At 43.8% G+C, this 72,089-nt stretch overlaps 1 protein-coding gene across 1 annotated transcript; it reads right to left on the minus strand.

Annotated features, from left to right (window-relative positions):
- Window positions 1-938: 938 nt before the first annotated feature.
- On the minus strand, window positions 939-53,926 carry LOC116980095 (leucine-rich repeat-containing protein 34-like). Its single transcript, XM_033032201.1, has 9 exons — window positions 53,799-53,926; window positions 51,453-51,517; window positions 50,456-50,539; window positions 44,959-45,087; window positions 40,333-40,428; window positions 33,676-33,830; window positions 23,743-23,898; window positions 7,399-7,525; window positions 939-3,891 (listed from the first exon to the last, which is right to left on the minus strand). Exons 3-9 carry the CDS (start codon window positions 50,507-50,509, stop codon window positions 3,589-3,591), a joined length of 1,020 nt encoding a protein of 339 aa, XP_032888092.1. The 5' UTR covers window positions 50,510-50,539; window positions 51,453-51,517; window positions 53,799-53,926; the 3' UTR covers window positions 939-3,588.
- Between the last annotated feature and the right edge of the window lie 18,163 nt (window positions 53,927-72,089).

The following is a 72,089-nucleotide window of genomic DNA, read 5'->3' on the forward strand; positions in this document are numbered from 1 at the left end:
GTCTACACACAAAGATGCAAATGGTGCAGAAAGTAAAGGTGAGAAGTAACCTTTTTAATCTTCTATATTACTTCTATATAGTCTTCTATAGTACATGGATAGGAAAGGTTAAGAGTGAAATGGATGAAATGCAGGCAAATTGTACAAGCATTGATGGGTCATCTTTCTCCTCATGGACAAGTTGGGGGCTTGTTTTCGGCATCAACATTTCCCAATCTATCACCATATAAATCATGGATTGCCTTTTAGTTTTTCTTACAATGTAAGCCATGCATTTTAGTTTATATTATAGATACAGTGCGGAAACAAGCCCTTCGGCCCACCGGGTCCATGCTGACCAGCGATCCCCACACATTAACACCAACCTGGGGATCATGACAGAAGCCTCCTCATGGCGAGCCCCAGAAATTGACGACATGATTCACTCTGTGACACGTCGGGCGATCAATTCTGTCAACATGTTGGACGATGACAGAAGCCAACAACGAGCTACACGTCGTCTTACACACGAACGAACAAACTCCATCCTACATCCACTAGGGACAATTTTTACATTTTACCAAGCCAATTAACCTACAAACCTGTGCGTCTTTGGAGTGTGGGAGGAAACCGAAGATCTCGGAGAAACCCACGCAGGTCACAGGGAGAACGTACAAACTCCATACAGACAGCACCAGTAGTCGGGATCAAACCCGGATCTCCGGCGCTGCATTTGCTGTAAGGCAGCAACTCTACCGCTGCGCCACCATGACCATCTTTGATTGCCCACTTGGCTGGCAGGTATGGCTTAAAAATATATAACTACGTACAACTTTCTAATGCACCAACTGCAACTGCAACAAAAGGTGATCGTTGGAAATTTGGTAATGAAGAGAAATGTGTGAAGAGGTGTTGCGTGAGATTAAAACCAGGAAGAAAATATTATTTAATTAAACAAATTAGAAAACCAATCGAATAATATTTATTGACTGAATTACAAAAAAAGATATGAAAAGGTTATTGACTAATAACATATCAAACTTGGAAGTCATTGTTAAAAGGATAGGAGCAGTTCAATCAGTGTAACCAGTTAATAATGTATAAAAGCAAAAATAGAGAAAAAATAAATAAAGCTTTTTAAATAGTAATGGACAGCTAAGACAAATGCATGCAATTCCTCCACAGTGTAACAGAGCGGATAGGAATGGAGGTCCTGGAATTAGTATTTTAAGGACAAAATATAACATGTAATTAATGGGAACAGCTAGAATTAAAATAGAGAGGTAGGCAGATTAATACATGACCAGGAAAACATACATATATGAGGCATTGATTACACTTTTGTTTGATATACAGGTTGCACTTCAACAGATCTTTGTCTATGAGGGGACATTGACTAATATGGTTTTGGGAGGGTAAAACTAAAGTGACAGTGAGGTGGTCAATTGTTGATGATGTGAGAGGAACAGGATGCATAATGGTAATGGCTGATTACTCTGTGTGCAATGTAGCAGATTGTTGGGGTGAGTAGTCACCATGAAATTATGAGAATTGCAACAAAAAAAACTCATTAAAATACATGCGTATGAATGCATGAAGTATGGCGATAAATCGGGCAAACTAGCCACACAGATCTGTGATTATGATGTAATAACTGAAACCTGGTTCTAAAGGGGCAGACATTCACTATTCTGAAATTTAAAGTCCTCAGAAAATATTGATAAGGGGGAAATGGAGTGACATTAATGCTGGATATTATAAAGCTGTAAAGAGAGAATGTACTTGAGGAATAAGGACAACATCCATTTGGTTAAATACAACAGAAGATATTCTAAATGCTGCAAGATGGCGATAGAGTAATGGAAGACCAGAGCTGCAGGAAAATTACATAAATGTCCAAGAATTGTAGATTTTGGGGGATTCGGTTAACTAATATTGATTGGAATAATATTAGAATAAAGGGCAAAGGGGAGAAGTCCTGAAATGTAAACCACCTTGACTGAGTTGAGCTGAAGGGTCTGTTTCCACGCTGTATGACTTATTAACCCCAACATGTTTCTAACTCAATGATTGGAGGTAGATGCAAAATGCTGGAGTAAATTAGCGGGACAGCCAGCATCTCCAGAGAGAAGGAATGGGTGACAGTTCCAATGATTGGAGGTATTGTTGGATAATGTTTTGGTGATTGAGATGAGCCGTGTGAACTATATATCACTGGGAAAACACATCAGATCATTAGTATTAGATTAGTAATGGAGAGCGGCATGAGGCACAAATTAAATGTTCAGGAAGCTATACCATAACTGTACTAAGCATTCTCAAGCCACAGTTCCAGTCACCACTCTGCAATGTGGTAGCACTGGAGAGATTACAGAGGAGATTCTCAGAGGATGAGTAAGCTGGGTAACAATGCTGAAATATTAGGCAGGCTCAGGTCATTATCTCTGGAATAAGGAAAGCTGAGAGGGAACAATCTGGATATATTTATTGCGAAAGGACTGCATCGGATGAAAAAGGAGGCTTTTATTTCTGTAGTAAAGAGGTGAAGAACTACTGAGCATAGATTAAGGTGTTTGGTGGGTCACCACATTTGATCAGCTATGGGTGTGTCACGATTAAGCAGTGAGAGCTGAGCAGTATAAATGGTTGGATGGGTTGAACAGCCTATTCAGTCCACAAATCTCTATCATTCTGTACAACTGTACTGATCTTCACATGTAATGGTAAAGAGTAAGCTAAAGATGTGAGGCAAAATCGCAACAATCTTCAGCTTGGCTCTTATCGAGTTCAGTTTTGGGTGAATGTTTAAGGGGTCTGAGGAATGTCGTTAGGAAAGATTTGTAAAGATAATGTCAGAGATCAGAGACTTTAGTATCTCTGATAGAAAGGCCTAAAATTCCATATAATATAGTGTAACTTGTGAAGGTTATTTAACCTATTCTGTATTTTGTAATTCAAAAACTAAACATCAGTGTTCAGATGTGCAGGCTCATTTTGGAGAGAGGTCACATGTAGGTCATCATTTTTGGCAATAATAATCTGTCCCAATTCAATTAATTGCTTCAAATAATCAGCAACTCTAAATCTTTAAATGGTAAAGTGTTAAAGGTTGAGGAAGGAGGTTAAAGATGATTAAAGACAAATTTGTAAGGTGATGGGGCAAGATCTTGACACAAAATACATACACAAGGTTTTTATCTGAATCTGTAATGTATTATTAGACCCATTTCTTATCTAATACTAGATCCAACTTCATCAAATTCAATCGCAGTAAATCTTACTCTTTAAGCAATGTCTTGATGAAGCTGATGAAGCAATTTAATAGAAAGATCCCGAGATGTGGGACTTCTGTTTTACAGATAAACTGAAGAAGCTGGGATTGTTATTTCTGAAGGTCTTCAGAGTCACGGGGATTTTGATAAGAGTAAATAATAATGGCAAAGGTCCTAATTTAAGATAATCATTAAACAAGTGGTCTTCCTTTCTTTACCTGACCATTTTGTGATCTGGGATGTGTTGCCTGAAAGACTGGTGGAAGAAGATTCAAGAGTAACTTTGAAGAGGGAACTGGATAAATATAAGCAGGACATTGGAGAGAGATCAGAGGGATCAATTATTTAGCAGATGCAAAGAGTCACCGGAGATACTACCAGACGAATGGGCTTTGTCTGTGCTTGAAGATTCAGTGTCTTCCAAGTTGAACTGGCTCATGGAAGATTGTGGTTCCTGCAGTAGAGCCATACTAGCGTTACAAGCTGCATCATCCTGAAGTCCATATTGAGGTATCCAGTAATAGAACATTTGGAGCCCGTGAGCAAGCTCAGCCAGGTAGACATGTCCATCGATCCAATAGGGACTGACATCTGTCTGCTTTGTCATCAGACGCCCAACTTTTAAAAGATTCGCAAACTCCTAAAAATGTAAATGACAAGTCATAGTCATAGAGTGAAACAGCGTGGAAACTTGCCTTTCGGCCCAAGTTGCCCATATCGGCTAACATGTCCCAGCTACACTAGTCCCACCTGCCTGCGTCCATATCCCTCCAAACCTGTCCTATCCATGTACCTGTCTAACTTTTTCTTAAATGCTGGAATAGTCCCAACCTCCTCTGGCAGCTTGTTTCATACACCCACCACCCTTTGTGTGAAAAAAATTACCCCTCAGATTCCAGTTAAATCTTTTCCCCTTCTCCTTAAACTTATGTCCTCTGGTCAGAGATTCACCTACTCCGGGCAAGAGACTACCTGTGCTCCTACCTGATCTATTCCTCTCATGATTTTATAGACCCCTATAAGATCATCCCTCATCCTCCTGCACTCCAAGGCATATAATCTCACCTTACTCACCTCTCCCTAAAGCTCAGACACTCTAGTCCTGGCAACATCCTCATAAATTTTCTCTATACCCTTTCCTATCACATGGTGCCCTGAACTGAACACAATACTCGAAATGCGACTTAACCAACGTCTTATACAACTGCAACATGACCTCCCAACTTCTATGCTCAATACTCTGGCTGATGAAGACCAATGTGCCAAAAGCCTTTTTGACCACCTGCGACTCTACCTTCAAGGAACCATGCACCTGCACTCCTAGATCCCTCTGCTCTATATCACTCCCCAGAGGCCTACCATTCACTGTGTAGGTCCTGCGCATGTTAGACTTCCCAAAATGCAACACCTCACATTTCTCTGTATTAAATTCCATCAACCATTCCTCAGCCCACCTGGCCAATCAATTAATCTATACCATTTTTCACAACCATCTTCATTATCTGCAAGACCACCCACTTTTGTATCATCAGCAAACATGCTAATTTGCCATGTATGTTCTCATCCAAATGATTGATATAGATGACAAACAGTAACAGGCCCAGCACCGAACCTTGAGGCACACCACTAGTCACTGGTCTCTAGTCCGAGAAGCAACCTTCCACCATCATCCTCTGCTTCCTTTCTTGAAGCCAATTTTCTATCCATTCAGCTAACTCACCTTGGATCCCATGCAATCTAACCTTTCAGAGCAGCCTACCATGCGCAACCGTGTTGAATACTTTGCAGAAGTTCATATATACGCCATCTACAGCTCTCCCCCATCAACCTTTTTGGTCATGTCTTCAAAAAACTCAATTTGTACGGCACAACCTCTCACATACAATACCATGCTGACTATCCTTAATCAGCCCTTGTCCATCTAAATGCCTGTGTATCTTATCCCTTAGAATACTCTCCAGTAATTTTCCAATTACAGATGTGAAGCTCATTGGCCTATAGTTCCCAGAATTATCCCTACAGCCCTTCTTCAATAGAGGCACAACGATTGCCGCCCTCCAGCCTTACGGCGCCTCTCCTGTTTGTAAAGACAACTCGTAAAATTTCAACCATGGCTCCCGCAATTTAGCTTAGTTTAGAGACACTGCATGGAAACAGGCCCTTCGGCCGCACCAACCAGCGATCTCTGCACATTAACACTATTCTACAAACTAGGGACAATTTTAACATTTATACCAAGCCAATTAACCTACAAACCTGTATGTCTTTAGAATGTGGGAGGAAACCGAAGTTCTTGGAGAAAACCCACGCACAACGTACAAACTCCATACAGACATCACCCGTAGTCAGGATCGAACCCGGGTTTCTGGTGCTGTAAGCGTTGTTAGGTAGCAACTCTATCGCTGTGCCACCGTGCCACTCTAGAATTTCATCTCTAGTTTCCCATAATATCCTCAGATAATCTTATCAGGCCCTGGAGATTGGTCTACCTTCATACATAACAGGACCTTCAGCACCTCTTCAACTGTAACATTGACTCCTCTTGACACTTCCATTGACTGCCCCAAGTTCCTCCATCCTACTATCTTTCTCATCAGTAAATACAGAGGAGAAATACTCATTGAGGACCTTGCCCATCTCCTGTGGCTCCACACAGGTGACCACTTTGATTCCAGAGGGGTCCCACTCTCTCTCTGGTTATCCTTTTCCCCCTAATGTATTTGTAAAATCTCTTGGGATTTCCAAGTGACGTGTTAAAAGATAATGATTACAGAATCTCTGTTCAGCTTATGAATTTTTTTTCAGGAATTTCTTTCCTATTTCCCCTCATCCTCTGGAAACTCATCATTCATGAAACATACCCCCTAGCCTTTCTCCAATTCAACTAGTGATTCTTATGACACACTCACCTGTTGGAGGAGGGGTTATAGAAAGGCAGAAGAAATGGACACTCAAAATACGTGGTGAAATAAATCCCCATCCATATTGCGTGGTAAGGAAAAGTTGTCAACTAAGCCTGGCAGCTGAGATCTGGCTATGCTTAGTTTAGTTTATTGTCACGTGTACCGAGGTACAGTGAAAAGCTTTTATTGCATGCGAACAAATAGTGCTCACCATGCTGATGGTTGGCGAGGGATAAGTGAGTGGTAACTTTCTGCTTGCATTGCAAGGAATTTCCATCCACGTTTGATGGACAGAGCTTTCCCAGATTGAGTGCAGGAGATCCACGCATAATGAGAGAAGGACAATCTTCCAAGCCTATTGAAGGTGATTGGGCCAGGTTCCTATACTGCACTGGGAGGTGGATCTCTTGGTGATTTAGTGAGGCAACATGCTATCGCTTAAAGGTTGGCCGAGAACCCCTAATAGAGCCCTCAGCTATCTTAGGGTTCCATAGGACAAAAATCTCTTCTCAGCCTAGATTTTGATTTATACTCATATAAAGTCACCATACCCTGCTCTCCAGCGCTTCACTACACAAAACGTGTTTAAAGGGTAGATTGTTTAGTTTACATCAGAATCTTGCAAAATTCTTGTAACCTTGAAGACTCATAACGAAACCAACTAAGAGAGTATTAGTTCAAGTGTTTAGTGTGAAGAAGGGTCTCGACCAGAAATGTCACCCATTCCTTCTCTCCAGAGATGTTGCCTGACCCGCTGAGTTACTCCAGCGTTCTGTACCTACCTTTAGTTAAAGTAATATTTACCTAATACCCCCAATTCCCCTCAGCCTATGCTGGAAAGAATTTCTGTTCACTGAGTTATTTTTATTACAAGTGTATTTAGGGAAATCAAGCTTCAGAAGGTATTATAAGGTCATATGGAATAGGAGTAGAATTAGGCCATTCGGCCCATCAAGTCTACTCTGCCATTCAATCATGGCTGATCTCTCTCTCCCTCCTAATCCCATTCTCCTGCCTTCTCCCCATAACCCCTGACACCTGTACTAATCAAGAATCTATCTACATCTTAAAAAATATCCACTGACTTGGCCTCCACAGCCTTCTGTGGCAAAGATTATGTGGAGTCAAATGGCACCACATGTAGAGGGACTGAATGCACTCCTCTCGCATTCACCAGTAGCATTCAATACAACAGAACACAACTACAAATTCTGCTCAAAGAGGCAATTATATATTTGTCTTACAATGCAGGCTTCTTCATCGAATTCATTGCCCCAGATGTAGACATTGCTTAAGGTATTGTTGGACTTCAATATATTTGCGAATGCCACCAAACCAACACCAGTGATGCTATTATGGGTCACAGATAACCTGGTAAGAAACATTTACATTAATTCCATTAAATAGATTTCAATATTTTATGTATAACTACATTTTTGATTTGAGAAACCTTCATATTAATGGGTGAAAGCAATTCATTTAGCCAAATCCTGTGGTGGACACCCATTAAGACATACTCCTTAAAGACGGAATTGCGTTTTTCAGATATGCTTCAGAGAAACCTGGAATATATCCAACTCATAGATACTAAAATGTTGCAAGATATTTCTCTGTCTCTCACTATTCCCACAAGGCTGTGACCCATGACCTCCTATGCAAGAACAACAATATTTCAATACTCAGCCTCTTATTGGTCATTCAGCCAATTTACACAAGAAGTTTAGGGACAATGTATAAAACCTTCAGCCCACTTTCCCGACACTTGTTCGGTGCCGTGCGGAGGAATAGTTCATCTTGAGGCTTTGTCTCGAGAGGCTTTGGAGAGTAGCTGAAGAGAGAGGAACGGAGCTGCAAGATGCAGAACAACAGCAAGTAGGAAGTTTCACAAAAATCTTTTGTGAGATACGCAAAGGAGACATGCAGGATCACGCGATGTGCTGCAGCTGCATGATGTGGGAGCTGGTGGACACCATGGTCAATCCTGGTGACCACATCTGCAGCAACTACTAGTTGATTGAAGAACTAAGACAATAGGTGCAGGCGTAGGCCATTTGACCCTTCGAACCAGCACCGCCATTCAATGTGATCATGGCTTATCATCCCCAATCAGTACCCCGTTCCTGCCTTCCCCCCATATCCCCTGACTCCACAATTTTTAAGAACCCTATCTAGATCTCTCTTAAGCATCCAGAGAACCTGCCTCCACCGCCCTCTGAGGCAGAGAATTCCACAGACTCACCACTCTCTGTGAGAAAAAATGTTTCCTCGTCTTCGTTCTAAATGGCTTACTCCTTATTCTTAAACTGTGGCCCCTAGTTCTGGACTCCCCAACATCGGGAACATGTTTCCTGCCTCTAGCGTGTCCAAGCCCTTAACAATCTTATATGTTTCAATGAGATACCCTCTCATCCTTCTAAACTCCAGAGTGTACAAGCCCAGCTGCTCCATTCTCTCAGCATATGACAGTCCCGCCATCCTGGGAATTAACCTTGTATACCTACGCTGCACTCCCTCAATAGCAAGAATGTCAAATTAGAGGACCAAAACTGCACACAATACTCCAGGTGTGGTCTCACTAGAGCTCTGTACAACTGCAGAAGGATCTCTTTGCTCCTATATTCGATTCCTCTTGTTATAAAGGCCAACATGCCATTCACTTTCTTCACTGCCTGCTGTACCTGCATGCTTGCTTTCATAGACTGATGTACAAGGACCCCCAGATCCCGTTGTACTTCCCCTTTTCCCAACTTGACGCCATTTAGATAGTAATCTGCCTTCCTGTTTTTGCTACCAAAGTGAATAACCTCACATTTATCCACATTAAACTTCATCTGCCATGCATCTTCCCACTCCCCCAACCTGTCCAAGTCACCCTGCATTCTCATAGCATCCTCCTCACAGACTGAAAGTGGACGGCCTGGAGTCTGAGCTTCAAACGCTGCGGCACATCAAGGATGGGGAGAATGACCTGGACACTGTGTATCTGGAGGCAGTTACGCCCGCTAGAGTAACTGCTTCCAACTTGATCCGTGGTGACGTAGAGGGTGTGACTGCTAGTGAGGCAGGCAGGGGAACAGAGCTGAGGACTGTGGGAAGAATAAGCAACCTGACCAGGGCACCGTGGTTCAGGGGGCCATTCGAGGGACCAGGGAAGAAAAACGGAGTTGTCATTGGGGACAGTATAGTTAGAGGTATTGACACTGTTCACTGTCGCGAGATCGAGAGTCCTAAAGGCTGAGTTGCCTGCCTGGTGCCCGTGTACAGGACATCTCGTCTAACCTGCAGAGGAACTTGGAGTGGAAGGGGATAGATCCTGTCGTCGTGGTCCATGTGGGTACCAATGACGTGGGTAGAATGATGAAAGAGGTTTTGCTAAAGGAATTCGAACGACTAGGTACCAAATTGAAAAGCAGAAGGTAATAATCTGTGGATTGCTACCTGAGCCACATGCAAATTATTATTGGGTTGTGAGGATTAGAGTTGAAGGTGTGGCAGAGTGGGTTTGAAGTTATGCAACATTGGCACCAGTATTGGGGAAGGAGGGAAGGGAATTGTGCGGGGTTGGTCCCGACATCGCGAGGGGCTCCGAAATTCCTGCAGTGTCTGAAAATCTTGCACGCCAACGGCCTGTCGGCACGCAGGCGCATTGTGGTCGTACGCTGCGTCTTGACGTCGTAAACAGCGTCATGACGCCGTACGTCTAGCACGTGGCGTTGCGCGATGACGTCACCGCCCGGCGTGGCGCTGCGTGATGACGTCACCGCCCAACGCCGTGCGACGCCCAAATTCAGTCGGCCCGCCTCCTGCCCAGCTGATTGGTCAGCATGACGTAAATGACGTCACGCGCGAACTTAGCGCGTTCTTAGGGTGTACTTAGCGTGAACTCCGCTTCCGTTTGGTCGTGCCAAACGCACGCAATCGCATGCAAGTGGGACAGACCCTTAAGGGTGGAGTTAAAGGGAAAGAGAGTGCAGGAGAAGTTACAGAAGTCTCTAGAAATACAGGGACGGAAAGTTCAAGAAGAAATAAGGGTAAGCGGGTAAAATCGGGACATGTGTGAGAGGGGAGGTGAATACCAAATTAAAGGTGTTGTATTTGAATGTGCATAGTATAGGTATGTTGCAAAGCGTACCTGAAGCGTCGGTGAAAATCTGTCGCTGCGGGTGTGCGCGATTTTGGCGCCGTTTAGAGGGGGCGGGTTTAAAACGCGATTTTCTCTAAGCTGTTCAAATCGAAGATGTTCAGCCTAGTTAATTATTAACGAAAAATCGATGGAAGACCCCGTCGCAAAAGCTATTATTAGTTTTAAAGGCCTCGTAAAATAGTTATAGTAGTTTAAAAATCAATCTCTAAACCCGCGACCGCCAGCAACCGCTGGGTCTCATAAAGCAGACAGCAGAAGGTGGGCTGTATATTTTTACATTAAAAAGGGCTTCTAAAGATCCCTTTATACAAAGTTTAATATTGCGAGTAGCTCAATTTGGCCCCATTATATCCCGCAGTATTTTTCTGGGCATTTGGGGGCACAAATCTACCGCAATGTGAACGTTCTAAACCAGCGCGTTCCACAGGGACCCACTGGAAAGCTGATTTAAATGGACATTTATTTACAGCAATTGAACACTAAATTCCTTCCATTTGGCCTATAAATTAATGTAAATGAGATTAAAAATCATGTTTTATTGTGAATTATTTGTGAATATTATTTGGACATTTAGGCTATTAAAAATGTTAATCATTTATTAAGAAATGGATAGATGTTTAGATCTAGTAATTGAAGTCTGAAATTAGCTACAATTAGGTAACTAACTAATTATATGCTTTAATTTCAGGTCATCCAAGTAAGATTATTTTATATTTGTTTCAGAATGCTTCAATCTATGATAACTGAAAATTTCATTCAGTTCTCTTAATTTTTAAGAAAGTTATGGGCTTTTGACTGTTCACGATCACAGCTTTTTTGTTATGTCCATAGAAAATCAATAGGGAACAAGATGCTCATTTCCGAGTATGAAAATGGCCATAACTTTTTAAATACTTGAGATATGAAAGTGAATTAGGTGTCAAATTAAACTTATTTTTATGCTTTATCTGATGGGATAAATTACAGACTTGATTTTTAAAATCTCAAAATTTTGTAACATTGCTACATAGTATAAGAAACAAAGTGGATGAGCTTGTGGCACAGAAAGAGATTGGTAGATAGGATATTGTGGGAATTACAGAGACGTGGCTGCAAGAGCGTCGGAGCTGGGAGCTGAATATTCAAGGCTATACATCCTATCAGTAGCAATGTTACAAAATTTTGAGATTTTAAAAATCAAGTCTGTAATTTATCCCATCAGATAAAGCATAAAAATAAGTTTAATTTGACACCTAATTCACTTTCATATCTCAAGTATTTAAAAAGTTATGGCCATTTTCATACTCGGAAATGAGCATCTTGTTCCCTATTGATTTTCTATGGACATAACAAAAAAGCTGTGATCGTGAACAGTCAAAAGCCCATAACTTTCTTAAAAATTAAGAGAACTGAATGAAATTTTCAGTTATCATAGATTGAAGCATTCTGAAACAAATATAAAATAATCTTACTTGGATGACCTGAAATTAAAGCATATAATTAGTTAGTTACCTAATTGTAGCTAATTTCAGAATTCAATTACTAGATCTAAACATCTATCCATTTCTTAATAAATGATTAACATTTTTAAATAGCCTAAATGTCCAAATAATATTCACAAATAATTCACAATAAAACATGATTTTTAAATCTCATTTACATTAATTTATAGGCCAAATGGAAGGAATTCAGTGTTCAATTGCTGTAAATAAATGCCCATTTTAAATCAGCTTTCCAGTGGGTCCCTGTGGAACGCGCTGGTTTAGAACGTTCACATTGCGGTAGATTTGTGCCCCCAAATGCCCAGAAAAATACTGCGGGATATAATGGGCCCAAAATGAGCTACTCGCAATATTAAACTTTGTATAAAGGGATCTTTAGAAGCCCTTTTTAATGTAAAAATATACAGCCTACCTTCAGTTATTTGCTCTATGAGACCCTGCGGTTGCTGGCGGTCGCGGGTTTAGAGATTGATTTTTAAACTACTATAACTGTTATACGAGGCCTTTAAAACTAATAATAGCTTTTGCGGCGGGGTCTTCCAGCGATTTTTCGTTAATAATTAACTAGGCTGAACATCTTCGATTTGAACAGCCTAGAGAAAATCGCGTTTTAAACCCGCCCCCTCTAAACGGCGCCAAAATCGCGCACACCCGCAGCGGCAGATTTTCAACGACGCTTCAGGTAGGCTTTGCAACATACCTACTATCAGAAAGAAAGACTGGTGGGCAGAGGGGGTGGGGTAGCTCTGTTGGTAAGGAATGAAATTCAGTCCTTAGTGAGGGGTGACAGAGGATCAGAAGATGTAGTCATTGTGGGTAGAACTGAGAAATTGTAGAAAGACCCCAATGGGAGTTATTTACAGACCCCCAAACAATAGCCCGGATATAGGATACAAGTGTTACATCAGGAGATACAATTGGCATGTAAGCAAGGCAATGCCACAGTGGTTATGGGAGATTTCAGTATGCAGGTAGACTGGGAAAATCAGGTTGGTACTGGACCCCAAGAAAAGGAATTTGTAGGGTGCCTCTGAGATGGATACTTAGAGCAGCTTGTAGTGGAGTCTACCAGTGAAAAGGCAATTCTGGATTTAGTGTTGTGTAATGAGCTGGATTTGATAAGGTAACGGAAGCATAAGGAGGTGACAACCACAATACGATACGTTTTAATCTGCAATTTGAGAGGGAGAAGGTGATGTTGGATGTGGCGGTACTACAGCTGAGCAAAGGGGACCACAGACGCATGAGGGAGGAGCTGGCCAAAGTTGACTGGACCGGGACCCTAGCAGGGGAGACGGTGGAACAGCATTGGCAGGAATATCTGGGAATAATCCGGAAGATGCAGGATCTTTTCATTTCAAAGAGGAAGAAAGATTCTAGGGGGACAAAGAAGAGACCGTAGCTGACAAGGGAAGTCAAGGACAGTATAAAACTAAAAGAGAAGGATTATAACATAGCAAAGATTAGTGGGAAGCCAGGAGATTGGGAAGCTTTTAAAGAACAACAGAATGTAACTAAAAAGACAATACACCTATGAAAGATGAAATACGAAAGGAAGCTAGCGAATAGTATAAAAGAGGATAGCAAGAGTTTATTCAGTTATATAAAGACATTAGACAATAGGTGCAGGAGGAGGCCATTTGGCCCTTCAAGTCTGAAAGAGGCAAGAATGGACGTTAGACCGCTGGAGAATGATGCAGGAGAAGTGATAATGGGGAATAAAGAAATGGCAGATGAGTTGAATAACTTTTTTACATCAGTCTTTACAGTGCAGGACACCAGCAATGTGCCTGAAATTCAAGAGAGTCAGGGGATGGAAGTTAGTGGAGTGGCTATTACTTGGAGGAAGGTGCTTGAGAAACTGAAAGGGCTGAAGGTGGACATCACCTTCATCAGATGGACTGCACCCGAAGGTTCTGAAGAGGAGGTTTTAGAGATTGTGGAGGCATTGACAGTGATATTTCAAGAATCACGTGCGTCAGGAGTGGTTCCAGACGATTGGAAACTTGTCAATATTACCCTGCTGCACAAGAAGGGAGCATAGCAGAATAGCGGGAATTGCAGTTAGTCTGACTTTGGTGGTTGGTAAGGTTTTAAAGTCCATTATAAAGGATGAGGTTGCAGAGTACTTGGAAGTTCATGATAAAATAGGCAGAAGTCAGCATGGATTTGTGAAGGGGATGTCTTGTTTGACAAATTTGCTGGAATTCTTTGAATAAGTAAATAGCAGGACAGACAAAGGAGAGTCAGTAGATGTTGTTTACTTCAGGGCCTGTCCCACTTGGGTGTCATTTGCGTGTCATGGCACGTGGTGGCGTGGGCAGTTTCTAAATGGGATGGAATCAATTTCACATTTACACACTATGGAGATGAAATAGTTTACCCAGACATTTTTTGGAAAGGTGAAGTTTAACAGTGGAAAGCCCCTTTTTCTCGTTCTTGCAAATTTATGATACTACAGTGCCCTCCATAATGTTTGGGGCAAAGACCCATCAGTTATTTAATTGCCTCTGTACTCCACAATTTGAAATTTGTAATAGAAAAAATCACATGTGGCTAAAGTGCACATTGTCAGATTTTAATAAAGGCCATTTTTATACATTTTGGTTTCACCATGTAGAAATTACAGCAGCCCCCCCCCCCCCCCATTTTTCAGGGCACGATGATTTTTGGGACACAGCAATGTCATGTAAATGAAAGTAGTCATGTTTAGTATTTTGTTGCATATTCTTTGCATGCAACAACTGCTTGAAGTCTGCGATTCATGGACATCACCAGTTGCTGGGTGTCTTCTCTGGTGATGCTCTGCCAGGCCTGTATTGCAGCCATCTTTAGCTTATGCTTGTTTTGGGGGCTAGTCCCCTTCAGTTTTCTCTTCAGCATATAAAAAGCATGCTCATTTGGGTTCAGATCAGGTGATTGACTTGGTCACTCAAGAATTGACCATTTTTTAGCTTTGAAAAATTCCTTTGTATCTTTAGCAGTATGTTTGGGATCATTGTCTTGCTGACGAATGAACCGCCGGCCAATGAGTTTTGAGGCATTTGTTTGAACTTGAGCAGATAGGATGTGTCTATACACTTCTGAATTCATTATGGTACTACCATCAGCAGTTGTATCATCAATGAAGATAAGTGAGACAGTACCTTCAGCAGTCATACATGCCCAGGCCATAACACACCCACCACCGTTTCACAGATGAGGTGGTATGCTTTGGATCTTGGGCATTTCCTTCTCTTCTCCATACTTTGCTCTTGCCTTCACTTAAGTGTATCGCTGCATGGTCAATTCATTTCACTGTGGCTTCGTTGGTGCATGTGACGCATACATTTGACTTTGACTTTAATCACTCTGATATAAGTTAATCTTCGTCTCATCTGTCCACGAGACCTTTTTCCAGAACACTGGTCGCTCTTTTATGTATGTCTTGGCAAACTGTAACCTGGCCATCCTATTTCTGCAGCTAACCAGTGGTTTGCATCTTGCAGTGTAGCCTCTGTATTTCTGTTCATGAAGTCTTCTGCGGACAGTGGTCATTGACAAATCCACACCTGACTCCCGAAGAGCGTTTCTGATCTGTTGGACAGGTTTGGGGATTTTTCTTTATTATAGAGAGAATTTTTCTGTGATCAGCTGTGGAGGTCTTTCTTGGCCTGCCAGTCCCTTTACGATTAGTAAGCTCACGAGTGCTCTCTTTCTTCTTAATGATGTTCCAAATATTTTATTTTGGTAAGCTTAAGGTTTGGCTTATGTCTCCAACAGTTTTATTCTTGTTTCTCAGTCTCATAATGGCTTCTTTGACTTTCATTTGCACAACTTTGATCCTCATGATGATAAACAGCAATAAAAGTTTCCAGAGGTGATGGAAAGACTGGAGGAAAGACTAGGTGCTGAGAACTCTCTTATACCTGCATTAAAGAGGCAATGAAGCACACCTGAGCAGATATAAACACCTGTGAAGCCATGTGTCCCAAACATTATGGTGCCCTGAAATAGGGGAACTATGCATAAATAGTAAGATTAAACGAGAACTTACCAGTTCGAAGTTTGATCGTTATTTTATGAGGAGTACGTTGAGGGAATACGTGAAGAACCCCGCCAGGACGCATGCATGTCATTCTTCAAAGCAGCGATGTGAAATCACAGATAACTGTAATGACTGAACATAGTAAGATTAGAGAAGAAATACCAGTTGAGTATATGATCATGGGTGGGAGCGGAGGGCACATATTCCCTCAACGTACTCCTCATAAAATAACGATCAAACTTCGAACTGGTAAGTTCTCGTTTAATCTTACTATTTTACTTCGGAGTCACGTGAGTGACTACGTGAAGATTTCAAAGCTCTGAGATTTCATGCCGTGGAAACAAGTCCATGCATCACATCTGCCTTAATGACTGTGGGAGGAATTGTGTCAACATAATTTAGACATGAATCTGACATTGAAATCCATGAAAAATTTATTAACACCAAATTATAGCCCCTATTTATGGGGTAAATGAAATTACAGAACTTAAAATTGTTTCTGCAAACGTTCCAGGTTTAATGACTGGTTTATAATAAAATAGTTGGAATGTTTTTTCCCCTGACCATCCTGCTGTCTTGAGGATTTGGTCCATTGGTACATCCAACTGCATAGCTGCCGATGTAGCTGCAGCCCTGGTGGAATGAGATTAAAACATAGCTAGTAGACAGAATGGGAGGCAGGAAGCAGAAAAGGGAAGCACTCGGACACAAGAGGAGAAAGAAAAAAAAGGAAATAAACAGAGAAGAAGAGACGGGGGGTTTCTTAAATGTGCATATTTTAATGCTAGGAGCATTGTAAGAAAGGTGGATGAGCTTAGAGTCTGGATAGACACCTGAAGTATGATGTTGTGGCGATCAGTGAAACATGGTTGCAGGAGGGCTGTGATTGGAAACTAAATATTCCAGGAGTTCGTTGCTTCAGGTGTGATAGAATTGGAGGGGCAAGAGGTGGTGGTGTTGCATTGCTAGTCATGGAAGATATTACAGCAGTGCTTTGGCAGGATAGATTGGAGGGCTCATCTAGGGAGGCTATTTGGGTGGAACTGAGAAGTGGGAAAGGTGTAGCAACACTTATAGGGGTGTATTATAGACCGCCAAATGGGGAACGAGAATTGGAAGAGCAAATATGTAAGGAGATAGCAGATATTAATAGTAAGCACAAGGTAGTGATTGTGGGAGATTTCAACTTTCCACACATAGACTGGGAAACACATTCTGTAAATGGGCTGGATGGTTTGGAGTTTGTAAAATGTGTGCAGGATAGTTTTTTGCAGCAATACATAGAGGTACCTACTAGAGGAGGGGCAGTGCTGGACCTCCTGTTAGGAAATGAGACGGGACAGGTGGCGGAGGTATGCGTTGGGGAGCACTTCGGGTCCAGTGATCACAATACCATTAGTTTCAATATAATTATGGAGAAGGTCAGAACTGGACCTAGGGTTGAGATTTTTGATTGGAGAAAGGCTAACTTTGATGAGATGCGAGATGATTTAAAAGGAGTGGACAGGGACATTTTGTTTTATGGGAAAGATGTAGAAGAGAAATGGTGGACATTTAAAGGGGAAATTTTAAGAGTACAGAATCTTTATGTTCCTGTTCGGTTGAAAGGAAACAGTAAAAATTGGAAAGAGCCCTGGTTTTCAAGGGAAATTGGACATCTTGTTCGGAAAAAGAGGGAGATCTACAATAATTATAGGCAGCATGAAGTAAATGAGGTGCTTGTGGAGTATAAGGAATGTAAAAAGAATCTTAGGAAAGAAATTAGAAACGCTAAAAGAAGATATGAGGTTGCTTTGGGTAAGGTGAAAGTAAATCCAAAGGGTTTCTACAGCTATATTAATAGCAAAAGGATAACGAGGGATAAAATTGGTCCATTGGAGAAACAGAGTGGGTAGCTATCTGCAGAGCCAAAAGAGATGGGGGAGATATTGAACAATTTCTTTTCTTCGGTATTCACCAAGGTGAAGGATATTGAATTATGTGAGGTAAGGGAAACGAGTAGAGTAGTTATGGATACTATGAGTTTCAAAGTAAAAGAAGTACTGACACTTGAAAAATATAAAAGTGGATAAGTCTCCAGGTCCTGACAGGATATTCCCTAGGACATTGAGGGAAGTTAGTGTAGAAATAGCCGGGGCTATGACAGAAATATTTCAAATGTCATTAGAAACGGGAATAGTCCCCGAGGATTGGCGTACTGCGCATGTTGTTCCATTGTTTAAAAAGGGTTCTAAGAGTAAACCTAGCAATTATAGACCTGTTAGTTTGACTTCAGTGGTGGGCAAATTAATGGAAAAGATACTTAAAGATAATATATATAAGCATCTGGATAAACAGGGTCTGATTAGGAACAGTCAACATGGATTTGTGCCTGGAAGGTCATGTTTGACTAATCTTCTTGAATTTTTTGAAGAGGTTACTAGGGAAATTGACGAGGGTAAAGCAGTGGATGTTGTCTATATGGACTTTAGTAAGGCCTTTGACAAGGTTCCTCATGGAAGGTTGGTTAAGAAGGTTAAACTGTTGGGTATAAATGCAGGAATAGCAAGATGGATTCAGCAGTGGCTGAATGGGAGAAGCCAGAGGGTAATGGTGGATGGCTGTTTGTCGGGTTGGAGGCAGGTGACTAGTGGGGTGCCTCAGGGATCTGTGTTGGGTCCTTTGTTGTTTGTCATGTACATCAATGATCTGGATGAAGGGGTGGTAAATTGGATTAGTAAGTATGCAGATGATACCAAGATAGGGGGTGTTGTGGATAATGAAGAGGATTTCCAAAGTCTACAGAGTGATTTAGGCCATTTGGAAAAATGGGCTGAAAGATGGCAGATGGAGTTTAATGCTGATAAATGTGAGGTGTTACACCTTGGCAGGACAAATCAAAATAGGACGTACATGATAAATGGTAGGGAATTGAAGAATACAGTTGAACAGAGGGATCTGGGAATAACCGTGCATAGTTCCTTGAAGGTGGAATCTCATATAGATAGGGTGGTAAAGAAAGCTTTTGGTATGCTAGCCTTTATAAATCAGAGCATTGAGTATAGAAGCTGGGATGTAATGTTAAAATTGTACAAGGCATTGGTGAGACCAAATCTGGAGTATGGTGTACAATTTTGGTCGCCCAATTATAGGAAGGATGTCAACAAAATAGAGAGAGTACAGAGGAGATTTACTAGAATGTTGCCTGGGTTTCAACAACTAAGTTACAGAGATAGGTTGAATAAGTTAGGTCTTTATTCTCTGGAGCGCAGAAGGTTAAGGGGGGACTTGATAGAGGTCTTTAAAATGATGAGAGGGATAGACAGAGTTGATGTGATCAAGCTTTTCCCTTTGAGAATAGGGAAGATTCAAACAAGAGGACATGATTTCAGAATTAAGGGACAGAAGTTTAGGGGTAACATGAGGGGGAACTTCTTTACTCAGAGAGTGGTAGCGGTGTGGAATGAGCTTCCAGTGGAAGTGGTGGCGGCAGGTTCGTTGGTATCATTTAAGAATAAATTGGATAGGCATATGGATGAGAAGGGAATGGAGGGTTATGGTATGAGTGCAGGCAGGTGGGACTAAGGGAAAAAAAATTGTTCGGTGCGGACTTGTATGGCCGAGATGGCCTGTTTCCGTGCTGTAATTGTTATATGGTTATATGGTTATATATTAGTATCCACCCCAGCCTGTGTTAGAACCTGTTTCAGCCATCTTGAGATGGTCTGGACTGTCACTTTTTTGTGTGGTTGCTTGTGGCTGATTAAAAGTGCCTTCTCATTGCCTCTGATGATTTTCGTGTTCTCCATGTATAACAACAAATGTCTTACTATACAGAGACTATCATCTGTTGGGTAAGACTTAAATTCTATATTGAGGCCTGCTGATCCCTGTCTGTTCTGCTTAACTAATTCATAATTATGAAATGTAATATTTCCAGATGAAGAAGTCATGTTGTCCAGTCTTAATTTATGTAACGACTGTACCCTTTGTGCCGTGACCAAAGCCATTAGCATGACTGTTTTCAGTGTCAGTCTATGTAGGGACAGAGCTGTTGCTGGAGACCAATTCCTTAGCATCGTCAGGACAATACTCACATCCCATATTTGAGAGTACATGGTTCTTGGGGGATTGGTATTAAAAATTCCACTAATAAGTTTTGTTACCAGGGGGTGAGTCCCAACAGAATGACGCTCTGTTCCTTGCCATAGATAAGTTGATAGGGCACTTCTGGCGCAGTTGATGGTACTATAACTGAGCCCCTCATCATAATGGAGGCCTGCCAGGAATTCCAGAACAGACGGGATGTTCATTGATCTGTAGGTGATGCTGTTTCTGTGACAATACATCTCCCATTTCCTGATATTGACCAGATACTGTTTTTTGGTGGACTGTCTGTGGGCCGCCGAAATTATTTGTTCACTGTTCGGTCCGTCAGTCCCAGCTGTAGTAGAGGTATTTTTGGTGATACATGGTTCTAATACCATGTTGAGTATCACAGGGAACCATGGTTGAGTAGGCCAATCGGGTACTACCAAAACACCAGACGCAGAGTCTTGCCGTATTTTCCTTAATACCCGACTGATGAGGCAGAAAGGAGGGAATGCATAAATAATTTCCCCCAATGCAGCGAAAATGCATCTGTCGCCGCTGCCCCAGGGTCTGGTTCCCACGAAACATAGTTTAATAACTGGTGATTAAGTCTGGATGCGAATAGATCGATATCTGGTGTTCCATACCGTGCTGTAATATCAGCAAATACTTTTTTATTTAACATCCATTCGGTGTTTTCATTAAATTTGCATGACCTGGCGTCTGCCACTAAATTTAGTTTACCTGGTAGGTAAGTAGCTGATATCCAAATATGTCTCTGGATACACCATTGCCAAATTGTATTAGCCAGATTGCCACATGATGTCGATTTGTTTCCACCCATGTGGTTGATATATGCTACCACGGTGGTATTGTCAATCTGTAGTCTAACATGCTGGTGATATAACCCAGAACAATATGACTTTAGGCCATGGAATGCACCCAACATTTCCAGGTAGTTTATGCCCAGTGTTTGTAATAATGATGCCTCCTGTGCAGTCCATCTACCTCCACAGCTGGAGATGGAATTGGTGGCACACCAACCAAGTGCACTGGCATCAGTTTGTAGCACCATAGAAGGGTTGCTGATAATGATTGGATTGAAACAAAACCGAATGTTATCTTTCCACAATTTTAGTTCCATTATAGCTTTGATTGGTAGCTTCATTGGTCTGTCAAAATGACCAGTATTAATTTTGAGTGCTCGTATTTTTGCTCTCTGTAAATTTTGGTAATGTAAAGGTCCGAATTGTGTGGCTGGAAAAGCAGCCACCATTTTGCCAATTACTTTTGCTACCAATCTGATGGACGGTTTACTGATGTCAATGAGGTTATTGCAAGCCTCTATTAAGTCTATAGCCTTTCCCTTTGGCAAAGTCACCGACATGTGAACTGAGTCAATGGTGAACCCCAAATAGTCCATAGTAGTGGAAGGCGTTAATTTAGATTTAACTGGATGGATAATAAACCCCAGTTTTTCAAATAACTGTTTTGTGGCAGTTACAGTTTGTTTGGCCAATTCCAAAGTTTTGCCCACAATAAGTATGTCATCTAGATATGCCATGACCATGTGTTTTCGTTTCCGTAGAAACGCTAGGGCTGGTTTCAAAATTTTTGTGAACAGCCTGGGGGCTGATGTTAACCCATTTGGCAGCGCTCTATACTGCCATGGGCTGTCCCATCCAGTTGAATTTTAAGTAACATCTGTGGTCACCTCGTATAGGCACTGAATAGTAAGCATCTTTTAAATCAATGCTAGCCATGAAGTAACCTTTGGAAATAAATTGTTTTGCAGTAACAAAGGTTTCCATTTTAAAATGAATATATTGTACAAATGTATTCAATTTGGTCAAATCTATGATGATGCGACAACCTCCATCTTTTTTGTTTTTGGTAAAGATATTGGACACGAATTCTAGCGATTCGTGTTGGGATTTTTCAATTACCCCTTTTGCGTAAAGCCGCTCCAGTTCAGCATGCGCTTCTGATTTTTCTTTACCTGAAAGTACGAACATTCGGTTCGGTACATGCTGAACTGGAGGGCTGTATTTGTGTATAAATTCTATGGTATATCCCTGGATACTGCTTAAAATATAAGTGTCGGTAGTTAACATACTCCATGCATCCAGAAAGAAGTGTAATCTCCCCCCAACCTCCATGCTCCCTGCAATTTGTAGGGAACCAGACCCACCTACCTCCATAGTTACCAGTGGCAGGTTTACTTCTTTTTGTAAATCCTTCGTTGATGTTGAGGCGTCGGTGTCTGGGTTTGTGGTTGGGTTGGTGTTGGAGGTTTGCGTATCTTCCAAAAAGGCTTGCCTGGGCCATGGCCTAAAAAAGACTCATGTTCGGTGTATCGGACCTTTGAGCTTTCACCAGTTTTCTTGTTCTACTGGTGGGTGCGTAAGGGTGCTGTTTATGGCCGTAGTAGGTTTTTGATGAAGTCACTTTTATGAGCCCCAGGGTTTTTGCCTCCTCATCGAGCTCCTTGACTTGCTTCGATAGGTTACCTCCAAATAGTAAAATTGGTGGTTTTACGTTTCCAGGTTTGCACAGACCTGCGAATTTCGGATTTAGAGCAGGTCGGATGGCACTCTTCCTGATGCTGTTTATTTCATATTGTGTGTTGCAAAGCAGTGCCAGTGCATCCTGTTGGTCCTGCGACATGTCCTTCTCATCTACTGTGCGGGCGAAAGCTGCTATTCCCGTTGTTAGGAGCTTTAGTACCTTTTGGAGTTTGACATCCATGCCTCTAACATGTTTCCATATGCAATTATTTACAACAGGAACATTCAGGGATATACAGTTACCCGGTGCCAAGTGTCTTGCCGTGGTGTCCAATACATCCTGTTCCTGTAGCTGGTTAAAGGACATATAATCTATACTGGCAGATAGTTTTTGTTCCAGGTTTTGGCCAGTCTGGTCTGGCTGTATGAAGTTGGACACCATGTCCAGTAGATTTTCACGTTCCTGCACCCCTTGCACACTTGATTTCTCTTCTGCAAACCCCTCTTCAGGATCAGCCCAGAACTGACCCCCAGTACTCCCCTCTGACGAGGGAGATGCACTGTGCAGCCCTACAAGAGGTGCTGCTGTGGGTTTAACATAGTGCCCACAGTGACTAGACTCCATCTCCCAGAGCCTGTCACGTTGGAGCAACTGCTCCACACACCGCTCCATCCGGCTCCAGCGCTCACGGTCGCTGGCCGCTCGCGGCTGCTCTAAGTCGGACTCATCTGAGTCAACGACTTTGTTGGTTTTTTGTTTTGCCTTACCGCCCGGCCGCGGAGTGGATCTGGCCGGTGCGGAGGCGAAGTCGGGCACAGCTGTTCCCATTACGGGTGATTCATGTGCCGCTGGCCGCTGCTGGCTGCCCGCAACTCCGTGGTCCTCCCCCGCCAGCTTTGTCGCAGCCCTCATTGTTTTCTTGGACTTGTCCATTGACTCCCCACCTGTAAATCAGTATGGGAACAATACAAAAGACCGCAGAGTATCTCTTACCTGCAGGTTCCGGCTTTTAAAACGTCCGCTGCGGGGGAACGTCGTTCCACCCCGCCTGACTGTTTCGCAATGCGTGTAGCGATATGACACGCATGCGTCCTGGCGGGGTTCTTCACGTAGTCACTCACGTGACTCCGAAGTAAAACACAGCTGTAATTTCTACATGGTGAAATCAAAATGTATGAAAATGGCCTTTAATAAAATCGGACAATGGGCACTTTAACCACATGTGATTTTTTTTCTATTACAAATCTCAAATTGTGGAGTACAGAGGCAAATAAATAGATGATAGATCTTTATCCCAAACATTACGGAGAGCACAATAGATTTTGGATGTATTAAACTGGAATTCTGGCAAACTCACCCTTGCAGTTGGTCATTCAGGTAACGAAGGGCATCGCTAATGTAAACTAGCCCATCATCGCCAATTCTGTTTGCTGACAAATCCAGGATCTTTAGGGGAGTGTTGAGTTTTAGCAGCTCAGCCAAATATTTTGCTCCATCACAGGATATCTGGTTACTGTAGGAACAAATTAAGTGACTTTTTTCACAACATCAGAAATTAATATTCAACCTAAATACTGAGCAAATCAACTATGTAACTTCTGATACTGAAACCCTCACAGTACTAGTGACCTGGATTCAATCCTGACCTCTGGAGTTGTGTCTGTAGAGACAACATGTTCTCCCTGTGAACATGTGGCTTGTCAAGAGTATTTTATTGTCGTATATCCCAGATAGAACAATAAAATTCTTACTTGCAGAATCACAACAGAATATGTAAACATAGTACACTGTAAACAATATAATAAATGAGAAAAAAAAGTCACACACACACACACACACACACACACACACACACACACACACACACACACACACACACACACACACACACACACACACAAAATGCATACGTTTCCATAAACGACATAAGCATTAATAACAATAATAGTCTATGTAGTTCCGAGATTATTGGAGGTTGTCATGTTTAATGACTCTGGTAGAAGCTGCTCGTGAACCTGGATGTTACAGTTTTCAGGCTCCTGCGCCTTCCCAATGGCAGGGGTGAAATGAGTGTTGGCCAGGGTGGTGTGAGTCTCTGATTATGCTGGCTGCCTTTTTGTGGCAGTGACTCCATTGGATATTTCTCAGTTTCTCCCACATTCAGAAAAGGTAAAGGTTTGTAGGTTAGTTGGCCGCTGTAAATTGTCCTGGCGGCATGTCGGGAGGAACTGACAGAATCTGTCACAAAGAAAGTTTGTGGGGAATGGAAGTATTCTGAGAGCCAACAAAGGCTCAGTGTGCGAAAATAATAGCCTTTTTTTGACGACGTGACCAAAGATGTATATATGGACTTCAGCAAAGGACTTGACAAGGTTCCACATGCTGGGCTCTAGAAGGTTAGATCGCATGTGATCCAAGGAGAGATAGCTGAAGGGATAGAAAATTGGCTTCATGGAAGGAAGCAGAGTGTGATTGTGGAAGGTTGCTTCTTGTTCTGGAGACCTGCGACTAGTGGTGTGCCTCAAGGTTCGGTGCTCGGCCAGATATTGTTTGTCATCTATATCAATTATTTGGATGAGAACGTACGTGGCAAGATCAGCAAGTTTACAGATGATACAAAAGTGGGTGGTTTTGCAAATAGTGAACATGGTTGTGAAAAATTGCAGTAGGATCTTGATCGATTGGCCAGGTGGGCTGAGGAATGGTTGATGGAATTTTACACAGAGAAATGTGAAGTTTTGCATTTTGGGAAGTCTAACATGGGTAGGACCTACACAGTGATTGAATGGTAGAGCTCTGGGGAGTGTTGCAGAGCAGAGGGATCTAGGGGTACAACTGCATGGTTCCATGAAGGTCGAGTCGCAGGTAGATTAGGTGGTCAAATAGGCTTTTGGCATATTGGCCTTCATCAGTCAGAGTGTTGTATAGAAGTTGGGAGGACACCTCAACAAGTTGGGAGAAATACAAGACATTCGTGAGGCTTTTTTTTGAGTATTGTATTCAGTTCTGTTGTTCTGTTATTGTTAAGATGTTGTTAAGCTAGAAAGGGTACAGAGAAGATTTATGAGGATGTTGCCAGGACTAGAGTGTCTCAGCTGTAGGGAGAGGTTGCGATTCTATTCCTTGGAGCGCAGGAGACTGAGGGATGATCTTGTCGAAGTGTATAAAATTATGAGAGGGAGAGATCGGGTAGATGCATAGAGTCTCTTGCCCAGAGTAGGTGAATCGAAGACCAGAGGACATACAGTGCATTCAGAAATTAATCAGACCCCTTCACTTTTTCACATTTTGTTACGTTGTAGCCTTATTTTAAAATGAATTAAATCAATTTTTTTTCTCATCAATCTACACACAATACCCCAGAATGAAGAAGCGAAAACAGGTGTTCAGAAATGTTTGCAGTAATTAAAAATAAATAACTGAAATATCACATTTACGTAAGTATTCAGACCCTTTCCTATGACACTCAAAGCTGAGTTTAGGTTCATCCTGTTTCCATTGATTATCCTTGAGATGTTTCTACAACTTGATTGGAGTCCACCAGTGGTAAATTAAATTGATTGGACATAATTTGGAAAGGCACACACCTGTCTATATAAGGTTCCTCAGTTGACAGTGCATGTCAGAGCAAAAACCAAGCCAAGAAGATGAGGGAATTGTCCGTAGACCAAGACAAGATTGTGTCGAGACACAGATCTGGGGAAGGGTATAGAATAATTTCTGCAGCATTGCAGGTCACGAAGAGCACAGTGGTCTCCGTCATTCTTAAATGGAAGAACTGGAATCACCAGGACTCTTCGTAGAGCTGCCCGCCAGGCCAAACTGAGCAATCGGAGGAGAAGGGCTTTGGTCAGGGAGGTGACCAAGAACCCGATGGTCACTCTGACAGAGCTCCAGAGTTCCTCTGTGGAGATGGGAGAACCTTCCAGAAAGACAACTATATCTGAAGCATTCCACCAATCAGGCCTTTATGGTAGAGTGGCCAGACGGAAGCCACTCCTCAGTAAAAGGCACATGAAAGCCCGCTTGGAGTTTGCCAAAGGGCATGAGAAACAAGATTCTCTGGTCTGATGAAACCAAGATTGAAATCTGGCCTGAATGCCAAGCGTCACGTCTGGAGGAAACCAGGCACCGCTCATCACCTGGCCAATACCGTACCTACGGTGAAACATGGTGGTGGCAGCATCATGCTGTGGGGATGTTTTTCAGTGGCAGGAACCGGGAGAATAGTCAGGATCGAGGGAAAGATGAACAGAGCAAAGTACAGAGAGATCCTTGATGAAAACCTGCTCCAGAGCATTCTGGACCTCAGACTGGGGCAGAGGTTCACCTTCCAACAGGACAACGACCCTAAGCACACAGCCAAGACAACGCAGGAGTGACAAGCCTGTGAATGTCCTTGAGTGGCCCAACCAGAGCCCGGACTTGAACCCGATCAAACATCTCTAGAGGGACCTGAAAATAGCTGTGCATCGACGCTCCCCATCCAACCTGACAGAGCTTGAGAGGATCTGCAGAGAAGAATGGGAGAAATTACCCAAATACAGGTGTGCCAAGCTTGTAGCGTCATACCCAAGAAGACTTGAGGCTGTAATCGCTGCCAAAGGTGCCTCAACAAAGTACTGAGTAAAGGGTTTGAATACTTATGTAAATGTGATGTTTCAGTTATTTCTTTTGAATTACTTCACAAAAAATTCTAAACACCTGTTTTCGCTTCATCATTCTGGGATATTGTGTGTAGATTGATAATAAAATAAATGAATTTATTCCATTTTAAAAATAAGGCTGTAACGTAACAAAATGTGGAAAAAGTGAAGGGGTCTGAATACTTTCTGAATGCACTGTAGGTTTAACGTGAAGGGGAGAAGATTTAATAGGAACCTGAGGAGTAACATTTTCACAGAAAGGGTGGTGGTATATACTGCCAGAGGAGATAGTTGAGGCAAGTCATAAGGTCACAATTCATTTGAACAGAATTAGGTCATTCGGTTCATCAAGTCTACTCTCTGATCTATCTCTCCCTCCTAACCCTATTCTCCTGGGTGCAGTAGGCCATTCGGCCCTTCGAGCCAGCACCGCCATTCATGGTGATCATGGTTGATCATCCACAATCAGTACCCCTGTTCCTGCCTTCTCCCCATATCCCCTGACTCCGCTATCTTTAAGAGCCCTATCAAGCTCTCTCTTGAAAGTATCCAGAGAACCAGCCTCCACCGCCCTCTGAGGCAGAGAATTCCACACTCACAACTCTCTGTGTGAAAAAGTGTTTCCTCATCTCCGTTCTAAACCTCTAGCGTGTCCAGACCCTTAATAATCTTATATTTTATACCTTACTGCTTCCGTTGTATGAAGTCCTCTGCCAGCGCTGGCAAGAAGGAGCTGTACCGCAGGACATGAGGGATGCCACGATCATTTACCCTCTACAAGAACAAGGGCGAGGGAAGCGTCTGCAACAACTACAGAGGCATCCGGAAGTGGCGGCGCTGCCTTGCAGCTGCGGCTCGCCTGCAGTCCGTTTGTCTTTTCTGTTTTTTGTTTTCTCTTGTCCCGTTTTTACAGTTTATTTCGGTTTATTTAGTTGTGTATGTGTGTGGTGGGTGTAACATATTTTTTGACTCTTCCTTCGGGGGGGGGGTGCGACTTTTCCTGCCGTATCCCCCGTCTCCGTGTCCGTCTGTGCTGAGGCCTATAGCTGAGCTGGCGGCCTCCAACTGCGACCGACCTCGAGGCTGCGGAGGCAGAGCCAGGACTTACCAACGAGGCTGGCCGACTTCGGGGCTGTGGTTGCGGGGCGACCCAACTTCCGACCCGACTTTGGAGCCTCAGAGGCTCGGCCGTGGGCCAGTGGACGACATCATTGGGAGCTCGAGTTCTGTTTTCCGGAGCTCCCGCAACTACAGCTGCGTCCGCTGGACTGGAGGCGGCAGCTTCGGCAGCTTCGACCGCCCCGGGCCGCGGAGTTTGAACCGGCCCACTTGCGGAGCACGGATTCAGCCGCGGGACTTACTTACCATCACCCGGCAGGGTCACAACATCGGAGGATTGGATTGCCTCAGCGCAGAGGGAGAGCAAGGAGGGAAGAGACAATGACTTTGGGACTTAAACTGTGTTGAGTGTTTGTTATTTATTCTATGTTATGACTGCAGGCTAAACCATTTTGTTGCACTGAAAAGTGCAATGACAATAAATTGAATCAAATCAAATCAAATCAAAATCATCTCCCTCCTCAACATCGTCGGCAAGGTCTTTGCTCGGGTCATCTTGATCCTGCTGCAGAAGCTGGCAGAACGTGTCTACCCAGAGTCACAGTGCGGTTTCCCAATTGGAAGGTCAACAGTAGACATGGTCTTCTCCATTTGCCAGCTCCAGGAGAAGTGCAGAGAACAGCGGATGCCCCTGTATGTTGCTTTCATTGACCTCACCAAGGCGTTTGACCTCGTCAACAGAGGTGGCCTATTTAAGGCCTTCCAACAGATTGGCTCCCCACCAAAACTGGAGAGCATAATAGAATCCTTCCTCATCAACACGATGGGGACAGTGCAGTTCAATGGCAGCTTCTCGGAGCCCTTCAACATCCGCAGTGGCGTCAAACAAGGCTGCGTCCTTGCTCCCACACTCTTTGGGATTTTCTTCGCTCTGCTCCTGAAACATGCCTTCGGCACTGCAACAGAGGGGATCTACCTGGGTACTAGATCAGATGGCAGGCTCTTCAACCTCACCTGCCTCAGAGCAAAGACACAGGTATGTGAAGCTCTCATCAGAGACACGTTGTTTGCCGACGACGCTGCAGTTGTGTCCCACGCCCAGCAGGAACTACAGTCACTGATGGACCGCTTCTATCGGGCTTGCAAGGACTTCGGGCTGACCATCAGCCTGAAGAAGACGAACATCTTGGGGCACACAAAATTGCTGGGGAAACTCAGCGGGTGCAGCAGCATCTATGGAGCGAAGGAAATAGGCGACGTTTCGGGCCGAAACCCTTCTTCAGACGGGGCAGCCTGTCATCACCATCGACGACTACGAAATTGATGCCGTCCATCAGTTCACGTACCTCGGCTCCACCATCACCGACAACCCCTCCTTGGATACAGAGATTGATAAGAGGATCGGGAAGGCAGCTCCAACTCTCACTCGCCTCACAACTCGAGTGTGGACCAACCCAAAGCTGACGGTGAAGGCAGTCTACAACGCCTGTACGGCAGTGAGATATGGATTATATATGCCAGGCAGGAGAGAAGACTCAACACCTTTCACTTGAGATGCATCCAATGTATCTTGGGCATATCCTGGCAAGACAGAGTGTCCAACGCCGAGATCCTGTCTCGCACTGGCCTTCCCAGTATGGACACTCTATTCAGGCAGCACAGACTGCCTGAATAGAAACTTTCTATGTTTCTAAACCAGAGACCACACACAAATGTGACCTTTGCCACAGAGACGGACACTCCTGCATTGTTCTCTTCAGCCACAAGCAACGCTGCTCCAGCAGAGGCTTGGAGCAAGCAGCCAACAGCTAGGATGCATGACCCATGGTCAGTCAGGACCGAGGTGGGCCTACATCAATAAGATCCCCTCTCATCCGTCTAAATTCCAAAGTATACAAGCCTAGCCGCTCCATTCTCTCAGCCTATGACAGTCTCGCCATCCCGGGAATTAACCTTGTGAACCTACACTGCACTCCCTCAATAGCAAGAATGTCCTTCCTCAAATTAGGGGACCAAAACTGTACACAATACTCCAGGTGTGGAATCACTAGGGACCTATAGTGACCTCTTTGCTCATATACTCAACTCCTCTTGTTATGAAGGCCAACATGTTATTCGCTTTCTTCATTGCCTGGTGTACCTTCGCCTTCACTGCTTCTCCCCATAACCCCTGACACGTGTACTAATCAACCCGTACTATGGGACTATCTCAACGTTTAAGAAACAAAGAGGAACATGGATAGGACAGATTTGGAGGGATATGGGCCAAACACAGGCAGGTGCGACTAGTGTAGCATGGACATATTGGCCGGTGCAGGTAAGTTGTGCCGAAGGGCCTGTCTCCACACTGTATGACGCTAGACTCTATGTCATAAAGAAATATGGGAAAATGAAGATGTAAGTTTGAATAAGTATCTTTGAAAAAAAAGAAGTGCAGAGGTTTAGCATAGCATTTTCAAAGCTCAGGACCAGGCAGATGCCAGAAATCTAAAATCAAATCAAAAACCATTGGAAATACTGATCAGGTCAGAAAATAGTCGTGGAAAGAGAACATGGTTAACATTTTTAGTCTTTTTAAAGAGGTGTTTTGGCATGTTATTTACAGTCATGTTATTACAGTCATAGAGTGATACAGTGTGCAAACAGGCCCTTCGGCCCAACTTGCCCACACTGGCCAACATGTCCCAACTACACAAGTCCCACCTGTCTGCGTTTCATACATATGCCTCCAAACCTGTCTTATCCATGTACCTGTATAACTGTGTCTTAAATATTGGGATAATCCCTGCCTCAATTATCTCCTCTGGCAGCTTGTTCCATACATCCACTACCCTTTGTGTGAAAAAGCTACCCCTCAGATTCCTATTAAATCTTTTCCCCTTCACTTTAAACCTATGTACTCTGGTCCTCGATTCACCTACTCTGGGCAAGAGACTCTGCATCTACCCGATCTATTCCTCTCATGAAGTTATACACCTCAACAATATCACCCCTCTTCTTCCCCTGACATCAGTCAGAAGAAGGGTCTTGACCCGAAACGTTGCCCATTCCTTCTCTCCAGAGATGCTGCTTCACCTACTGAGTTGCTCCAGCATTTTGTGTCTACCTTCACCCCTCTTCTTCCCAGCCTACTCAACCTCTTCCTTTAGCTCAGACTCTCTGGCCCTGGCAACATCCTCATGAATCTTCTGTGTACCCTTTCCAGCTTGATAACATCCAGGCACATGCCGTGAGTAATTACTTAGGGTAGGCAGTCAGTCGGCTTTTAATAAATCTTGAAAACCGCACATGCACAGATTGTTCTCCTCTCCAGTAGGCAGTCAGTCGACCTTTACAAAGGCATTTGCTTTAAAAGCCTTATCTCTTAATAAAGTATTTAAAAACATATAGCTCAAAGAAATGTACTTACATTATTTGATTGATTTGATTTGATTATTTGTTCCGAACAAGTAAAGACATAAATAGGAATAAATAACAACAACAAAATCGAAATAGTCGAACAATTGGACATTCCAGGCAATATTTGCAAAGCAATGAAAAGCATAAAGCAAAATTTAAATGTCCAACACTTTTTCTTTACAAGCTTGAAAAGGAGTGAGAAGAAGAATAACTTATTTAATCTCACCCCTTCTCCCTAAACCCTTCTTCCATATTTAATAATTAATTAATTAATCATAATAATACCCCAGACAATTTTTAGAGATGCATACAGACATATATATACATACAACTGATATACACATACAAGTAATATGTATGAAGTAACCAAAAAACATAAATAAATAATAAATAAAATAATAAATAAACATTAACCCCTGTTTGTCAACCATCCCCTTCATCCCTGTACCTTGTGAAAGAAAGTGTTTTGTATGTCATTTTGAACTGGTTCAAGTTTGGACATTGCTTTAACTCCACATTCAAACTGTTCCACAATCCTACTCCACAGACCGAAATACAAAAAGTATTTCTGGTCGTGCGGACTCTTTGTACCTTAAAATTAAATATTCTTCTTAAATTATAACCCCCCACTCGCTCATTGAATAATTTTTGTATATTTCCAGGTAAGTTTTTATTTTTGGCCCTAAACATTATCTGTGATGTTTTAAATGCAACCAAATCTTCTAATTTTAATAATTTATGACTGTAAGAATAATGGATTAGTGTGACCCAGATACCTGACATTGTGAATAATACGTATTGCTCTTTTTTGCAGAATAGTTAATGAATGTAGCGAACCTTTATAGTTATTGCCCCAGACTTCTGCACAGTAATTTAAATAGGGTAAGATTAGTGAACAGTAGAGAATGCGGAGTGATTTGTGATCCAGAACCTGCTTAACTTTGTGTAATACAGAAATGCTTTTTGACAGTTTGGATTGTACATATTTAATGTGTGATTTCCAGCTGATTCTATCATCCATTATAACCCCAAGAAATTTATTTTCATGAACTCGTTCAATTTCAACCCCATTTATCTTTATATTTGCTTGTGTATTTGTTCTGCAATTACCAAATAACATTATTTTGGTTTTGCTCAAGTTTAATGATATTTTGTTCCTGTCAAACCATGTTTTCAGTTTGCCCATTTCTTTTGTTATTTTGTCCAGTAGTTGTTTTAAATTCTCCCCAGAACAAAAAATATTTTACAAACTCCATTCTTCTCTCGTTGTTTCTTAATATATTCTTAAGATTATGACAATTCATGTTTGGAAAAACCCACTAAGAAATTTGCGTTGCACATTCGCAGTACGATGCTGCGCGGCACATGCACGCAGACCACGATGCAAAGGCAGAATTTCAGCTGCCGTTCTAGACCGTTGTCATTGAAGGCATGAAGCAGCATCAACGGCACGTGAGTTGCACATAGTTTTGCGTGTTACATGTACTGCGGATGAAAGGCACGGGAGAATAATGCCTACATAAGAGATCGATCTCTGAGGTAGGCATAATTCTCCCGGGCCTTTACTATTTATATTTAATAATTACCATTTTATAATTTTAGTCAGGGTAGGCACTGCCTACATTGCCTACCCTGATGGCACGTGCCTGATAACATCTTTCCTATAACATGGTGCCCTGACAGAACACAAACTTTAAATGCGGCATCAGCAACGTCTTATACAACTGCAACATGACATCACAATTTGTATTATAGTTAATGAAGCCTGACACTGACAACAACCTTCTCATGCATGGACTGAGAATGTTTAGCTATGAACTGGAACATAAGTAGTTCTTCATCCCTCCCTTTCTGCCACCATACTGCAGTAGATCACTGAAACGCATAACAAGGGAAACAGCCCCGCTGCACAACATGTTCAAGAAGGAACTGCAGATGCTGGAAAATCGAAGGTACACAAAAATGCTGGAGAAACTCAGCGGGTGCAGCAGCATCTATGGAGAGAAGGAAATAGGCAACATTTCGGGCCGAAACCCTTCTTCAGAAACCCTTCTTCGGCCCGAAACGTTGCCTATTTCCTTCTCTCCATTGATGCTGCTGCACCCGCTGAGTTTCTCCAGCATTTTTGTGTACCCGCTGCACAACATGCCTGGTTTGGAGTGAAAATGTAAAAGTATGTCTATTACCAGCGAAGATCGAGGTATCGCAGAGTCCTGTTTTTAACGAGTTGTTCACAAAGTTGCTGGACACCAAAATCTTTCATTTCAAATCTTTCTAAGTGCAGCTCCTGCAGGGTTTGGTTCACGTGCAGCATGTCAGCCATGTGCACAGTCATCTCTTCCTAAAATCAAACAATACAAGGGAGTAAATGTCGAGCAAGGAAGATGCTCCAGACCAATGGATGCAGCTGCCGTGAATTGCTCTCATAAAGTAATGGGAGAAAATGCAGTTCAACATCAATAAAAATAATCAGAAGGGCTAGGGCTGTTCATCAATGTGCCCCATTGCTACATTGATCCAGAACATTAGATGTACGGGATTAACTGTGACTTGGTCGTATGGGTTCAGAACTGGCTTACTGATGCACAGAGGGCTGTGATGAAAGGACAGTGTTCAGGTTGGAGGTCTATGACCAGTAAAGTTATAGAGTCATAGAGTGATACAGTGTGGAAACAGGCCCTTCAGCCCAACTTGCCCACACCGTCCAACATGTCCCAGTTACAGTAGTGCCACCTGCCCGTGTTTGGTCCATATCCCTCCAAATCTGTCCTATCCATGTACCTGTCTAGCTGTTTCTTAAATATTGAGATCATCCCTGCCTCAACTACCTTCTCCAGCAGCTTATTCCATACACCCACCACCTTTTGTGTGAAAAAGTTAGTCCTCAGATTCCTCAGATCTTTTACGCTTCATCTTAAATCTATGTCCTCTGGTCCTCGATTCACCTACTCTGGGCAAGAGACTCTGTGCATCAACCCGAATTTATTCTTCTCATGATATTATACACTTCAATAAGATCACCCCTCATCCTCTTGTGCTTCAAGGAATGGAGTCCCAGCCTACTCAACCTCTCCCTGTAGCTCACACCCTCTAGTCCTGGCATCTTCCTTGTGAATCTTCTCTGTACCCTTCCATCTTGACAACATCTTTTCTATAACATGGTGCCCAGAACTGAACGCAATACTCTAAATGCGGCCTCACCAACGTCTTATACAACTGGAACATGACCTCCCAACTGCTATACTCAATACTCCGACTGATGAAGGACAATGTGTCAAACACCTTATTAACCACCCTGTCTACCTGTGACTCCACCTTCAGTTCCACAGGAATCTATGCTGGGACCTCTGCTGTTTGCGATATATATAAATGATTTGGACGTAACCGTAGACAGGTTGGTTAGTAAGTTTGCAGATGACACCAAGATTGTTGGGCCATGTAGGGTGTTGTCAAGCTATACAGCGGTATGTAGATCAGCTGCAGAAATGGGTGGTGAAAATGGCAGATGGAGTTTAATCCGAGCAAGTGTGAGGTCAATCATAAGGGGAAAATATACAATTAATGTCATGACACTTGACACAATTGAAGTACAGAGGGATCTTGGGGTCCAAGACCATAGCTCACTGAAAGTGGCAAGTAGCTAGAGTAAAAAAGGCATATGGTATGCTTGCATTCATAGGTCGGGCTATTGAGTAGAAGAGTCATGGAGTCGTGAAGCAGCTTTATAGGACATTGCTTTGGCTGCAATTGAAGTACTATATTATGTACATTTCTTACAGCGGCTTTGGAAAGGGTGCAGAAGAGGTTTAGCAGAATGTTTACTGGATTAGGGCGTATTAGCTACTGGTGGAGGTTGGACAGGCTTGCATTGTTTTCTGTGGAATGCGGAGGTTACGGGGAGACCAGATAAAATAATTATGAGAGGCATAGATAGGGTAGACAGTCAGAACTGTATTCCTATGATGGAAAAATCAAATACTAGAGGGCATTTAAGGTGAGGGGGGCTAAGTTTAAAGGAGATGTTCAAGGCAAGATTTTTTACACAGTGGGTGCCTGGAACATGCTGCCAGGATTGAAGCAGATACGATAGTGGTATTGAAGAGGCTTTTTGATAGGCATGTGGATATGCAGGATATGGAAGGATTTTGATTATGTTTGGTACAGTGCCCTCCATAATGTTTGGGACAAAGACCCATTATCTATTTATTTGCCTCTGTACTCCACAATTTGAGATATGTAATAGAAATAGTCACATGTGGTTAAAGTGCACATTATCAGATTTTATTGAAGCCCATTTTTATACATTTTGGTTTCACCATGTAGAAATTACAGCTGTGTTTATACATAGTTCCCCCATTTCAGGGCACCATAATGTTTGGGACACATGGCTTCACAGGTGTTTGTAATTGCTCAGGTGTGTTTAATTGCCCCCTTAATGCAGATATAAGAGAGCTCTCAGCACCAAGTCTTTCCTCCGGTCTTTCCATCACCTTTGGAAATGTTTATTGCTGTTTATCAACATGAGGACCAAAGTTGTGCCAATGAAAGTCAAAGAAGCCATTATGAAACTGAGAAACAAAAATAAAACTGTTGGAGACCTCAGCCAAACCTTAGGCTTACCAAAATGAACTGTTTGGAACATCATTAAGAAGAAAGAGAGCACTGGTGAGCTGACTAATCGCAAAGGGACTGGCAGGCCAAGGAAGACATTCGCAGCCGATGACAGATGATTTCCCTCTATAATGATGGAAAATCCCAAAACACCTGTCCAACAGATCAGAAACACTCTTCAGGAGTCAGGTGTGGATTTGTCAATGACCACTGTCTGCTGAGGACTTCATGAACAGAAATCCAGAGGCTACATTGCAAGATGCAAACCACTAGTTAGCCACAAAAATAGGATGGCCAGGTTACAGTTTACTAAGAAATACTTAAAAGAGCAACCACAGTTCTGGAAAAAGGTCTTGTGAACAGATGAGACAAAGATTAACATATATCAGAATGATGGCAAGAGCAAAGTATGGAGGAGAGAAGGAACTGCCCAAGATCCAAAACATACCAACTCATCTGTGAAACACAGTGGTGGGGGTGTTATGGCCTGGGCATGTATGGCTGCTGAAGGTACTGGCTCACTTATCTTCATTGATGATACAACTGCTGATGGTAGTAGCATAATGAATTCTGAAGTGGATAGACACATCCTAGCTGCTCAAGTTCAAACAAATTGCCTCAAAACTCATTGGCCGGTGGTTCATTCTACAGCAAGACAACGATCCCAAATAAACTGCTGAAGCAAAAATTGAGATTTTCAAAGCTAAAATAATGGACAATTCTTGAGTGGCCATCACCCAATCTGAAGCCAATTGAGCATGCCTTTTATATGCCGAAGAGAAAACTGAAGAGGGCTAGCTCCCAAAACAAGCATAAACTAAAGATGGCTGCAATACAGGCCTGGCAGAGCAGACACCCAGCAAGCGATGATGTCCATGAATCACAGACTTCACATAGACATTGCATGCAAAGGATATGCAACAAAACACATGTGATTTTTTTTCTGTTACAAATCTCAAATTGTGGAGTACAGAGGCAAATAAATAAATGATGGGTCTTTGTCCCAAACATTATGGAGGGCACTGTAGATAAGTGATGGTCTTGGCCACATGTTCAATGATTCTTTATTATTGCAGTGAAATTCTTTTTTTGCATGCAGTTTGGTAAATTATTAGTATACATAGGCACAATCCCAGATTAAATACAGAGTGTCAAGAAATAGCCCATATAGAAGAGTCGCCAGGTTTGGCCCATTTTCAATGGAATTGACAGGGGTGTAACTGGGACACCAGGTATCACCGTTGAACCCTCTGGAGACGTTGTGAGCTTATCAATGAAATGTCAAAGAAGGAGGGTGCCCACCTGGTGACCCCGATGATGTACCTACCCTACCTTTCACCACTCCAATCCCACTGCCAAAGTCTGCGAGAGTGGGGGCTCAAGATGATTCATCAACTGACCACCCGGTAACAAACCTTGGAATGGACACAACATTAACCATATAACCATATAACCATATAATAATTACAGCACGGAAACAGGCCATCTCGGCCCTACAAGTCCGCGCCGAACAATTTTTTTTTTCCCTTAGTCCCACCTGCCTGCACTCATACCATAACCCTCCATTCCCTTCTCATCCATATGCCTATCCAATTTATTCTTAAATAATACCAACGAACCTGCCGCCACCACTTCCACTGGAAGCTCATTCCACACCGCTACCACTCTCTGAGTAAAGAAGTTCCCCCTCATGTTACCCCTAAACTTCTGTCCCTTAATTCTGAAGTCATGTCCTCTGGTTTGAATCTTCCCTATTCTCAAAGGGAAAAGCTTGATCACATCAACTCTGTCTATCCCTCTCATCATTTTAAAGGCCTCTATCAAGTCCCCCCCTTAACCTTCTGCGCTCCAGAGAATAAAGACCTAACTTATTCAACCTATCTCTGTAACTTAGTTGTTGAAACCCAGGCAACATTCTAGTAAATCTCCTCTGTACTCTCTCTATTTTGTTGACATCCTTCCTATAATTGGGCGACCAAAATTGTACACCATACTCCAGATTTGGTCTCACCAATGCCTTGTACAATTTTAACATTACATCCCAGCTTCTATACTCAATGCTCTGATTTATAAAGGCTAGCATACCAAAAGCTTTCTTTACCACCCTATCTATATGAGATTCCATCTTCAAGGAACTATGCACGGTTATTCCCAGATCCCTCTGTTCAACTGTATTCTTCAATTCCCTACCATTTATCATGTACGTCCTATTTTGATTTGTCCTGCCAAGGTGTAACACCTCACATTTATCAGCATTAAACTCCATCTGCCATCTTTCAGCCCATTTTTCCAAATGGCCTAAATCACTCTGTAGACTTTGGAAATCCTCTTCATTATCCACAACACCCCCTATCTTGGTATCATCTGCATACTTACTAATCCAATTTACCACCCCTTCATCCAGATCATTGATGTACATGACAAACAACAAAGGACCCAACACAGATCCCTGAGGCACCCCACTAGTCACCTGCCTCCAACCCGACAAACAGCCATCCACCATTACCCTCTGGCTTCTCCCATTCAGCCACTGCTGAATCCATCTTGCTATTCCTGCATTTATACCCAACAGTTTAACCTTCTTAACCAACCTTCCATGAGGAACCTTGTCAAAGGCCTTACTAAAGTCCATATAGACAACATCCATTAAATCAAGGAAGTGGCAAAATTCTTGACAAATGAGCAACTGGACACGTTCTTCAGACCTGTAGGTGTGGCTGGACTAAAGTACCATCAACTCGTGGTCTCAAAATTCATCAGGGACAGAAGAAATGCTTGAAAATCCCCAACCCAGGGCCCCGCATTGACCAGATTCTGTCAAGAGGAAGGTCAAATCAGTCGGATGAAACTCAGAGGCAGGAAGAAATCCACAGTCCGCAGAGCATCAGCACCCTACGGGATGTGGCAGAAGTTTCAGGCAACAGTCCAAGACGCAACCAGGCACATTGTAAAGTGGAGAACATGCAAGGACGCAAGCTGTTAGTGAAATGGCCAAAGTCGAACAAACCATCAATGCAGATGTGAACTTAATCTTCAGTGGAATCAAGGAATCAGCAGAAAATAAGTTGGAGAAGATGGGTGATCTAGTCTACTGCTATGGAAAGGAGACATTTGGTGAGAAGGAACAATCCAGCAGGAGTTGGCCTCCTCCACCCAAGTCCCGTCGTCTGCAGGAAATCCAACTTTGTTAAAGAAAGAAGATGCTGAGGTCAGGTGTGGAAAAACGCAACAGCAGAAGAAAGGAAGGGCTTCAACCTCCTTCAAGAGGACCTAAAACAGAGGCTCTCGAAGCTGCGCAGAGCGGAGAATTTAAGGAAAAGACGCAATACGGACAATGCAAGAACAGACTTCTACAAAGATCATTTAAGTTTGTGAAAGGCATTTTCACAAAAGAGAAAAGCGGCTCCCTGAAAGCGTCAAAAAAAGAGGTTGAAGGACACATCAAAACCATCCACACCGATCAGCTAAAATATGAACCCATTTTAAGCATACAGATATATACATTAGGAAGGAGGTAGATATTGGCAAAATACTGTCATGTGTCTGCAGTGAAAAAAAAAATGTTTTGCGGGCTGTCCATTCGGATTTTCCCATCCATGAGTACAATTACACTGTGCAGTTTAGGTTTAATGTGAAAGGAGAAACATTTAATAGTAACCTGAGGGGCAACTTTTTTTACACAGAGGGTAGTGCATACATGAAATGAGCTGCCAGATGAAATGATGCAAGCAAGTACAATTACGACATTAAAATAAACTTGAACAGGTGGGAAGATGGGAAGGATTAGAGTGATATGGTCCAGGTGTAGGCGACTGGGAATAACCAGTTTGATAATTTGATCAGCATAGCCACATTGGGCAGAAGGATCTGTTTCCATTCTGTATAGCTACATTACTCCAAACTGGAGGGCTAATTATTATCTGTATGCGGATAGATTGAGTAAGGGCATGGTATACAAGAACTGGGTTTACATATGCAGGTGAATAGACAGGGTGAATACACAGAGTCTTTTACCCAGAGTATGGAAATGAAGAACCAGAGGACGTAAATTTAAGGTGAGAGGGGAAAGATTTAAAATGATCCTGTGACAAAACTTTTTCACATAGATGGTGGTGGGTATATGGAACAAGCTGCCAGAAGAAGTAGTTGAGGCAGGTACTTTTGACAGAGATTCCAATTTCTAAGTTCTGATTAATTGTAAAGTTCCTTCATTGACTGAGCCCATGTCATACCTGAAGGGTGTAAACCAAAGGCCGTCCAACATCGATGGATTTGAGCGCTTTGTTATGGTTTAGAACTGTTGCTAATCCAATCACACATTGAATTCCCTGAAAAGACAGCAAACAGAAATCTTCAATTCTTCAGCAGAAAAAGAGCATTTCCCTACATAAATGCAATATAAACCATGTTTAAGAATAGATAGATGTTATGGCAAAACATTTATTACATATTCTCAGTGTGATTTAAAATCTTAATATTTCACTGGGAAAGAACTGCCTATTAGCAGGTTTGGAAACAATAATGGAATCTATCATCTACATTGAAAGATATTTTGAGATCCACGAAGCCTGATGCCAGCTCTTTGACACTGTCTCCTATTACTTTTGGAAACATAAGAAATTTCAGATGCTAGAATCTTGAGGGGAAAAAAACAGTATTGGCAAAACTCAGCCATTCAGTCAGCATTTGTGGAGTGAATGATCAGGTGATGTTTTGGGTTGGGACACTTCTTCAGACTGAGATAGGAGTGGGGCAAAGCCTGGCAAATGGGCGTTTACGGGGGGGGGGGAAGGGATTGGCAGATGGATGGAAATATGACAAAGGCTGTTGATAAAAAGGAGACAAAGGGCATCAGATTGGCAAAGCAGAGGCGGAGTGAAATATGAAGCTAACCAGTCAGTGGAATGACAATACATGATCACAGTGTACAGATACATGATGAAGGGAATAATGTGGATAATGTTTAGTGCAAGATAAAGGCAGTAAAGTCTGATGGTTTTCGAATGAGGTAGATAGTAGTTCAGGACTGCTCTCCAGTTGTGGTAGAATGTTTCAGTTGCTTGATGACAGCAAGAAACAAACTGTTGCTGAATCTGGAGATGCACGATTTCATTCATTTGCCAGATGGGAGAGGGGAGATAAGGAGTGGCCAGGATGCGACTTGTCCTTGATTATGCTGGTTGCCTTGCCGAGGTAGTGTGAGGTATAAATGGAGTAAATGGAAGGGACGTTGGTTTGTGTGATATTATCTGTGCTGCATTACTTATGAAAGTAAGCATGCATTACAGCAGGCAGTGAAGAAAGTGAATGGCATGTTGGCCTTTATAACAAGAGGAATCCAATATAGTCAAGTCAAGTCAAGTTTATTTGTCACATACACATACGAGATGTGCAGTGAAATGAAAGTGGCAATGCTCGCGGACTTTTGTGCAAAAAGACAAACAACCAAACAACCAAACAAACTATAAACACAATCATAACACACATATTCTTTTACATAATAAATAATGGAAGGAAAAACGTTCAGTACAGTTCAATATAGGAGCAAAGAGGTCCTTCTGCACTTGTACAGAGCCCTAGTGAGACCACATCTGGAGTATTTTGTGCAGTTTTGGTCCCCTAATTTGAGGAAGGACATTCTTGCTATTGAGTGAGTGCAGCGTAGGTTTACAAAGTTATTTCCTGGAAAGGCGGGACTGTCATATGCTGAGAGAATGGAGCAGCTGGGCTTGTACACTCTGGAGATTAGAAGGATGAGAGGGAATCTCATTGAAACATATAAGATTGTTAAGGGTTTGGACACACTAGAAGCAGGAAACATGTTCCCGATGTTAGGGGAGTCCAGAACCAGGGGCGACAGTTTAAGAATAAGGAGTATGCCATTTAGATCGGAGACGAGGAAACACTTTTTCTCACAGAGAGTGGTGAGTCTGTGGAATTCTTTGCCTCAGAGGGTGGTGGAGGCAGTTTCTCTGGATGCTTTCAAGAGAGAGCTAGATAGAGCTCTTAAAAATAGAGTCAGGGGATATGGGGAGAAGGCAGGAACGGGGTACTGATTGGGGATGATCAGCCATGATCACATTGAATGGCGGTGCTGGCTCGAAGGGCCCAATGGTCTACTCCTGCACCTATTGTCTATTGTCTATCCACAATTCTCTGCAATTTCTTGCGGTCTTGGATGGAGCTGGTCCCAAAACATGCTGTGATGCATCTCGATAAAATGCTTTTTATGGCACATCTGTAGAGGTTGGTGAGAGTTATTGGGGACATGCTGAACTTCCTAAGTCTTCTAAGGAAGTAAAGGCATTGGTGTGCTCCAGGTGTTGGTTGATGTTAGGAATGTTATAAGGAAATGCTACTGAATATTTTTGGTCCACTATAGATTGCTGGTGTATTTCAGCAAGGCATTTGATAGGGTTTCACATGCTAGGTTGCTCTGGAAGGTTAGATTGCATGGGGTCCAGGGAGAGCTAACCGAGTGGATGGAGAATTGGCTTCATGAAATGAATCAGGTGATGGTGGAAGGTTGTTTTTCAGACTAGATGTATGTGACTGGTGGTGTGCCTCAGGGATCAGTGCTGGGCCCATTACTGCTTGTGGTTCTTATCAACGGTTTGGATGAGAATGTACAAGGCATAATGAGTAAGTTTGGAGATGACACTAAAGTGTGTGGTATTGTAGATGGTAAAGATGATTATCACAAGTTACAGCAGGATCTTAACCAGCTGGGCAAGGAATGGCCAATGGAATTCAATGCAGTTAAGTGCGAGGTTTTGTATTTTGAGGAGTCAAACCACGGCAGTATCTTCACATGGCAGGACCCTGGGGAGTGTTGCAAACCAAAGAAATCTCGGAGTACTAGTACATATTTCACTGAAAGCGGTGTCACAGGTAAATAGGGGAGCTCTCGGCACATTAACCTTCATCAGTCAGAGTATTGAGTGTGGAAGTTAGGATGTTATGTTACAGTTGTACAACATTGGTCATAGTGTGTGGAAACAGGCCCTTCGGCCCAACTTTCCTTCGCTGACCAACATGTTCCATCTACACTAGTCCCAAATGCCTCATTTGGCCAATATCCTATAAACTTATCCTATCCATGCACCTGTCTAAATGTCTCTTATACATTGCGATAGTACCTGCCCCAACTACCTCCTCTGGCTGCTCGTTCCGAACACGCACCAGCACGCACCACTGTGTAAAAACAGTTACCCCTCAGGTTGGTAAGGCCACACTTGGAGTATTTTGGTCACCCTGCTGTGGGGAGGATGCCATTAACCTGGAAAGTGTGCAGAGAATATTTATAAGAATGTTGCGAGGTCTTGCAGGCCTGAGCTATAAAGAGAGATCAGGCAGACTAGGCATTTATTCCTTGGAGCGCAGGAGGATGAGGAATAATCTAATAGAGGTATATAAAATCTGGGGAATAGATAGAGTGAATGCACAGAGTTTTTTTCAACTCGGAGTAGGGAAATCATGTGCCAGAGGACATAGATTTAAGGTGAGAGGGGAAAGATTTAACAGGAAGCGAAGGAGCACGTTTTTCACACTGAGGGTGTGCCAGCTGAGGTAGTTGACGCAGGTACTATAACATCTTTTAGATTCATAGAGTGATAGTGTGGAAACAGGCCCTCCAGCTCAACTTGCCCGCACCGGCCAACATGTCCCAGCTACACTAGTCCCACCTGCCCGCGTTTAGTCCATATCCCTCCAAACATGGCCTATCCATGTACCTGTCTAACTGTTTCATAAATGTTGGAATCATCCTTGCCTCAACTACCTCCTCTGCAGCTTGCTCCATACACTCACCACCCTTTGTGAGAAAAGGTTACCCCTCAGATTCCTATAAATCTTTTCTCCTTCACCTTAAACCTATGTCCTCTGGTCCTCATTCATCTACTCTGGGAAAGCGATTCTGTGCACCTACCTGATCTATTCCTCTTATGATTTTGTACACCTCTATAAGATGACATCTTCCTGCGTTCCAAGGAACAGAGTCCCAGCCTACTCAACCTCTCCCTGTAGCTCAGATCCTTTAGTCCTGGCAATATCCTTGTAAATCTTCTCTTCCAGCTTGATAACATCTTCCCTATAGCATGGTGCTCAGAACTGAACACATACTCTAAACGCGACCTCACTAATGTCTTATACAACTGCAACACGACCTCCCAACTTCTACACTCAATACTTTGACTGATGAAGGCAAATGTGCCAAAAGCCTTTTTGACCACCCGATCTACCTGTGACTCCACCTTCAAGGAACCATGCACCTGAACCTGCACTCCCAGATCTCTCTGCTCTACAACACTCCACAGACCCCTACCATTCAGGTCCTGCCCATGTTAGACTTCCTCAAAATGCAACACCTCACATTTCTCTGTATTAAATTCCATCAACCATTCCTCAGCCCCCCTGGCCAATCGATCAAGATCCTGCTGCAATTTTTCACAACAATCTTCACTTCCTGCAAAACTACCCACTTTTGTATCATCAGTAAACTTGCTCATTTTGCCCTGTATGTTCCCATCCAAATCATTGATGTAGATGACAATCAGCAACGGGCCCAACACCAAACTCTGAAGCACGGGCCTCCAGTCTGAGAAGCAACCTTCCACCATCACCCTCTGCTTCCTTCCATGAAGCAAATTTTCTCTCCATTGGGTTATCTCTCTTTGGATCCCATGCGATCTAACTTTTAAAAAAACATTTGGGCAGGTGCATGAATATGAAAGGTTTCGAGGGATATGGGCAAAATTCAGGCAGAGGGCATGAGTGTAGATGGGATTCTTGATTGGCATGGACAAGTCGGGCTGCAAGGTTTATTTCTGTGTGGTATGACCTCACCAAATGATACTCACCAAATCGCAGTCGGCAATGTCCAGCGACTCGAGGGTCCTGTTAAGTTGCAGCATTGTCGCAAAGTGCATTCCACCTTTATTGCCAATTTTATTTCCATTCACTCTCAGATGCCTCACTGATATGTTCAACTGTGTAAACAGATGCTTTCACATGAGTTTGTGCTCCTGTGGCTGCAGTGATATGTTCACTGTCAGATATGAGTGGTAGATTAGATCCAGCATTTAACCTTTGACTTGAACTTTTTGCATACCCATGTAATCTTGATACATGCCTCTTTGCACTAAATGTTGTATCCTTTATCTGTCTTTGCACTAAATGTTGTATCCTTTATCTGAGCACTGTGGACAACTTGTTTGTATTCATGTATAGTCTGTTCTTTGACTGGGTGGCACACAAACAAAAGCTTTTCACTGTACTTTGGTACACATGACAATAATAAACTAACTGTGATCTGACCTGACAGCCCATGTATCTACATGCCTGGTCCGGGCTTTTCTGATCAATGGTCACCAAAAACTCAACAGGACATTAATGGTGACAATCGTTGTAACGCTGGTAGATGCCAAGGGTCCGAGTCTATGTGAAACCATGGACTGCCTCATTATTCATGAAGCTATGAAATAAATTAAAATGACAAAATCATTAACAAATCTGAATGCACCTATCATGATGTAAGGAAAGTCGCCGACGAAGCATTTAGTCATTGGAGTCAAATAGTGTGGAAACAGGCCCTTCAGCCCGACATGCCCACACCGACCCACCAGTCCCATCAACACTAGTCCCACTTACATGCATTTGGCCCAGATCCCTCTAAACCTGTCCTATTCATGTACCTGTTTAATTGCCTCATAAACATTGTGATAGTCCCTGCCTCAACTACCTCCTCCGGCATCTCGTTACATACACCCCACCCGTTGTGTAAAAAGGTTACAAAATGCTGGAGTAACTCAGTGGGCCAGGCAGCATCTCTGGCGAGAAGGAATGGGTGACGTTTCGGGTCGAGACCCTTCTTCAGACTGAGAGTCAGGGGAGAGGGAAACGAGGTATGAAAAGGGTACAAAGAACATGCAAAGTGTGAAAAGGACAGATCAAAGCAGACGATGCTCAAGGAAATGTAAAATGGTTCTTGTTGGATGAGAAGATAACAACAAGGCATATAAACAGTAAAGTTAATTCTGAGCACAGTGAAACCAGGAGGGACGGAAAGAGAGAAAGCAAGGTTACGAAGTTAGAGAAATCAATAGTAAGCTGCCCAAGCAAAATATGACGTGCTGCTCCTCCAATTTGAGTGTGGCCTCACTCTGACAGTGGAGGAGGCCCAGAACTGAAAGGTCATTATGGGAATGGGAGGGGGAGTTAAAGTGTTTGGCAACTGGGAGATCGCCTTGACTAAAATGGACCAAGGGAAAGTGTTAAGCGAAGTGATCGCCGAGTCTGCGCTTGGTCTCGCTGATGTATAGAAGTCCACACAGAACAGCGGATACAGTAGATGAGGTTGGAGGAGATGCAAGTGAACCTCTGCCTCACATGAAAGGACTGTCGGGGTCACTGACAGAGTTGAGGGGGAGGTATAGTGACAGGTGTTGCATCTCCTACGATTATAGGGGAAGGTACCTGGGGAGGGGTGGTTTGGGTGGGAAGGGATGTCAACCAAGGAGTTGAGGGAACGGTCTCTGCGAAAGATGGAAAGGGGTGGAGATGGCAAGATGTGACTTGTGCTGGGATCCCATTGGAGGTGGCAAAAATGTTGGGGGATTATGTGTTGTATGTGGTGGCTGATGGGTGAAAGGTGAGGACTAGGGGAGACTCAATACTCTGACTGATGAAGGCCAATGTGTCAATAGCCTTTTTGACCACCCCATCGACCTGTGACGCCACCTTCATGGAACTATGTACCTGCACTCTTAGATCCCTCTGCACTACAACACTTACTCAATCCCTACCATTCACTGTGTAGTTCACGCCCATGTTAGACTTTCCAGAATACAACAACTCACATTTTTTTGTATTAAATTCAACCATTCGTCAGCGCAACTGACCAACCGATCGAGATCCTGCTGTAATTTTTGATAACCTTCAAGATGTAATACCACCCACTTTTGTATTATTTACAAACTTGCTAATCTTGCCATAAACTGTATATTCTCATCCAATTCATTGATGTAGATGACAAACAGTAATGGGCCCAGCACCGTACCCTGAGGCACACCACTAGTCACAGGCCTCCAGTCCGAGAAGCAACCTTCCACCATCACCCTCTGCTTCCTTCCATGAAGCCAATTTTCTATCCATTCAGCTATCTCTCATTGGATCCCATGTGATCTAATCTTCCTTAAAGTTGAAGATAGTTGGGTCTCAAACTACTCTGGGGAACTCCTGCAGTGATAACCTGGGGCTGGAATGATGTGCTCCAATGGCCACCACAATTTTCCTTTGTATACCCACCAATTGAAACCACCTTTAGGCTGACTGAGCAGAGGTGATCAGCGAAACGATCGCCTGTGCTTGGTCTCACTGATATCTAGGAGTCAACACCGTGAACAGTGGATACAGTGGATGAGGTTGCAGGAGGTACAAATGCTAATTGGCTACAACTCTTCCAGGGGTCCTTCATGTCACACTCAATCTAATGCAGCCTTGATATTAAGGCCAATCACTCGCTCCTCATTTCTCTGGTTCAAGTTTGTAATTAAATCTGCTGAATTGGTTGGCAAGAAGTGAATCAAACATCAGGAAGTTTATTGTTATTGTTGTGGGAAGGAACTGCAAATGCTGGTTTAAACCAAAGATAGACACAAAATGCTGGAGTAACTCTGCGGGACAGGCAGCATCTCTGGATTGAAGGAATAGTTGACGTTTTGGGCCAAGAGCCTTCTTCAGACTGAATCAAGGGAGAGGGAGATACAGAGATAAGGAAATGTAAGGTGAAAAGGAGACAAAGGGAATGAAGTTCAAGGAACATGTAGAATATGTCGTTGTTAGCCAGGAGAACGTAACAACAAAGCAAACAGATAAAACTGGGAAGGGGGACGGATGGAGAGAGAGGGATTACTTGAAGTTAGAGAAGTCAATTTTCATACCGCTGGTGTGTAAACTACCTATGCGAAATATGAGGTGTTGTTACTCCAATTTGCATTGGGCATCACTCTGACAATAGAGGAGGCCCAGGACAGAAAGGTCAGTGTGGGAATGGGTGGGGGAGTTAAAGTGTTTAGCAACCAGGGGATTACGTAGGTTTAGGCTGACTGAGCAGAGGTGATCAGCGAAACGATCGCCTGTGCTTGGTCTCACTGATATCTAGGAGTCAACACCGTGAACAGTGGATACAGTGGATGAGGTTGCAGGAGGTACAAGTGAACCTCTGCCTCACCTGAAAAGACTGTTGGGGTCCTTGGACGTAGTCGAGGGGGGAGGTATCAGGACAGGTGTTGCATCTCATGCGGTTGCAGGGGAAAGTACCTAAGGAGGGGGTGGTTTGGGTGGGAAGGGACGAGTTAACCAGGGCTCATCAGTGTCTCCTCTGTGTCCTGCAGCTCCCGCTCTTGCTCCTCCTCCCCACAGATGGAACAAGGATAGAGTTCTCCTGGTCCTCATCGTTCAACTTCAGCATCCAACGCTTCATTCAGCAACATTTCCACTACTTTCAACGTGATCGCACACCAGTTACATCTTGCTGTCCCCATCTTGTTCCACCTTCTGCAGAGACCACTCCCTCCACGACTTGGTTTGCTCATCTCTTCCCACCCCCCCACCCAGCTACTTACCCCTATAATTTCAGATGTAACGCCTGTCCCTCTCTCCCTTCCATCTAGCAACCCCAGTAGTCCTTCCAGGTGAAACAGAGTGTCACATGCACCTCTTTCAACCTTCTCTATTGCATTTAGTCATGCTACTGATGTGGCCTCCTTTGCATCGGCGAGATCGAGCATAGCTAGTCCACCACTTGCACACTGTCCGGCAATTTAACTTCCTTTTCCATTCCTATACTGACCTTTCTGTCCTTGGCCTCTCCAGTGCCAGACCAAAGCCACACAAACTGAAAGAATAGCACCTCGTAATCTGCTTGGGTAATTTACAACTCAACAGTATGAACATTGAATTTTCTGATTCATGTAATACACCCCTACCCTCGCCCTCCCGTTCCCCTCCCCCTCCTCATGGTGCATACCTCATCTCCCATTCCACCCCCCCCCCATCCCCCAAAGTCTCATATATCCCTTTATGTGCCCCCTCTCTCCCCTTCATCTTGTCCCCTTCCGGCCATATCCCTCCCTCCAGTTTATGCATTTCACTCCCTTCCTTATCTGACACCCTTTTGTCACCTTTTCACCTCTTCTCTTTGTCATTTACTCCACCCATCTTGCAATCACCCCTTTTCCCCTCATCTATAACCACCTGTCAGTTGTCAGGCATTGCCCTTCCCACACCACGCCAGTACAAAGAGTAAAATACCAGAGTGCACACTAGAATATTACAGTGTGAAACCATGGCAGTTACAGATTTTTTTTTTAAATCCCACATCCCAAAGACGTGCAGGTTTGTAGGTTAATTGGCCCTCCGTAAATTGTCTCGAGTGTGCCGGAAGTCAATGAGAGAATGGAATAACATAGATCGCGTGTATCTTTCTCATGTCCATGTTGATGAAGTTACGTAAGATATAAGACATAGGAGCAGAATTCTGACATTCGGCCCATCGATACTACTCTTCCATTCGATCATGGCTGATCTATTTTTCCCTCTCAATCCCATTGTCCTGTCTGCTCCCTGTAACCTTTGACATCCTAACTAATCAAGAAGTTATCAATCTCCATGTTAAAAAATTCAATGTCTTGGCCTCCACAGACATCTGAGACAATGAATTCCACAGATTCACCATACTCTGGCTAAACACATTTCTCCTCATATCCATTCTATAGGTAGGTTATTTTACTCTGAGGCTGTGCCCTCGGGTTTTAGACTCTCCGATTGCTGAAAACATCCTTTCCACATCCACTTGTATCTGGGTCTTTCATTTTGCACTGTTTCAATGAGATCCCCCCTAGGATTACCTAAATGAATTGGTCCAACACCTGCACCAGGCCTATAATCCTCCAAACCTTTCCTATCTGTCTATTTGTCCGTCTTCGAAATGTTACAATTATACATGCCTCTACCATGTTCTCTGGTAGCCCACCCAAAATGCTGTCTGTCCATTTCCCTCCCTTGATGCTGACGGACTGGGAGTTACTCCAGCATCTTGTGGTTTGCTCCAGATTCCAGCATCTGCAGTTTCTTGTGTCTTTGCTATCATGGTGAATCTCCACTGCATCCTATGAATCAATTCTTGCAATGTTAGTCGTTCCCCACTGCCATACTTTGAACCTGGTTTCCCAATCAACAATAGCCAACTCACTGCTCATGCTTTTACAGTTTCCACTGTTGGATTGAAGAATCTGAAAGGGTGGGAGTATTTCAAATACCAATCTATGCCTGAGAGAGAGAGATTCAGTTCTTTACCTGTAAGGCTTTGGCAAGCCATTCTGCTCCATTGCTGCCGATGTCATTGCACATCAGGTTTAAGTCACTGAATGTTTCGGTTTCCTGGCAGATTAACATTTCTGTGTTAAAGATTAATTGCATCCACAGACAGCCGAAGGTTATCAGATACATCTCCACATGAACATCATTCAATATACATTCAGAGACCCTCACCCCAACCCAACCACATCTTCTCTACGAATGGAAACTAACTTACTATCCTTCTTTGTATCCATGCTTTATCCTGCCTCTCCACTCATCCAGCTTTCTTCCTCCCCACCACCATCGGTCCGAAGAAGAGTCCCGACCCTAAGCATCACCTATCCATATTCTCCAGAGATATTGCCCGACCTGCTGATTTACTTTGGCACTTTCTCTTTTTTTCTCTCTCTTGTTTTCACACTTTATTAGTTTTCAGACCACAGAAGGGTCTCATAGATTGAAACATAGAAAATAGGTGCAGGAGTAGGCCATTCGGCCCTTCGAGACTGCACCGCCATTCAATAGGATCATGGCTGATCATCCAACTCTGTATCCCATACCTGCCTTCTCTCCATACCCCCTGATCCCTTTAGCCACAAGGGCCACATCTAACTCCTTCTTAAATATAGCCAATGAACTGGCCTCAACTACTTTCTGTGGCAGAGAATTCCACAGATTCACCACTCTCTGTGTGAAAAATGCTTTTCTCTGAATTTTCTCGACTGGAAACGTCACCCATACCTTCTCTCCAGAGATGCTGCCTGCCCCGCTGAGACTCTAGCATTTTGTGTCTATCTTCTCACTCCACAATGCTGCCTGATCTATTGCGTGTCTGTTTTTGTTTCAGATTTTCCGCATCTGCACTTTCTTTTTATGATTCAATCATCTTGCTGCTGAATTGTCACAATAATGAAAGTGTAATGCCACAATTTCATGTGCTCCCCACATACCCCACATCAAACCAGAACACATGCTACAGTAACCATTCACTTACCAGTAGAAATTTTGCAATTATTTCTGCTCCACAATTTGTTAAATCATTGAATCTTAAATCAAGACCTGAAGAATCAAAAGTGAAAATTGTGAAAGCATCTGCAGTTTCTTCTTAAACATTGTGAAAGCTTTCTCTTTCTGTTCCGGCGTCACCAGAATCCTCCTTCTGCCTTGAGAAAGGCAGAAAGAAAACCCTGACCAATCCCACTGCTCATTTCCAATCATTGAATCAAAATAATGCACTGAAAAGCATTTGTTCTGCAGACCAGAGCTGGACTTGCATGACCCCCACTGCCCATTATCCCCAAGACAATGCCAAGCTTGGTAGTGGATAAATCCAGCAGGAGGCTGTATCCAGCCCTGTGAGTGAACTATGTACGGTCCGAGTTGAGCAGCAGAGATGGAGATGACTTTCAGAAAGCTGATTCATCAATTATTCCAGGTGAGGATTTCTACCTCATTATAGTTTGACATTAAGCTAAAATAACGATAAGGTGATTGGTTGTGTGTTTAATATTCTATAATTAAGAAGGGTTAATATTGTGTGGCACAGTGACGCAGAGGTAGAGTTGCTGCCTTACAGCACTTGCAGCGCCAGAGATCTGGGTTCCATCCTCTGTACGGAGTTTGTACCTTCTCCCCGTGATCTCCAAAATCTTTTTTTTCCTCCCACACATCAAAGACGTGCAGGTTTGAAGGTTAATTGGCTTGGTATAAGTGTAAATTGTCCCTAGGATAGTGTTAGTGTGCGGGGATCGCTGGTCGGTGCGGACTCGGTGGGACGAAGGGTCTGTTCCCACGTTGTATCTCTAAACTAAACTCAAGGGTACTGGGAGCTTAATTCAAAAGTAATTATTTTCTACTTGGATCACCTTTTAAGTACAATGTGGATGTTTTAGAATGTAAAGGTTTTAGAGGGAGCTCAGGCCGTGTAGAGAGGATCCTGAGATGCAGGATGCGGTGTGGATGACCACTTTTGCTGGAAGTGTCACGGGTTGGCTCGTCTGAAGAAGGTAGCTTAATAAGTGTGGGACTCCGAAATGTGAGGCTAAAATTAATAACAGGAAACAACAAATGGCAGCATGTCTTCCACGGAGGTAACACAAAACATCACCCACTCCCTCCACAGAAGCTGCCTGACGTGCTGAGTTCCTCCAGCACTTTGTGTTTTGCTCAAGATTCCAGCATCTGCAGTTCCTAGTATCTCTAGTTGAAAACTCTCTACAATTAGATCTCATCTGAAACTTAAGACTTCATCTGAAACTTGAGACTTCATCAGAAATACTGTGCATAAGTCTGTTCTCTACACATAATGGGAGGGGGGGGGGTGTATTTACAATAAAGGGAACACAGTGAATCTTGAACAAAATGCAAACTGTTGGAAGAACTCAGCAGTTCAGGCAGCATCTGTGGAGGGAAATGAACAGATAATGTTTCAAGTCAGGACCCATCTTCAGACTGATTGAGTAGAGGGGAAAAAGCTGGGAGAGGGGTAAAAACTGACATTTGGTAGATGGATACAGGTGAGGGGAGGGATGGATTGGCAGATAGCTGGGGATCATGACAGACATGGAGACAAAAGGGTGTCAAGATAACGAGAAAGAGAGGAGTGAAATGTAGATGGAAAGAGGGCTTTGGTGGAAGGGGATGGATTAGGGGAAAAGGGTGGGTTCAGAATAGGAAGGGGTGGGAGATGAGTGGAAGGAGGAGGGAAATGGGAACTGGATGACAGGTCAGGAAGGGAAAGGTGTAGACACGTGGGAGTGTGAGGGGCGAGAGACAGATGCAGTGAAAGTTAACCATATTGGTTCCGTGAACGCAGGTTTTTCCACATGTGGAGAGATTAAGTAGGTAAGGCCCATGCATTCATGAGTTTAGAATAAGCAATGGCATAATATAAGCACATACAATTCTCATGGGGTTTGATAGAGTGGATGTGAGATTTCTGGGACCCATGATGACAACCTCAAAATAAGAAAGGATGGGGATGAGAAATCATTTCTTCTCCCAGAAGGTAGTGTACCTTTGACACAATATTGAGTTCAACCTTTTCCATTTGCATCCACATTTCCAGATCTGATTAGGGTTTTTGATCAGAAACATTAACTGTTTCTCCTTCTACAGATGCTGTCTGGCAGTTAATATTTCCAGTATTTTCTGTTTTTATTTCAGTTTTCGCACATCTGTATTTTTTTGACATTCACTTTTTGAAAAGTTGTGTTCTGGTCCCTGAAGATGGAAGTATGAAGCATTTGTTTACTTTTTCTTTCATTTCTTTCTTCTCCCTTAAGCACTGAAGCCACTTCACAAAAGGAAAGAAATTGAAACTTAATCTCAGAGCACGGACCTGTGATGTGGATGTTACGCCTCAGGAGGCGGACCAGAACGGCAGCATCGTCATCTGTCAGTCTCTGCACTGGATACAGTGTCGAGTTTCCATTGAGTATCAGTGTGAACTCATCATAAAACGACCTAGAGGACAGGTGCATAAATCAAGTCAAGGAATGATAATCTGACCAATACTCATCAGTCATAGAGTCAGAGAATGATAGAGTGATACAGTGTGGAAACAGGCCCTTCTTCCCAACTTTCCCACACCGGCCAACAATGTCCCAGCAACACTAGTCCCACCTGCCTGTGCTTGGTCCATATCCCTCCAAACCTGTCCTATCCATGTACCTGCCTGTGCTTGGTCCATATCCCCCCAAACCTGTCCTATCCATGTACCTGATAGTCCCAGCCTCAACTACCTCCTCTGGCAGGTACACAAAATTGCTGGGGAAACTCAGCGGGTGCAGCAGCATCTATGGAGCGAAGGAAATAGGCGACGTTTCGGGCCGAAACCCTTCTTCAGACTGATGGGGGGTGGGGGGGGGGAAAGAAAGAAGGAAAAGGGGAGGAGGAGGAGGAGGAGCCCGAGGGCGGGCGGATGGGAGGGTGGGAGGAGACAGCTAGAGGGTTAAGGAAGGGGAGGAGACAGCAAGGGCTAGCCAAATTGGGAGAATTCAATGTTAATGCCATAAGGACGCTATGTCCCCAGACGGAATATGAGGTGCTGTTCCTCCAATTTCCGCTGTTGCTCACTCTGGCAATGGAGGAGACCCAGGACAGAGAGGTCGGATTGGGAATGGGAGGGGGAGTTGAAGTGCTGAGCCACCGGGAGGTCAGGTAGGTTATTGCGGACTGAGCGGAGGTGTTCGGCGAAACGATCGCCCAACCTACGCTTGGTCTCACCGATGTAAATCAGCTGACATCTAGAGCAGCGGATGCAGTAGATGAGGTTGGAGGAGATACAGGTGAACCTTTGTCGCACCTGGAACGACTGCTTGGGACCTTGGATGGAGTCGAGGGGGGAGGTGAAGGGACAGGTGTTGCATTTCTTGCGGTTGCAACGGAAAGTGCCCGGGGAGGGGGTGGTGCGGGAGGGAAGGGAAGAATTGACGAGGGAGTTGCGGAGGGAGCGGTCTTTGCGGAAGGCAGACATGGGGGGAGATGGGAAGATGTGGCGAGTGGTGGGGTCACGTTGGAGGTGGCGGAAATGGCGGAGGATTATGTGTTGTGCAGTCTGAAGAAGGGTTTCGGCCCGAAACGTCGCCTATTTCCTTCGCTCCATAGATGCTGCTGCACCCGCTGAGTTTCCCCAGCAATTTTGTGTACCTTCTCATCTACTGCATCCGCTGCTCTAGGTGTCAGCTGATTTACATCGGTGAGACCAAGCGTAGGTTGGGCGATCGTTTCGCCGAACACCTCCGCTCAGTCCGCAATAACCTACCTGACCTCCCGGTGGCTCAGCACTTCAACTCCCCCTCCCATTCCCAATCCGACCTCTCTGTCCTGGGTCTCCTCCATTGCCAGAGTGAGCAACAGCGGAAATTGGAGGAACAGCACCTCATATTCCGTCTGGGGACCTTGCGTCCTTATGGCATTAACATTGAATTCTCCCAATTTGGCTAGCCCTTGTTGTCTCCTCCCCTTCCTTAACCCTCTAGCTGTCTCCTCCCACCCTCCCATCCGCCCGCCCTCGGGCTCCTCCTCCTCCTCCCCTTTTCCTTCTTTCTTTCCCCCCCCCCACCCCCCATCAGTCTGAAGAAGGGTTTCGGCCCGAAACGTCGCCTATTTCCTTCGCTCCATAGATGCTGCTGCACCCGCTGAGTTTCCCCAGCAATTTTGTGTACCTTCGATATTCCAGCATCTGCAGTTCCCTTTTGAATACCTCCTCTGGCAGCTTGGTCCATACACCCACCACCCTTTGTGTGAAGAAAGTCAGGGCAATCACAAGCCAATCTGCCTCATGTTGGATGTAGGTCGGGCTGAAGGGCCTGTTTCTATGCATTAGAGGTCTATGAATCTGCTCTGCGACCAGAAAGGAAGGCTGGAGATGGGAACTTAGTTTGCAGGAATAGACTACAAGATGAAATCACCAATGTAGATGCAGAGACCGACTGAGGCCCATGTAACCCTCCACTGGTAAAAATACTCTGTCTCCCACATCTGCCCCTTATATTATAAACTTCCATATTATCAACCCTCAGCCTCCACTGACAATAAACCCAGCCTTGTTCGTAGCAACACCGTGGTGAATCTCTTCTGTACACTCTCTATTACTCTATGTACACTCACTCACATCCTTCCTGTACTGAGATGGCCTGAGATGGAAACAATGCTCCAAATGCAGTCTTGCCAATGTTTGGTTCAGCTGCAACAGGACAATTCAAGTGTTGTACTCAATCGCTCAGCCTATGAAGGTAAGCATGTCAAATGCCCTTTTCACTACTGCATTCAACTTGTTGCCACTTTCCGGGAGCTGTGGACGTGCACTCCAACATCTCTCTGTACATCAACACTTCCTGTTGAAAGGTGCCTGCTATATGCTCGACATGTCTACCAGGATTTGATCTCCTCTTGAACCTTCTCCCCATCAAATCCATCAGTATGACCCTTTATTCCCTCTCAATTCCATACCTCTCCAGCCCATTCTTAAATGCTGTCCTCCTCTTCAGCATTCCCTCTGCTGGCAAGTTCGACTTTCTCACCACTCTTAGCTTAAAGAAATGTACCCTGAATTCTCCATAGGACTTCTTGTTGTTGCTATTGGCGCACATCAGGTTCTATACTGCAGCTTCAACACAGAGTGGTCGGTGTCTGGAACCATGGGGGTGGTAGTGTAGGTAGTTATGAAAGTGGTATTTAATAGGTTTTGGGATAGGTAGATAGACACAAAAAGTTGGAGTAACTCAGCGGGACGGGCAGCATCTCTGGATAGAAGGAATGGGTGACATTTCGGGTCGAGACCCTCTTCAGAATGGTAGGGGATAAGGGAAACACGAGATATAGAAGGTGATGTGGAGAGATAAAGAACAATGAATGAAAGATATGCAAAAGAGTAAAGGCCCTGTCCCACGATGCGAGTTTACCCAAGAGCTCTCCCGAGTTTAAAAAAAAAAGAACCTCATGGTAAGTACGTAGAATGTGCATAGCGGGTACGTCGGAGCTCGTGGATGTCTCGTAGCGGCTCGTAGTGCTAACGGCAGGTACTCGGGAAATGCGGTAACTCGTGAAGTTTTTTCAACACTGTGAAAAATGTCCAAGAGTAAAAAAATACTCGTGATGAAGTACCACGAGTTTGATTTTTTTTTTAACTCGGGAGGGTATTGATATGGATAGAGAACTGAAAGATCACAGAGCAGCAGCAGCAGCCAGAGCAGCGAGTGAGTGGATGGGCTGAAGGAAGGCTTTCTCCAAGGTGAGAAAATTTCGGGAGGTTTAAAAAGAGCGCCAAGAGTCAGCCCGGGGCAATTACCTTGAAGGTGGCAGAGTAGCAGCAACCAGACCAGCGAGTGAATTTGCTGACACATCCTAATTAGTTAAGTGGATAGTTGACTTGATTAGATAAAATTAAGTTCAGGTCTAAGGGAGCGGCCTTGTTGATGGGACGTGCCTTGGCGAGGTAAAGTGCGAGTGTTTGGCTCAAGAGTCTTCGGCAAGGAGGCTACACTTGCATCGGTTGTGTGTTTAATTTAATTTAAATATTTAAACGTGTGACGGCATGAATGTTATTGCAGTGCATTTGTTGCAGGATGTGGGAAGTCATGGGGCACTGCTGGTGCCTCTGACCACTAAACCTGTGGGAACTGTCCAGATGCAGCTCCTCAAGGACTGAGTTGGAGAACTGGAGCAGCAGCTGGATGTCCTGCAGTCCACCCGGGACGATGAAACCTTCTGGACAGGACCTACAGTCAGGTGGTCACTCCAAGAGAACAGGAGATGCGATGGGTAGAGACGGCAAGGAAAGGGGTGAAACAAGTGCTGGAGACCTCAGTTGATGTACCTCTTGAAAACAGGTACACCCTCTTGGGAGCTGTCAGGGCAGACGACGCTTCCAGTCCGAGCGGCGGATAAGTCTGTGACTCGAATCCTGGTGCTGAGACTCAACCAGAGAGACCGATGTCAGGCAGAGCCACAGTAGTGGGTGAGTCCATTGTCCATTGACAGGAGATTCTGTGGGAACTGGCGAGACTCGAGGATGGTGTGTTGCCTCCCTGGTGTCAGGGTCCAAGACATCTCAGACCGATTTAAGAACATCCTCGAGTGGGAAGGTGAACAGCCAGATGTAGTTGTGTATGTAGGCACAAATGATGTGGGTAAGAAGAGGAAGGAGATTCGGCAACGTGAGTATAGCGAACTAGGTAGGAGGCTGAAAGCGGGACCTCTAGGGTGGTTATCACTGGGTTGCTTCCTGTACCTCGTGCTAGTGAGGGAATGAACCGGGATATAGGGGATCTGAATGTGTGGATGAGGAGTTGGTGCAGGGGTCAGTGATTTAGTTTTCTAGATCACTGGAATCTCTTCTGGGGCAGGGGTTACGTACAAAATATAGAAACATAGACAATAGATGCAGGAGGAGGCCATTCGGCCCTTCGAGCCAGCACCGCCATTCATTGTGATCATGGCTGATCGTCCACTTTCTATAACCCATGCCTGCCTTGACCATATCCCTTGACTTCACTAGTCTCTGGAGCTCTATCTAACTCTCTTAAATCCATCCAGTGATTTGGCCTCCACTGCCCTCTGTGGCAGGGAATTCCACAAATTACAACTCTCTGGGTGAAAAGGTTTTTTCTCACCTCAATCTTAAATGGCCTCTTATCTGCGCCATCTATACTTGGCATATTTGCATGTTCAGAACAGAACATTATTACCTGGAGATTAAGGGGCTAATGATATTTACATTAAATTACACACACACACACTTTATGGTCAACCGCACACTAATCTACTTCCTAACACCATGTACACAAACGTGGCTACGGCTTTGTGCTCAACAAGGGGCAAGATGTAAAACTAGTTACAAAATGATGGAGTAACTCAGTGGGTCAGGCAGCATCTTTGGAGAACATGGATGGGTGGCGTTTCAGGTCAGGACCCTCCTTCAGTCTGAAGGTCCTGACCTGAAACATCACCTATGTTCACCAGAGATGCTGCCTGTCCCACTGAGTTACTTCAGCACATTATGTTTTCTCCTGTAAACCAACATCTGCAGGTCCTTGGTTCCACAAGGGATAAGATATGTATGCATTTGAATAAAAAGATGATTAGGGATTGTCAGAATGGTTTTGTACGTGTGAGATCATGTTTTATGAGTCAGATTACGTTTTGTTTAAGAAGTGACCAAAAGGTTAATGAGGGCACAGTCATAGACATTATCTATATGGACTTTAGCAAGACTTTTGATAAAGTTCTGCATAGTAGATATACCTCCACAGGTATATCTCCACTTTTTTCTTTTTTCATTTTTTTTCCTTTTCCTCTCTTATATTGGATTAGTAAGTATGCAGATGATACTAAGATAGGTGGTGTTGTGGATAATGAAGTAGATTTTCAAAGTCTACAGAGAGATTTAGGCCATTTGGACGAGTGGGCTGAATGATGGCAGATTGAGTTTAATGCTGATAAGTGTGAGATGCTACATCTTGGCAGGACAAATCAAAATAGGACATACATGGTAAATGGTAGCGAATTGAGGAATGCATTTGAACAGAGGGATCTAGGAATAATTGTGCATAGCTCCGTGAAGGTGGAATCTCATGTAGATAGGGTGGTAAATAAAGCTTTTGGTGTGCAGGCCTTTATAATCAGAGCATTGAGTATAGAAGTTGGGATGTAATGTTAAAATTGTACAAGGCATTGGTGAGACCAATTCTAGAGTATGGTGTACAATTTTGGTCGCCTAATTATGGGAAGGATGTCAACAAAATAGAGAGAGTACAGAAGAGATTTACTAGAATGTTGCCTGGGTTTCAGCAACTAAGTTACAGAGAAAGGTTGAACAAATTAGGTCTTTATTCTTTGGAGTGCAGAAGGTTAAGGGGGGACTTGATAGAGGTCTTTAAAATGATGAGAAGGATAGAAAGAGTTGACATGGATAAGCTTTTCCCATTGAGAGTAGGGACGATTCAAACAAGTGGACATGACTTGAGAATTAAGGGACGGAAGTTTAGGGGTAAATTGAGGGGGAACTTCTTTACTCAGAGAGTGGTAGCTGTGTGAAATGAGCTTCCAGTGGAAGTGGTGGGGGCAGGTTTGATTTTATCATTTAAAAGTAAATTGGAAAGGTATATGGACGGGAAAGGAATGAAGGGTTATGGTCTGAGTGCAGGTAGATGGGACTAGGGGAAAATAAGTGTTCGGCACGGACTTGAAGGCCGAGATGGCCTGTTTCCCGTGCTGTAATTGTTATATGGTTATATATCTTTATTCACTCTTTGGCCACACTACTTTGGTAGTCGAGGGGTCCTATCTTTTCACTTTTCACTTTTTCCCTCTCTTGTTCTTTCTCTCTTCTTTTCCCTCATTTTCAGGTTAAAAGGTCAAAATTGAAGCTGTACAATAATTGTATAATTTTACACTCCGAATGTTTTATTCTTGTACAATTGCTTCTAATTAAAAAAAAAGAAGAAAAAAAAAAGTTCTGCATAGTAGGCTGTTATGTAGGATTTAGATCACAATAGATCCAGGGAGAACTAACCAAAGTTGGCTTCATGGAAGGAAACATAGGGTGGTGTTGGCAGGTTGCTTTGAGGGGTAGCATAGATTGGGCATTCTAATTAGGCCAAATGGCCTGTTAATGTTCTGTATGACTGTATAACAAGGATAGCACAGTGGCGCAGAGCTGCAACTTCACAGTGTCAGAGACCCAAGTTTGATCCAGACCTCGAGTGCTGTCTGTGTGGGGTTTGCATGTTCTCCAATGAAGACCCCATGGGTTTCCTCCTGGTGCTCCTGTTTCCTCCCACATCCCAAAGATATGCAGGTTTGTAGATTAATTGTCCTCTGCAAAAAAAATGTCCCTAGTGTGCAGGGAGTGGATGAGAAAGTGAGATAACAGAATGAGTGTGAACAGGTGATCGATGTTGGCGTGGACTTGGTGGGCTGAAGGGCCTGCTTCCATCTCTTAAAAACTAGAAAAAAGCAAGATCCAAAAGGGACGGGTTGCACCTTAATTGGAAGGGGACTGACATTCTGGCAGGCAGGTTTGCTAGTGCCACACGGGTGGGTTTAAACTAAATAGTGGGGGGTTGGGGTCAACCCCAACATGGTGGAACAGTATGCATGCAGTTAACAGGAAAGAGAGCGTAGGAAAGGTCACGTTTAAACTAACAGGGCAGGGGGATGGGAACCAATGCAACGAGACAGAGGGCCATAAAATGAGGACAGAAGCACAAGGTAGAAGGGAGATACGAAAAACAAACCTGAAAGCTTTGTGCCTTAATGCGAGGAGCATTCGTAATAAGATGGATGAATTGAATGCGCAGTTAGTAGTTAAGGGATATGATATAGTTGGAATTAGGGAGACATGGCTCCAGGGTGACCAAGGCTGGGAGTTAAACATACAGGGCTATTCGATATTCAAGAAGGGTAGGCAGAAAGGAAGTGGAGCTGGGGTGGCATTGCTGGTTAAAGAGAAGATTAATGCAATAACTAGGAGAGACATTAGTTTGGATGCTGTAGAATCGGTATGGGTAGAACTGCGAAATACACAAGGGCAGAAAACGCTTGTTTGAGTGGTTTACAGACCACTAAACAGCAGTAGGGAGGTTGGGGATAGCATCAAACAGGAAATTAGGGGTGTGTGTGGCAAAGGTACAATGGTTATCATGGGTGACTTTAATCTAAATATAGATTGGGCCAACCAAATTGGTAACAGTGCTGAGGCGGAGGATTGTACATGGGATACCGACTAGAGGACAGGCCATCCAAGATTGGGTATGGTGTAATAAGGAAGGATTAGTTACCAATCTTGTTGTAAAAGGCCCCTTGGGCAACAGTGACCATAATATGGTGGAATTCTGCATTAGGATGGAGAGTGACACGGTTAATTCAGGCACTAGGGTCCTGAAATTGAATAAAGGAGACTTTGAAGGTATGAGATGGAAATTGGCTTGGATACACTGGCAAATTATACTTCAAGAGTTGACAGTGGAGATGCAATGGCGAAGATTTAGACCGCATGGATGAACTCCAGAAATTGTTCATCCCTGTCTGGTGAACAAATGAAACTGGGAAGGTGGCTCAACCGTGGCAACACAGGGATAGTGTTAAAGCCAGGGAAGAAGCATATACATTGGCCAGATGATGTGGCAAACCAGAGGACTGGGAGAAATTTAGAACTGAACAGAGGAGGACAAAGGGGTCAATTAAGAGGGGGAACATTTAGTTTTAATCTGCAATTTGAGAAGGAGGAGGTTAAATTGGAAGTGGCAGTGATGCAGTTGAACAAAGGGGATTATGAAGGCATGAGGGAGGAGCTGGCCAAGGTCGACTGGAAAGGGATCCTAGCAGGAATGACGGTGGAACAGCAATGGCAGAAATTTCTGGGCATAATCCGGAAGACGCAGGATCATTTCATTCCTAAAAGGAAGAAAGATTCTAAGGGGAGTAGGAGGCAACTGTGGGTGACAAGAGACGTTAGGGATAAAATAAAACTAAAAGAAAAGATGTATAACACAGCAAAGAGTAGCTGGAAGCCAGAGGATTGGGAAACTTTCATAGGACAACAGAAGGAAACAAAACGGCAATACGGGTTGAAAAGAAGGGAAATTGGCCATGAATATAAAGCAGGACAGTAAAAGCGTCTTTAGATATGTTAAGGGAAAAAGAATAGCAAAGTCAAATGTGGGTCCCTTGAAGGCAGACATGGGTGAAATTATTATGGGGAACAAGGAAATGGCAGAAGAGTTGAAAAGGAAGACACAAGCAATCTCCCAGAAGTATTGGAGGACAGAGGATCTAAGGGGGTAGAGGAACTGAAAGAAATTTTCATTCGGCGAGAAATAGTATTGGGTAGGCTAATGGGACTGAAGGATAATAAATCCCCTGGGCCTGATGGTCTGCATTCCAGGGTCCTCAGGAAGGTGGCTCTAGAAATAGTGGACGCATTGGTGATCATTTTCCAATGTTCAATAGATTCAGGATCAGTTCCTGTGGATTGGAGGATAGCTAATGTTATCCCACTTTTCAAGAAAGGAGCGAGAGAGAAAACGGGGAATTACAGACCAGTTAGCCTGACCGGTGATGGGAAAGATGATTGAGTCAATTATTAAAGAGGTAATAATGGGGCATTTGGACAGCAGTAAAAGGATTAGTCCAATTCAACATGGATTTATGAAAGGGAAATCATGCTTGATTAATCTTCTGGAATTTTTTGAGGATGTGACAAGTAAAATGGATGAAGGGGTGCCAGTGGATGTAGTGTACCTAGACTTTCAGAAAGCCTTTGATAAGGTCCTGCACGGGAGACTGGTAACTAAAATTAGAGCACATGGCATTGGGGGTAGGGTGTTGACGTGGATAGAAAATTGGTTGGCAGACCAGAAGCTAAGAGTAGGAGTGAACGGGTCCTTTTCACAATGGCAGGCAGTGGCGAGTGGAGTGCCACAAGGCTCGGTGTTGGGGCCGCAACTGTTTACCATATATATTAATGATTTGGAAGAGGGAATTAGGAGCAGCACTAGCAAGTTTGCAGATGACGCAAAGCTGGGTGGCAGTGCGAACTGTGAAGAGGATGTTAGGAGGTTGCAGGGTGAGTGAGTGGGCAGAGGCGTGGTAGATGCAGTATAATATAGATAAATGTGACGTTATCCACTTTGGCGGCAAAAACAAGGGTCAGATTATTATCTCAATGGGGTTAGGTTAGGTATGGGGGAGGTACAGCGAGACCTAGGTGTCCTTGTACACAAGTCACTGAAAGTTGGCATGCAGGTACAGCAGGCAGTGAAGAAAGCTAATGGAATGTTGGGCTTCATAACAAGAGGATTTTATTTCGAAGTGACGTGTGTGACTACGTGAAGAAGCCCGCCAGCCCGCATGCATGTCAATACATCTAATGCATGGCGCACGACTGGCTCGGAGGAGCGTCGCTCCTCCAGCGGTAAGTTTAAAAACCTCGCAGGTAAGTTTTAAACTTATTCTGAGGTCGTGTTTTTGGTGGAAATGTTCTCTGTACAGTGGTCGCTGACGGATGATGGATAAGTCAAGGCAAAACCCAGACAGGCCGTGGGGAAACCGGCTAAGGAGGACCGCGGGAGTGTGGGTAGCCAGCGGCCGTCTGTTTCGCCTTCAGAGTCGCTGACAGTGCGGTCAGCGACTTCAGACTTGGTGCTTGCTCAAAGCACTTTGGCAACCCCGAAAGGGGGCAAAGCCAAACGCAAGTCTGAGAGGCCTGTGTACTCAGACGAGTCAGGCCAGGAGGATTCCCCTCCTACAACCATGGATAACGTCTTTGGGCGTTTATCCCGAATGGAGCTCCTCATGGAGAGGATGCTGCATCATAGCAAAAGGATTTGAGTATAGGAGCAGGGAGGTTCTACTGCAGTTGTACAGGGTCTTGGTGAGACCACACCTGGAGTATTGTGTACAGTTTTGGTCTCCAAATCTGAGGAAGGACATTATTGCCATAGAGGGAGTGCAGAGAAGGTTCACCAGACTGATTCCTGGGATGTCAGGACTGTCTTATGAAGAAAGACTGGATAGACTTGGTTTATACTCTCTAGAATTTAGGAGATTGAGAGGGGATCTTATAGAAACTTACAAAATTCTTAAGGGGTTGGACAGGCTAGATGCAGGAAGATTGCTCCCGATGTTGGGGAAGTCCAGACCAAGGGGTCACAGCTTAAGGATAAGGGGGAAATCCTTTAAAACCGAGATGAGAAGAACTTTTTTCACACAGAGAGTGGTGAATCTCTGGAACTCCCTGCCACAGAGGGTAGTCGAGGCCAGTTCATTGGCTATATTTAAGAGGGAGTTAGATGTGGCCCTTGTGGCTAAGGGGATCAGAGGGTATGGAGAGAAGGCAGGTACGGGATACTGAGTTGGATGATCAGCCATGATCATAATGAATGGCGGTGCAGGCTCGAAGGGCCGAATGGCCTAATCCTGCACCTAATTTCTATGTTTCTATGTTTCTATAATATGCTCCGTGATACAGAGACATATCAGCGCAGGTCCCCTTTCGTGCCTGCGGCAGCGCCTGGTCCAGGGCTGCTTAATGCCTCCCACTCTGAGGAGGGGAGTGTCAGTGGTCAGTACGTGACTGACTCCTAATTCGGACGTATGTGGGAGGGACATACTGGGATGCATGAGATGCGTGAGGCTCAACAAGAGTTGCCTGCCCTGGCGTCGAGATTTGCGATACCCTCGCAAACAGGGGAGCCACTTCAAGAAGAGCTGGCTTCCAGCATCAACTACCTCACGTCACATCAGTTACAAGAATAAGTCTTGGTTGAAACGGCTGCGAAATACCACACGACTGCAAATTGTGTATCCATAAAAGTACCGGCAGTCAACAGTTCCATCTGGGGATACATCAAGGCCCAGGAAATGAAGCTCCAACGGATTTTAAAATGACTAGCTTCAGGCATCACGGCGTTTGCCAGATCTGTGGATGGCGGGCCATTGTCGGACGTCCAGCAGGTGCCCTGGCGTTAATGTGCAATGCACATTTCGAAATTAACTACTTCCGAAAGAGCGCCATCAGGCCTGCCTTAAATCCAAAGTTTGCAGGCCTATGTAAGTCCAGTAATGTCCAGCCGCCTAATCTTCTGTTCGGGGAAGACTTACCCAAACAAGTAAAAGACCTGGATGAGGAAGCCAAAGCCATCGGATTGATCAAAGCACCTACAACGAGCAAAGCTTCACTGTTTCGGCGACAACACACCTACGCCTCCATCAACAATAAGCGGTTGGCTGAAACTGGTGGCAGCTCGAAAGTTGATTTTTCTGGGCAGAGGTCTTTTTTAGGCCAAGGGCCAGGCCGTCCGTCATGGAAAATGCGCAATCCTCGCACCCCAGCAGTCCTACCCTCCAAACCTCAAGGATGGAAACAGAACCCGTATTAGGGGCCGTTGGGCCTGCTATTAGATCACCAGTAACCATGGAGGTAGGTGGGTCTGGTTCTTTCCGGAACATGGGGTGTGTGGACCAGTTACAAGTTGCTGGTAGATTGCACTTGTTTTTGCACGAATGGCGGTGGATAAAATCAGATCAGTTTATACTGCACAGTATACAAGGGTTCAAAATTGAATTTCTTCCTAACTCATTGCCACTCACACAACATACACCAAGTCGGGCATTTATTCAATCCAAACAAGAAGGTTTGGATATACAAGCAGAAATTGATACATTACACAAAAAAGGGGTAATCGAGAAGTCAAGTCATGAACATCATCAATTCGTCTCCAATATATTCTCTAGGCAAAAGAAAGATGGAGGATGTCGGATCATACTTGATTTAACACAATTTAACTCACATAACCATATATAACCATATAACAATTACAGCACGGAAACAGGCCATCTCGGCCCTACAAGTCCATGCCGAACAATTTTTTTCCCTTAGTCCCACCTGCCTGCACTCATACCATAACCCTCCATTCCCTTCTCATCCACATGCCTATCCAATTTATTTTTAAATGATACCAACGAACCTGCCGCCACCACTTCCGCTGGAAACTCATTCCACACCGCTACCACTCTCTGAGTAAAGAAGTTCCCCCTCATGTTACCCCTAAACTTCTGTCTCTTAATTCTGAAGTCATGTCCTCTTGTTTGAATCTTCCCTATTCTCAAAGGGAAAAGCTTGATCACATCAACTCTGTCTATCCCTCTCATAATTTTAAAGACCTCTATCAAGTCCTCCCTTAACCTTCTGCGCTCCAGAGAATAAAGACCTAACTTATTCAACCTATCTCTGTAACTTAGTTGTTGAAACCCAGGCAACATTCTAGTAAATCTCCTCTGTACTCTCTCTATTTTGTTGACATCCTTCCTATAATTGGGCGACCAAAATTGTACACCATACTCCAGATTTGGTCTCACCAATGCCTTGTACAATGTTAACATTACATCCCAGCTTCTATACTCAATGCTCTGATTTATAAAGGCTAGCATACCAAAAGCTTTCTTTACCACCCTATCTATATGAGATTCCACCTTCAAGGAACTATGCACGGTTATTCCCAGATCCCTCGTTCAACTGTATTCTTCAATTCCCTACCATTTATCATGTACGTCCTATTTTGATTTGTCCTGCCAAGGTGTAACACCTCACATTTATCAGCATTAAACTCCATCTGCCATCTTTCAGCCCATTTTTCCAAATGGCCTAAATCACTCTGTAGACTTTGGAAATCCTCTTCATTATCCACAACACGCCCTATCTTGGTATCATCTGCATACTTACTAATCCAATTTACCACCCCTTCATCCAGATCATTGATGTACATGACAAACAACAAAGGACCCAACACAGATCCCTGAGGCACCCCACTAGTCACCTGCCTCCAACCCGACAAACAGCCATCCACCATTACCCTCTGGCTTCTCCCATTCAGCCACTGCTGAATCCATCTTGCTATAGACATTTTAAAATGTTAAACTTCGTTACTGCCAAACAACTGATTTCCAAAGGATGCTTTATGGCATGCATCGATCTCAAAGATGCATACTATTCAGTTCCCATTCACAGGGATCACCGGAGATATTTGAAATTTAGCTGGATGGGGCAGCAATGGCAGTTTAAAGTGTTGCATAATGGGTTAACTTCAGCTCCCAGGTTATTTACCAAATCACTAAAACCTGTGCTTGGACTGATCAGAGCGCAAAAATACATTGTTATGGCCTTTCTGGATGATCTTCTAATTATAGGAAAAACGCTGTATTTGGCTAAATTAGCTGTTTCAGCCACGAAACTCATATTTGAGAAATTGGGGTTTCTCATCCATCCAGTTAAATCCAGGTTGATACCAACTAGAGTTATTGATTATTTAGGATTTACCATTAACTCGATTAATATGTCTGTGACTCTGCCCTGGGGCAAGAGATTAGAATTAATAGAAGCGTGTAACAACTTTGTTGTTATGGAACAGCCATCCATTCGTCAGGTGGCTGGTGGAATTGGCAAAATAGTGGCTGTTTTGCCAGCTGCACAATTTGGGCCTTTGCATTATCAAAATTTACAGCCTGCAAAGGAACAAGCACTCAAGTACCATTTAGATCATTTTAACAGACCTATGCTATTACCAGCTGAAGCTATATCAGAAATACAATGGTGGACAACCAATATTCAGCATTGCTCCAGTGACATTTTGGTCAGTAAACCTTCAGTTGTATTACAAACTGATGCTAGTGCTCAAGGATGGGGTGCTACTAATACCATCTCCAGTTGCGGTGGCAGATGGGATGTGCATGAGCTACCAATTCTTCAGTTGTATGGTATCAACTACCTTATCGAAAAAAGGATTTGGATTTCAGCTACCTACTTGCCAGGTAGGTTTAACATGGTGGCGGACACTAGGTCACGTAAATTTAATGACAACACAGAATGGATGTTGGATCACAAAGTATTTAACGACATTATTGCTCGGTATGGTACCGATATTGATTTGTTTGCATCTAGGCTCAATCACCAGTTGCCAAAATATGTTGCATGGGAGCCAGACCCAGGGGCAGTGGCAATAGATGCATTCTCGTTACACTGGGGAGGAATGTTCTTTTATGCCTTTCCTCCATTTTGCCTCATCAGTCGGTGCTTGCAAAAAATTAAGCAAGATTCCGCTTCAGGCATTTTGGTAGTGCCTGACTGGCCTGGTTCCCGCTGATGTTGGGAATGATAATAGAACCTTATATGGTTATTACTAAACACAATGATTTGCTGATTCAACCCGTGACTCGGGAATCCCACCCTCTGCATGATAGAATCGACTTTTTGATTTGCAGAGTTTAAGAAGACCTTTTCTGGGGCTCGGATTGCCAGACCGAACCGTGGACGTGTTCACTGCAGCTTGAAGGGATAGCACCAAGAAGCAGTACATTTCCTACATCAAGAGATGGGAAGTGTTTTGAAGATTACTTCATGTAGTAGCCATGTCAGTTTTTTCAACTTTTTTTTTTTTTTTAGTATGTTTTAAAGTATGTTTTTGATGTTTCTCGGTGTGTTTTGTGTGGGGGGTGGTGTGGGGTTAAGGAGGAAACCACTTCGGTCGCCTCCTCCATGGAGAGGCGACTTTTTCCAGGTCGCCTCCCCGTGGCCTAACATCAAGGATCGGCGCGGCCTTTCCATGGAGACGCGCCCGGGACTTCAGCGGCGGGCGCAGCGTGGACTCTCGGCGCGGAGAGGGTGAGCCCTCGCTGGGGCTCGCTGGAGGGGAGCGCTCGGTTTCGCAAGCCCGCGGCAGCTGGCAGCCTGAAGCCGCGGTCTGCAGAGTTTCAGCTGGTGCGGCATCTACAGCCAGGGATCCCTCGTGGGGGACCCGGGGGGGGGAAGAAGAAGCCACCACTGCCGGCCCGCGGCCAACTTCTACCGCGGGTCCGGCATGGACTTACCATCACCCCTGGAGGGGAGCTTCGACCGCCGGCCCTGCAGTCTGCGGTGCTTCTGGCTGCAGCGGAGACTTTAAATCTCGACCGCCGGCCTGCGGCCTACACCAACTTAAAGCCGCGGTCTCCGGTGAGGAAGAGCCGATCCTGGACTGACTCTGGACTCTGGTCCTGTCCACGGGGGGGAAATGGAGGAGGACTGGCCAAATTTTGTGCCTTCCACCACAGTGATGAATGCTGTGGTGGATGTTTGTGTTACATTTTTATTGTGGTTGTGTGTTCTTTATTATTGTACCGCTGCTGACAACCCAAATTTCCACCAGCCTGGCTGTGTGGCAAATAAATTCTATCAATCAATTCAAATTCTAATAAACGTATAATACGGCACGGATAACTGATGTCTTAGAGTTTCTTTCAAAATTGTTTTTTTGACGAAAGATTAAGTTTTAGTGCCATTAACTCTGCCAAAAGTGCCTTTTCATCATACTTGCTGCTGGGATTCTGCACACCACTCTGTCGGGTCTCACCCTTTGATATCCAAATTTATGAAGGGTATCTTTAACATAAATCCTCCCAGGCCCAGGTACACGGAAGTATGAGATGTTAACATTGTGTTAACACTGCTTCGCCGGTGGGCTCCAGCTACATCCTTATCTTTGGTCCGGCTCACATATAAGGTAGTTATGCTCATGGCACTAGTTTCAGAGCAACGTGTCTAGTCGATGCATAAACTACGGCTGGACAGAGCAGTTATGTCTACCAACAAAATAACGTTCTATGTAAATGAGCTAATCAAACAAAGCAGACCGGGGGTGTTAGGTCTAAAGCTGGAATTTTTGGCATATCCTGTATCGTAGATTCTGTGTTGTCACATATATTCAACAATATCTTATGGCTCCAAAGAACCTTAGAGGCACTGAGCTAGCAATGTTCATTAGTCACAAAAAACCACACAAGGGTATCAGTGCAGACCATCTCCAGGTGGTTAAGACATGTATTGGCTTGTGCAGGAGTGGACACAGATGTTTTAAAATCTAACTCCACCAGGGCTGCAACAACTTCAGCAGCGAGGCTCATGGTGGTTCCGCTGGACCGCATCCTCGCGACAGCAGGATGGTCGAATGAGCGGACTTTCCAAACCTTTTATAATAAACCGATTGCCAGGCCGGGTTCGTTTGCCAACGCAATTTTAAGTTCTGTTGAATAATTTATTTCCCGGATGTAAGGGATCACTATTATTATTATTATTATTATTATTATTATTATTATTATTATTATTATTATTATTATTATCATTTGTTCATTAAAAGCATCAGCATGTTTCAAATCTATGTCATATCTGAATGCATTATCTTTTCAATCATTTCTGGTCAACTAATGCAGTGTGTTTGCATGGACTCGAGTTCGAGGCATGAAATCACAGAGCTTTAAAATCTTCACATAGTCACACGTGACTTCGAAATTAAATAGAAAGATTAAACGAGAACTTACCGTTTGAAGTGTGATCTTTATTTTATGAGAAGTTGCGATGAGGGATTACGTGCCCTCTACTCCCAACCCTATTCTCATAAATATCATTCGGTAGTTCTAGTTTTCTTCAAAACTTCCTATAATCAGGTCAGCAATTGTTCTGTGATTTCACACCGCTGCTTTGAAGGTTGACGCGCATGCGGGCTGGCGGGCTTCTTCACGTAATCCCTCATCGCAACTTCTCATAAAATAAAGATCAAACTTCAAACGGTAAGTTCTCGTTTAATCTTTCTATTTCATTGTAGGAGTAAAGAGGTTCTTCTGCAGTTGTATAGGGCTCTGGTAAGACCACATCTGGAGTATTGTGTACAGTTTTGGTCTCCTAATTTGAGGAAGGACATCCTTGTGATTGAGGCAGTGCAGCGTAGGTTAACGAGATTGATCCCTGGGATGGCGGGACTGTCGTATGAGGAAAGATTGAAAATACTAGGCTTGTGTTCACCGGAGTTTAGAAGGATGAGTGGAGATCTTATAGAAACATATACAATTATAAAAGGACTGGTCAAGTTAGATGCAGGAAAAATGTTCCCAATGTTGGACGAGTCCAGAACCAGGGGCCACAATCTTAGAATAAAGGGGAGGCCATTTAAGACTGAGGTGAGAATAAACTTTTTCACCCAGAGAGTTGTGAATTTGTGGAATTCCCTGCACAGAAGGCAGTGGAGGCCAAATAATTGGATGGATGTAAGAGAGAGTTAGATAGAGCTCTAGGGGCTAGTGGAATCAAGGGATATGGTGAGAAGGCAGACACGGGTTATTGATTGGGGACGATTAGCCATGATCACAATGAATGGCGGTGCTGGCTCGAAGGGCCGAATGGCCTCCTCCTACACCTATTTTCTATGTTTCTAAAATAAAACATGAAAGAAAGCTTGCGGAAAATATAAAAACTGACTATAAATGTTTCTTTAGGTATGTAAAAAGGAAAAGATTAGTGAAGACGAATGTAGGTCCCTTACAGTCAGAGACAGATGAATTTATAATGGGAAAGAAGGAAATGGCAGAACAGTTAAACAATACTTTGGTTCTGTCTTCACTAAGGAAGACACAAACAATCTCCCTGAAATACTAGGGGACCGAGGATCTAGTGAGAGGGAGGAACTGATGGGAATCCACATTAGTCCGAAAATGATGTGAAGTAAACTGTTGGGACTGAAGGCAGATAAATCCCCAGGGCCAGATGGTCTGCATCCCAGAGTACTCAAGGATGTGGCCCTAGAAATTGTGGATGCATTTT

This window comes from Amblyraja radiata, chromosome 13, assembly GCF_010909765.2.
Source record: "Amblyraja radiata isolate CabotCenter1 chromosome 13, sAmbRad1.1.pri, whole genome shotgun sequence".
NCBI classification, from domain to species: Eukaryota; Metazoa; Chordata; class Chondrichthyes; order Rajiformes; family Rajidae; genus Amblyraja; species Amblyraja radiata.

Coding starts and splice junctions, on each gene's coding strand:
- LOC116980095 (XM_033032201.1), bottom strand. CDS start 50,509: ATGTGCAATGACATCGGCAGCAATGGAGCAGAATGGCTTGCCAAAGCC. Junction 45,088..50,455: donor GGCTTGCCAAAGCCTTACAG/GTAAAGAACTGA, acceptor CTGTTTACACAG/TTGAACATATCAGTGAGGCA. Junction 33,831..40,332: donor CTTTGGTTTACACCCTTCAG/GTATGACATGGG, acceptor GTTTGATTTTAG/GAAGAGATGACTGTGCACAT.